We start from the raw sequence: 72,089 nt of genomic DNA, 5'->3' as shown, positions 1-72,089 counted from the left end.
CGCACTCACTTCTCTTCGCTCACAGCCTTCAATACCCGGCACACTGCTAGTGTCTTCCATAGTGATGACCTATTCAAAATAGTTACTTAATTCACCTGTCACCTGACCACTGTTACTATTTCTCCAGCCTCATGTCCTAGTGGTCCTATATCCACACTCATCTCTCTTTTATTTTTACATACTTGAAAAAGCTTTTACTATCCACTTTGATATTTGCTAGCTTGCTTTCATATTTCAGCTTTTTCCTCCCAATGATTCTTTTAGTTGCTGTCTGTAGGGTTTTGAAAGCTTCCCAATCTTCTGTCTTCCCATTAATTTTTGCTTTGTTGTATGCCCTTTCTTTTGCTTTTACATTAGCTTTGACTTCCCTTGTCGGCCACAGTTGTACTGTTTTGCCATTTGAGTATTTCTTTGTTGTTGAAATGCATCTATCCTTCCCTTTCCTCATTTCTCTGAGAAACTCACACCATTGCATCTCTGCTGTCATCCCTCTTAGCATCTCCTTCCAAGTTACTTTAGCCAACTCCTCTCTCGTACCACTGTAGTTTTCTTTACTCCACTGAAAAGTGAGACTTTACTTTGTCCCTGACAAATTTCAAGTTGAACTCAATCATATTGTGATCACTGCCTCCCAAGGATTCTTTTACCTTGAGCTCCCTAATCATGTCCGGTTCATGACGTAATACCCAAGCCAATATAGGTGATCCCCTAGTAGCTCAATGACAAGCTGCACAAAATAGCCAACTCATAAGCATTCAACAAACTCAATCTCCTGAGATCCATTTCCAACCTGATTTTCCCAATCGACCTGCATGTTGAAATCTCCCATGACTACCATAACATTGCCCTTTTGACTCACCTTTTCTATTTCCTGTTGTAACCTGTGGTCCACATCCCAGCCACTGTTGTGCGACCTGTATATAACTGCCATCAGCGTCCTTTCACCCTTGCACCTTTTCAACTCCAGCCACAAGGATTCAACATCTTCCGATCCTATGTCACATCTTTCTACTGAATTGATGCCATTCTTTACCAGTAGAGCCACACCACCCCCTCTGCCTACCTTCCTAGCCCTCCGATACAACGTGTAACCTTGGACATTCAGCTCCCAACCACAACCATCCCTCTGCAACGATTCAGTGATGGCTACAACATCATCGCTGGCAATCTGTAATAGTGCAACAAGACCACTCACCTTATTTCTTATACTCTGTGCATTGAGATATAACACTTTGGGTGTTGCATTTGCTACCCTTTTTGATTCTGCATCCCAAATGCACTAATAGTCACCCTGCTGGCTACAATCTTGTCCTATCATGTGCCTGCTCTTCCTGACAGTCTGACTGCACGCTATCTTTGCTTTCTCACCATCCATCCTATCCTGAGTCTCTTCACTCCAGTTCCCACCCCACTGCCAAATTAGTTTGAACTCTCCCCACAACGATATCACTTCCTGTCAGTCACCTGATTTACACACACCTAGCATCACTTTATGGACATACGATCAATCTATGTATATAAGCTATCTTAGGTGTTTTTATTTTAATTATGGAGGCAAGCTGTAGTAATAGGGGATTCATTAGCTGGGGAACAGAATTATTCCAATTTGGAGTATCGTGTGCACTTTTGGTCACCTACCTATAGGAAAGATGTAAATAAGGCTGAAAGAGTACAGAGAAAATTTACAAGGATGTTGCTGGGGCTGGAAGACCTGAGTTATAAGGAAAGATTGAATAGCTGAGGATTTTCTTGCTTGGAAGACCAAATGAAGAGTCAAGTTGCACCACAGAGGCAAAACTCAAAAAGGGTGAAGAATGCAGGACTGAAGATGCTGTATTTAAACGCACGTAGCATTCGGATTAAGGTGGACAAACTCGTGGCGCAATTACAGATTGGCTGGTATGACATTGTGGGCATCACTGAGCCGTGGTTGAAAGAAGGCCATAAGTGGGAGCTTAATATCAAAGGATATATTTTGTATCAAAAGGACAGACCGGAAGGCATAGGCAGTGGTGTGGCTCTGTTGGTAAGAGATGGAATTACATCTTTAGAAAGAGGTGACATGTTGAATCTGTGGGTGGAGTTAAGAATTTGCAAGGGTGGAAAAACCATTATGGGAATCATAATGCCCATAAAGTCTCCAAATTGTAGCCAAGATGTGGGGTTGACTTTGCAAAGGGAGCTGGAAAAGGCATCTAATAAGGGTAATGAGACAATTGTAATGGGGGATTTCAATATGCAAGTGGATTGGGAATATCTGGTTGGTGTCGGATCACAAGAGAGGGAATTTGTTGAATGCCTACAAGATGGCTTTCCAGAGCAGCTTGTGCTTGAGCCTACTCAGGGAAAAGTTTTCTTAGATTGGCTGTTGTGTAATAACGCAGATCATATTAACATAAAGGAACTCTTCGGAGGCAGTGATCATAAAATCATTGAATTTATACTACAGTCTGAGAGAGAGAAGCACAAGTCATATTGTAATGGCATAAAGGGAATTACAGAGGCAGGATTGCAGGATACTGGCAGAGATGACGGCAGAGCAGAGATGGCTGAAGTTTCTGGGAATAGTTCACAAGGGGCAGGATAGATATGTCCCACAGAAAAAGTTCTCAAAGTAGGGCGAGGCAACCATGGCTGACAAGGGAAGTTAAGGACTGTATAAAAGTCAAGGAAAGGGCATACAGGGTAGCAAAAGTGAATAGGAAGTTGGATGATTGGGAAGCTTTTAAAATCCAACAAGAGGCAACTAAAAAAGCTATAAGAGAAAAGATTAAATATGAAGGCAAACTAGCCGATAACATAAAGCAGGATATCAGAAGATTTTTTCAGTTACATAAAGATTAAAAGGAAGCTGAGAGTTGTTATTGGACCGCTGGAAACTGATGCTGGTAAGGTAGTATTGGGGGACAAAGAAATGGCAGATGAACTTAATGGGTACTTTGCATCAGACTTCACTGTGGAAGACACTATCAGTGTGCCAGATGTGTCAGAGAGTAGGAATGAGTGCCATTGCTATTACAAAGGAAAATGTGCCAGGCAAACTCAAAAGGTCTGAAGGTGGATTAGTCACCTGGGTCAGATGGATTGCATTGGGACAGAGTCCTGAGAGGTTGCTGAAGAGATAATGGATGCATTGGTCATGATCTTTCAAGAATCACTTGGTTCTGGCATGGTCCCACAGGACTGGAAGATGGCAAATGTCACTCCACTCTTTAAGAAGGAAGGAAGACAAAAGAAAAGAAATTATATGCCAGTTAGCCTAACCTCAATGGTTAGGAAAGTGTTGGAGTCTATTACTAAGGATGCGATTTTGGGTTACTTGGAGACTAATGATAAAATAAGTCATTAGTTTTGAGGAAGTAACAAGCAGAGTGGATAAAGGAGAAGTAGTGGATATCATTTACTTAGATTTTCAGAAGGCATTTGATAAGGTGCCACACATGAGGTTGCTTAACGAGATAAAATCTTATGGTGATACAGGAAAGATACTGGCATGGATAGAGGAATGGCTGTCAGGCAGGAGACAATGAATGGGAATAAAATGGGTCTTTTCTGGTTGGCTGCCAGTGACTAGTGGTGTTCCTCAGGGGTCAGCATTGGGACTGCTACTTTCACATTGTTTGTCAATGGAATTGATGGCTTTGTGGCAAAGTTTGCTGATGATATTGAAGATAGGTGGAGGGGTAGATAGTACCGAGGAAGAAATGTAAAAGAAATGAGATAATGCTGAGCCTTTATAAGACACTAGTCATGCTGCACTTGGAGTATTGTCAACAGTTTTGGGTCCCATATCTCAGAAAAGATGTGTTGTCATTGGAGAGAGTCCAGAGGAGGTTGACAAGGATTATTCCTGGAATGAAGGGTTTAACTTATAGGGAGAATTTGGGCCTGTATTCACTAGAATTTAGAAGAAGGGGGGATCTCATTGAAACCTGCAAAATGTTGAAAGGACCAGATAGGGTGGATGTGGAGAGGTTGTTTCCTGTGGTGGGGGTATCCAGAACTAGAGGGCACAGCCTCAAAATTGGGGGCTGGTGACTTTTTAGAAAGAGGTAAGGAGGAATTTTTTAGCCAGAGAATAGTGAATCTGTGGAATGCTCTGCCACAGACTGCTGTGTATATTTAAGGCGGAAATTGGTAATTTCCTGATTGGTCAGGCCATCAAAGGCGAGAAGGCAGGTGTATGGGGTTGAGTGGCACCTGGGATCAGCCATGGTAAAATAGCAGACCAAACTCGTTGGGCTGAATGGCCTAATTCTGCTCCTACGTCTTATGGTCTTAAGGTCTTTTGGAATGTAGAAGATTGAGAGGAGATTTGATAGAGGTGTACAAAATTAGGAGGGGTATAGATAGGGTAAATGCGAGCAGACTTTTTCCACTGCGGTTGGATGAGACTACAAGGGGTGATGGGTTAAGGGTGAAAGGTGAACGTGTAAAAGGAACGTGAGGGGGAACGTCTTCACTCAGATTGTCCTGAGTGTGTAGAACAAGCTGCCAGCACAAGTGGTGCATGTGAGCTCGATTTCAACGTTTAGATACATTGGATCTCCTGTTAGGGAATGAGATAGGTCAGGTGATGGAGGTTTGTGTCGGGGAGCATTTCGGGTCCAGTAATCACAATGCCATTAGTTTCAATATAATTATGGAGAAGGATAGGTCTGGACCCAGGGTTGAGATTTTTGATTGGAGAAAGGCTAACTTTGAGGAGGTGCAAAAGGCTTTAGAAGGAGTGGATTGGGACAATTTGTTTTATGGGAAGAATGTAATAGAGAAATGGAGGTCATTTAAAGGTGAAATTTTGAGGGTACAGAATCTTTATGCTCCTGTTAGGTTGAAAGGAAAGGTTAAAAGTTTGATAGAGCCATGGTTTTCAAGGGATATTGGAAACTTGGTTCAGGAAAAGAGAGATATCTACAATAAATATAGGCAGCATGGAGTAAATGAGGTGCTCGAGGAATATAAAGAATGTAAAACGAATCTTAAGAAAGAAATTAGAAAAGCTAAAAGAAGATATGAGGTTGCTTTGGCAAGTAAGGTGAAAATAAATCCCAAGGGTTTCTCCAGTTATATTAATAGCAAAAGGATAGTGAGGGATAAAATTGGTCCCTTAGAGAATCAAAGCGGACGGCTATGTGCGGAGCCAAAGAGACAGGGGAGGTTCTGAACAATTTCTTTTCTTCAGTATTCACTAAGGAGAAGGATGTTGAATTGTGTAAGATAAGGGAAACAGGTAGAGAAGTTATGGAAACTATGATGATTAAAGAAGAGGAAGTACTGAAGCTTTTAAGGAATATAAAAGTGGATAAGTCTCCGGGTCCTGACAGGATATTCCCTAGGACCTTGAGGGAAGTTAGTGTGGAAATAGCAGGGGCTCTGACAGAAATATTTCAAATATCATTAGAAACGGGGATGGTGCTGGAGGATTGGCGTATTGCTCACGTTGTTCCATTGTTTAAAAAGGGTTCTAAGAGTAAACCTATCAATTATCAGCCTGTGAGTTTGACGTCAGTGGTGGGTAAATTGATGGAAAGTATTCTTAGAGATGGTATATTGTCATAAGGTGGTAGCTGGGAACGGACCCAAGTGCAAGACACAGACACTGAAGTACTAAGGACAGGACTAGAATACAGGGTGAGGACAAGGACATGGATAGGAAAACCAGGAACTTGGAACAGGACTGGACAAAAGAACTAGGAGCCTGGGCTTCGACTCCAAGCCAGAGACTGGACAAGGACTTAGTACCTGGGTCTTGCCTCTGGCTTGGACCCCAGAACTAGGCAAGGACGAGGCTTGACTGGCAGGCAGGATGAGGCTGGAGTCTTAGAGACTTGAGGCAAGGCTTGGCAGGAGGCAGGGGACTAGAGGCGAGGTTTGGCAGGAGGCAGGGGACTAGAGGCGAGGCTTGGCAGGAGGCAGGTGTCTTCAGGCTTGAGGCTAGGCAGGAGGCTGGGGTCTTCAGGCTTGAGGCTATGCAGGAGGCTGGGGTCTTCAGGCTTGAGGCTGGGCAGGAGGCTGGGGTCTTCAGGCTTGAGGCTAGGCAGGAGGCTGGGGTCTTCAGGCTTGAGGCTAGGCAGGAGGCTGGGGTCTTCAGGCTTGAGGCTATGCAGGAGGCTGGGGTCTTCAGGCTTGAGGCTGGGCAGGAGGCTGGGGTCTTCAGGCTTGAGGCTAGGCAGGAGGCTGGGGTCTTCAGGCTTGAGGCTAGGCAGGAGGCTGGGGTCTTCAGGCTTGAGGCTAGGCAGGAGGCTGGGGTCTTCAGGCTTGAGGCTAGGCAGGAGGCTGGGGTCTTCGGGCTTGAGGCTAGGCAGGAGGCTGGGGTCTTCAGGCTTGAGGCTAGGCAGGCTCCTCCTGGGCAGGGCATGGATCACCTGGGCAGGGCGCGGATCACCACCCGACAGAGACAAGAGACAGGAAGGGACAAAACCAACCACAGTTAACGGCAAGACGGCCTGGCTTACTTGGGCAGAGGCAAGGGACAGGAAGGGAGCTAGGTACAGGGTGGCTCCAGGACAAGACTGCAGGCGAGATGAGGCAAGAGTTACCGGCAAGACAAGACAAGGCAAGGCTTCAGGCGAGGAAACAGAAGGCAGAGAAAGGGATACAAGGAGTAAGGACAAGAACAATCCAGCACCCACGCCCTGGTCTCTGAAGGTATTTATGCAGCCAGCCCCAACAGGCATCAGCTGCCTTAATTAGTGCTTAACAGGAACAGAAACAGGGCAGACAGGAAAACCTGGAGCAAGGGTCGATGGACCGTACCATCAACCAGAATACGGACTTCACGGACTGGACCATGACATATATATAATTATCTGGATAGATAGGGTCTGATTAGGAACAGTCAACATGGATTTGTGCGTGGAAGGTCATGTTTAACAAATCTTATTGAATTTTTGAAGAGGTTACTAGGAAAGTTGACGAGGGTAAAGCGGTGGATGTTGTCTATATGGACTTCAGTAAGGCCTTTGACAAGGTTCCACATGGAAGGTTAGTTAGGAAGGTTCAATCGTTAGGTATTAATATTGAAGTAGTAAAATGGATTCAGCAGTGGCTGGATGGGAGACGCCAGAGAGTAGTGGCGGATAACTGTTTGTCAGATTGGAGGCCAGTGACTAGTGGTGTGCCTCAGGGATCTGTACTAGGTCCAATGTTGTTGGTTATGTACATGAATGATCTGGATGATGAGGTGGTAAATTGGATGAGTAAGTATGCAGATGACACTAAGATAGGTGGAGTTGTGGATAATGAAGTAGGTTTTCAAAGCTTGCAGAGAGATTTAGGCCAGTTAGAAGAGTGGGCTGAAAGATGTCAGATGGAGTTTAATGCTGATAAGTGTGAGGTGCTACATTTTGGTAGGACTAATCAAAATAAGACATACATGGTAAATGGTAGGGCATTGAAGAATGCAGTAGAACAGAGGGATCTAGGAATAATGGTGCATAGTTCCCTGAAGGTGGAATCTCATGCGGATAGGGTGGTGAAGAAAGCTTTTGGTAATGCTGGCCTTTATAAATCAGAGCATTGAGTATAGGAGTTGGGATGTAATGTTGAAATTGTACAAGGCATTGGCGAGGACAAATTTGGAGTATTGTGTACAGTTCTGGTCACCGAATTGTAAGAAAGATGTCAACAAAATAGAGAGAGTACAGAGAAGGTTTACTAAAATGGAGGGAGGAGATGATGCCGGCGCGACACAGCGCACACGGCCTCTCTGGTGAATGATATCGTTATTTGTAAGTAGGATGCCATGCACAATTCTGACTTGATGGAGACAGATGTGAGAAGCACGGAGGAACATCTGGAGAAACTTCTGAAATGCCCGGTTCGCTGCCGCTGCTACTGTGCAATCAAGAATCTCCAGAGGGGAAGGCCCCAAATCCTCGGCTTTGCCTGTTGCTTGGCGGCCAGGGCTGGGGTCAAAGCGCTCGGCAGAGATGGTGCTCGGTGCTCGGTGTTGGAGGGCTGGTGGAGGCTCGAAGTTTTTGGACGGACTCAGAGTCGGATGTGGTTGGGTGCTTCCAGGGTGCTGCATCGGCAAGTTTGCGGCGCTGGAAGCTCATGGCAGGGAGAGTTTTCTTTTTTCTACCGTCTGCGTGAGATAATGGGACTTTTGAGAGACTTTGAGACTTTTTTTTACCATGCCCATGGTCTGTTCTCTATCAACTTACGATATTGCTTGCACTGTTGTAACTATATGTTATAATTATGTGTTTTTTGTCTGTTTTTCAGTCTTGGTCTGTTTTGTGTTTCTGTGATATCACATTGGAGGAACATTGTATCATTTCTTAATGCATGCATTACTAAATGACAATAAAAGAGGACTGCCTGTCCTCATAATCTAATCTAGAATGTTACCTGGGTTCCTTCACCTAAATTACACAGAAAGGTTGAACAAGTTGGGTCTTTATTCTTTGGAACATAGAAGGTTGAGGGGGGACTTGATAGAGGTATTTAAAATTATGAGGGGGATTGATAGAGTTGACATGGATAGGTTTTTTCCATTGAGAGTCGGGGAGATTCAAACAAGAGGACATAAGTTGAGAGTTAAAGGGCAAAAGTTTAGGGGTAACATGAGGGGGAACTTCTTTACTCAGAGAGTGGTAGCTGTGTGGAACCAGCTTCCAGCAGAAGTGGTTGAGGCAGGTTCGATGTTGTCATTTAAAGTAAAGTTGGACAGCAAAATGGACAGGAAAGGAATGGAGGGTTATGGGCTGAGTGCAGGTCGATGGGACCAGGTGAGAATAAGAGTTTGGCACGGACTAGAAGGGCCGAGATGGCCTGTTCCCGTGCCGCAATTGTTATATGGTTATATGATAGGTACATGGATGGGAGGGGCATGGTCCCAGTGCAGATTGATGGGACTAGGCTGTTTAAATGGTTTATCATGGACTAAATGGGCCGAAGGGCCTGTTTCTGAGCCATTCTTTTCTATAATTCTATTATTTTCTTTATCTTATTGTGGCTTTGTTGTGCTGCATCGGATCCGAAGTAACATTTTGTTCTCCTATACACTGGTGTACTGGAAATGATATTAACCGATCTTGAACCCTGAATCAGGAAAGCGTGAGGCGTCAGAATCAGGGCTCCGGGGATGTACAGAGCTGGATTTAACTAGGGCTTGAAGTCCAAACAACTCACTCTCTACCCCCACCCTTCATCACTGACCCTCCCCTGTGTGACCCCCTCCCTCCACGTGGATCTTTGTCAATTGAACGATGTCAATGCAGCCATGAAATACGCGAGGAGCTAACGAAGTGCAGGTTGTAAATCAGACCTCGGTTGGCAGGTACTGTAGGGCGGAATTTCAGCTCTGTGGCCACGGTGCATTGTACAGCAGGAATAGAAGAGACGACTTCACAGCTTGGCCGTATTTTCTAAATCGATCGCTTCCCTGCAGAGCAATAAATCACTCAGCGGGCCGGGGGAGTGAAACTTGCCTTTTTAATCAGACTGTTAGCTCAAAAAAACAACTGGAGAGAAAGGTGGGGGTGTGAAACAGCGGATTTATCGCCTTGTCCTAACCAGCAAGGGCAAAGGGGGTTTCTACGTGGCCCAGGACGGGGAGATGTGCTAGAGATCAGAATCAGGTTTATCATCATTGACCTAGGTCCTGAGTTTTTTTGTTTTGGGACAGCAGTACAGTGCACGGCATAAAATATAGGTTACAATAAGAATTATATATTAAAATAGTGTAAAAAGGGAGCAAAATCCGGAGGTGGTGTTCACGGACCATTCAGAAATCTGATGGTTGTGGGCGGGGGGGAGTGAGCGTGTCTTCAGGCTCCTGTACCTCCACCCTGACGGTGTTCGGGGTCAGAAGGACAAGCAGCCTCCATCGCCTCCCCCACAGATTCTGCAGAGCCTTCAGGTACAAAGAATTACTGCGAGGCACAAAAGTCTCAGATCTATTTTTCACGCAGCCCTGGGGCCAAGGACTGGATAATCTGTTTTCTGATTTACTGGCGGTATCGATTGGAGAAGCAGGCACTCGGGCCCGCAACAATCCCTCTCTCTGTCTTCTTTCACTGCTAATATTTCATTTCAGACCATTTACCCGCGAGCGATCACCGCCATAGAACATAAAAGCACAGTACAGGCCATTCGGTCCTTGATGCAGAGCCGGCCCTTCAATCTACTCCAGGATCCATCTAACCTTTCCTTTCCACTTGTCCTGCGTCCTCTAGCATCCACGTACCTATCTATAAGCCTCTCTAATGATCCTGATGTATCTAAACCCGGCAGTGCGTTCCACACGGCGCACCGCTGCGGAATAAAAATCTCCGACACCCCATACTTTCCTCCCGTACAGTCATGCCCCCCCCCGGTACCACTCAGTTCTGTCCTGGGAAAAAGTGTCTGACTATACACTCTCATCATGTTATACACCTTCTACCAAGCCACTTCTTAATCCTTCTTCTGTCCACAGAGAAAGGGCGCAGCTCCTTTGCAGTGGTCGTTAAATGCACCAAGTTCCAGGGGGTTCATATCACGGGCGACCTCGCCTGGTTTCAATATCACCCCACCCCCTGAATAGGAAGGCACAGCAGCGCCCCCACTTCCTGGGGAAATTGAGGCAAGCGAGGCTCCTCCTTCCTCCCCCCCCCCCACGCCTCCGCCAATCTTCACTGAATTTTACAGGAGCACCATCGAGAGCAGCCTGACAAGCTACATCTCCATCTGGTGTGGGAACGACCGAGCTTCGGACTGGAAGACCCTACAAAGGGCTGTGAGAATGGCTGGGAGCATCACAGAGCTCTTCCTACCATCCACCGAGGGCATTTATCAGGAGCGCTGCACACGTGGGGCTCTAGTATTAGCAAGAATCCCACCCATCCACCCATCCATCCACCCATCCATCCACCCACCCATCCACCCATCCATCCACCCATCCATCCACCCATCCACCCACCCATCCATCCATTCATCCATCCACCCATCCACCCATCCATCCACCCATCCATCCACCCATCCACCCACCCATCCACCCATTCATCCATCCACCCATCCATCCATCCACCCACCCATCCATCCATCCATCCATCATCTTCCTTGACTTTCAACCATCAGGACTAAAGACAAGAACTGCCAGGATGGGAAACAGTTTCTTCCCTCGGGCCATTAGGCTTCTGAACTCTCTGCCGCATCGCGTTCAAAGTGTCACCGGATGGTTTGTACTGTACCCTATAATATTTAATTCATGCACTTCACTTAAATTTTAATTTAAGTATTACATCGGCCCCACAACGTGTGGAAGTACAAACCTTTGCGTTATGATTCCGTCGTAATGCACAGACATGTGAATCAATGGCATGTAGAAAGAGCCTCTTGGTCCTTTGTGTACCTATGCGTAATTCATTTATAGATTTAATTTTTACTTTATTGTGTGTTGTGTGCTTTACACATTGGTCTAGAGAAACGTGGTTTCTTTTGGAGGTATACATAAAAACATAGAAAACCTACAGCACAATGCAGATCCTTCGGCCCACAATGCTGTGCCAAACATGTACTTGTTTTAGAAATTACCTAGGGTTACCCATAGCCTCTATTTTCCTAAGCTCCATGTACCTATCCAGGAGCCTCTTAAAAGACCCTATCCTATCTGCCTCTACCACTGTCTCCGGCAGCCCATTCCACACACTCACCACTCTCTGTGTAAAAAATCTTACCCCTGACTTCTCCTCTGTACCTACTTCCAAGCGTCCTCTCATGCTAGCTATTTCTGCCCTAGGAAAAAGCCTCTGACTATCCACACAATCAATGTCTCTCATCATCTTATACACCTCTATCAGGTCATCTCTCAACCTCTGCCATTCCATACAGAAAAGGCCAAGTTCACTCAACCTCTTCTCATAAGGCATGCTCTCCAATCCAGGCAACATCCTTGTAAACCTTCTCTGCACCCTTCCTGTAGTGAGGTGACCAGAACCGAGCACAGTACTCCAAGTGGGGTCTGACCAGGTCCTGTGTAGCTGTAACATTACAGGGTCGAGAAACAAAGACTTATGGAGAAGAGGAGTTCACGGCACTAGCCAGGCATCAGAGAACATTTTTTGGGAGTGCAGTGTTATGTGTTTCACTGGAACGGGGCTGCACGAGAACATACCCGATCAAAACTTCTCCATGGACGGCTTCCAGACCATTCAGGCTGACTGGAAGTGCACTGAGAGCGGTAAGCGTAAAGGAGTTGGGTGCTTACTGTTCTGGTTAACAACAGATGGTGCAATCCGGGTCATATTACAATCAAGGAACGTGTTTGTAGACCGGATATTGAACTTTTTACTGTTGGACTTCAGCCATATTCCACCGAGATACAACACTGGGCGGCACGGGAGGTCGCTCCTGCCTGTGGCCATCAAACTTGCAGCTCCTCCCGTGGAGGGTCAGACACCCTGAGCTAATAGGCTGGTCCTGGACTTATTTTCCATCTGGCATAGTTTGCATTTTGTTGTTTGATTGTTTGTGGTTTTTGTATTGTTATATTTATGCTGTATTCTTGGTTGGTGCGGCTGTAACGAAACCCGATTTCCCTCGGGATCAATAAAGTATATCTATCTATTACCTCTTGGCTCTTAAACTCAATCCCACGGTTGATGAAGGCCAATGCACTGTATGCCTTCTTAACCACAGAGTCAACCTGCGCAGCAGCTTTGAGTGTCCTACGGACTCGGACCCCAAGATCCCGCTGATCCTCCACACTGTCAAGAGTCTTACCGTTAATACTATATTCTGCCATCATATTTGACCTACCAAAATGAACCACCTCACACTTATCTGGGTTAAACTCCATCTGCCACTTCTTAGCCCAGTTTTGCATCCTATCGATGTCTTGCTGTAACCTCTGACAGCCCTCCATACTATCCACAACACCCCCCAACATTTGTGTCATCAGCAAATTTACTAACCCATCCATTACTTATTCATTAAGTACCTCTGCTATCTCCTCCAGTTCCATACACACTTTTCTACTGTCACATTTGATTGGTCCTATTCTCTCACGTCTTATCCTCTTGCTCTTCACATACTTGTAGAATGCCTTGGGGTTTTCCTTAATCCTGCTCGTCAAGGTCTTCTTATGGCCCTTTTTGGCTCTCTTAATTTCATTCTTAAGCTCCTTCCTGCTAGCCTTATAATCTTCTAGATCTCTATCATTACCTAGTTTTTTGAACCTTTCGTAAGCTTTCTTCTCTTCTTGACTAGATTTTCAGCAGCCTTTGTACACCACAGTTCCTGTACCCTACCATCCTTTCCCTGTCTCATTGGAACGTACCTACGTAGAACACCATGCAAATATCCCCTGAACGTTTGCCAGATTTCTGCCGTACATTCCCTGAGAGCATCTGTTTCCAATTTATGCTTCCAAGTTCCTGCCTGATAGCTTCATATTTCCCCTTACTCCAATGAAATGCTTTTCTAACTTGTCTGCTCCTATCTCTCTCCAATGCTATGGTAAAGGAGGTAGAATTGTGGTCACTATCTCCAAAATGCTCTCCCACTGAGAGACCTGACACCTGACCAGGTTCATTTCCCAATACCAGATCAAGTACACCCTCTCCTCTTGTAGGCTTATCTACATATTGTGTCAGGAAACCTTCCTGAACACACCTAACAAACTCCACCCCATCTAAACCCCTTGCTCTAGGGAGATGCCAGTTGACATTTGGGAAATTAAAATCTCCCACCATGACAACCTAGTTATTATTACACATTTCCAAAATCTGTTTCCCTATCTGCTCCTTGATGTCCCTGTTACTATTGGGTGTCTATAAAAAAAAACCAGTAGTGTTATTAACCCCTTCCTGTTTCTAACCTCCACCCACAGAGACTCTGTAGACAATCCCTCCATGACTTCCTCCTTTTCTACAGCCATGACACTATCTCTGATCAGCAGTGCCACGCCCCCACCTCTTTTGCCTCCCTCCCTGTCCTTTCTGAAACATCTAAAGCCTGGCACTCTGAGTAACCATTCCTGCCCCTGAGCCATCCAAGTCTCTATAATGGCCACAACATCATAGTTCCAAGTACTGATCCATGCTCTAAGCTCATCTGTTTTGTTCATGATGCTTCTTGCGTTAAAATAGACACATCTCAAACCATCGGCCTGAGCGTATCCCTTCTCTATCACCTGCCTATCCTCCCTCACACACTGTCTCCGAGTTTTCTTTCTCCATCTTTCTCCACCTGTTCAGTTCGGTTCCCACCCTCCAGCAATTCCAGTTTAAACTCTCCCCAATACCCTTAGCAAACCTCCCTGCCAGTATATTGGTCCTCCTCATATTCAAGTGCAACCCCACCTTTTTGTGCACGTCATGCCTGTCCCAAAAGAGGTCCCAATGATCCAGAAATCTGAATCCCCTGCCCCCTGTTCCAATCCCTCAGCCATGCATTTATCCTCCACCTCACTCTAATCCTATACTCACTGTCACGTTGCACAGGCAGTAATCCCAAGATTACTACCTTTGAGGTCCTGCTTCTCAACTTCCTTCCTAACTCCCTGTAGTCTGTTTTCAGGACCTCCTTCCCTTTTCCTACCTTTGTCATTGGTACCAATATGTACCACGACCTCTGGATGTTCACCTTCCCATTTCAGGATTTTGTGGACACGATCAGAAACATCCTGGACCCTGGCACCTGAGAGGCAAACTACCATCCGGGTTTCTTTCCTGCATCCACAAAATCGCCTGTCTGACTCCCTAACTATAGAGTCCCCTATTACTGCTGCCATCCTCTTCCTTTCCCTACCCTTCTGAGCCACAGGGGCAGACTCTGTGCCAGAGGCAAACAACAGGAATTCTGCAGATGCTGGAAATTCAAGCAACACACATCAAAGTTGCTGGTGAACACAGCAGGCCGGGCAGCATCTCTAGGAAGAGGTACAGTCGGCGTTTCAGGCCGAGACCCTTCGTCAGGACTGTGCCAGAGGCATGGCCACTGTTGCTTCCCACAGGTAGGCCATTCCCCACCAACAGTACTCAAACAGGAGTATTTATTGTTGAGGGGGACAGCCACAGGGGTACTCTCTAGTATCTGACTCTTGCCCTTCCCTCTCCTGACTGGTGCTCAATTATCTATCTCCCGAGTCCCCGGTGTGACCACTTGCCTATAGTTCCACTCTATCACCTTCTCACTTTCCCTGACCAGACGAAGTTCATCGAGCTACAGCTCCAGTTCCCTAACCCAGTCCCTGAGAAGCTGCAGCTTGACGCACCTGGCACAGATGTGGTCATCCGGGAGGGACAGACGTCCTGTTTCTATTCCTCACAGGTAACCTACCTCGCCTCGACCTGTCATCGCTGAAGCTCGAATGAGCCAAAGCCCTACCACTCTGCCTCAGATCACTCCGTCGATGACCGCTCCACTAGGCAGTGTCTCCCTTTTATGCCTGAACCTTCCCTGCTCTCCAACTGACGATTGCTGCTCCGGTTATCGCCGCTGATAGACCACGTACAATGGACAAATGCTTTCGAAGCTCCCTTTATAAATAACCGCTGCTGACCTGCGAGAAATCCCCCTTGGCAATTGAACATACTGTGTGCCAACATCAGTGAACTTGAGACCAGGTATCCGGAGGCTTTGCTCATTACACCCGGGGACTTTAACCAAGCCAACCTTAGAAAGGTGCTGCCAAAGTTATACCGACATGTCTCCGGCCCCACTAGAGGCCCGAATATACTTGACCACTGCCACATAGCAGTCAAGGATGCCTACCGTTCCGTCCCACGACCACACTTCAGAAAATCAGACCATCAGGCCGTACTCCTCCTCCCGGCTTACACATCAATTGCTATGAAGTGCTTTGAGCGATTGGTTATGGCACACATCAACCACAGCCTACCGGTCAACCTCGACGCTTTGCAATTTGCCTACCGGAGCAACAGGTCAATGGCAGATGCCAGCTCTCTGGCCCTACATTCCTCCTTAGAACACCTGGAGAATAAAGATGCATACGTAAGGCTCCTTTTCATTGGCTACAGCTCTGCCTTTAATACCATCATTCCAAATAAACTGATTCCTAAGCTCCGGAACCTGGGCCTTAGCACTCAGATCTGCAGCTGGATCTTCAACTTCCTCACAGACAGGGGACAAGCTCTCCTCTACAATCACTCTGAGCACCGGTGCCCCACAAGGCTGTGTACTCAGCCCCCTGCTGTACTCACTGTACACCCATGATTGTGTAGCCAAGTTTCCATCAAACTCAATATATAAGTTTGCTGATGACGCCACAATTGTAGGCCGTATCTCGGGTAATGATGAGTTTGAGTACAGGGAGGAAATTAAGAACCTGGTGGCATGGTGCGAAGACGATAACCTATCCTTCAACGTCAGCAAGACGAAGGAATTGGTTGTTGACTTCAGCAGGAGTAGCGGACCGCACGACCCAATTTACATCGGTGGTGCGCAAGTGGAACAGGTCAAAAGCTCTAAGTTCCTCGGGGTCAACATCACAAATGACCTGACTTGGACCAACCAAGCAGAGTCCACTGCCAAGAAGGCCCACCAGCGCCTTTACTTCCTGAGAAAACTAAAGAAATTTGGCCTGTCCCCTAAAACCCTCACTAATTTTTATAGCAACACATATCAAAGTTGCTGGTGAACGCAGCAGGCCAGGCCGTATCTGTAGGAAGAGGTACAGCCAATGTTTCGAGCCGAGACCCTTCGTCAGGACTAACTGAAGGAAGAGATAGTAAGAGATTTGAAAGTGGGAGGGGGAGGGGGAGATCCAAAATGATAGGAGAAGACAGGAGGGGGAGGGATGGAGCCAAGAGCTGGACAGGTGATTGGCAAAAGGGATACGAGTTGATCATGGGACAGGAGGCCCAGAGAGAAGGAAAAGGGGGAGGGGGGGAACCCAGAGGATGGGCAAGGAGTATAGTGAGAGGGACAGAGGGAGAAAAAGGAGAGAGAAAAAGAATGTGTGTATAAAAATAAATAACGGATGGGGTACGAGGGGGAGGTGGGGCATTAGCGGAAGTTAGAGAAGTCGATGTTCATGCCATCAGGTTGGAGGCTACCCAGACGGAATATAAGGTGTTGTTCCTCCAATATGAGTGTGGCTTCATCTTTACAGTAGAGGAGGCCGTGGATAGACATATCAGAATGGGAATAGGATGTGGAATTAAAATGTGTGGCCACTGGGAGATCCTGCTTTCTCTGGCGGACAGAGTGTAGGTGTTCAGCTAAACGATCTCTCGGTCTGCGTCGGGTCTCGCCAATATATAGAAGGCTGCATCGGGAGCACCGGACGCAGTATATCACCCCAGCTGACTCACAGGTAAAGTGTCGCCTCACCTGGAAGGACTGTCTGGGGCCCTGAATGGTGGTGAGGGAGGAAGTGTAAGGGCATGTGTAGCACTTGTTCCGCTTACACGGATAAGTGCCAGGAGGGAGATCAGTGGGGAGGGATGGGGGGGACGAATGGACAAGGGAGTCGTGTAGGGAGCAATCCCTGCAGAAAGCGGGGGGCAGGAGGGAAAGATGTACTTAGTGGTGGGATCCCACTGGAGGTGGCAGAAGTTACGGAGAATAATATGTTGGACCCGGAGGCTGGTGGGATGGTAGGTGAGGACCAGGGGAACCCTATTCCTAGTTGGGTGACAGGAGGATGGAGTGAGAGCAGATGTGTATGAAATGGGGGAGATGTGTTTGAGAGCAGAGTTGATGATGGAGGAAGGGAAGCCTCTTTCTTTAAAAAAGGAGGACATCTCCCTCATCCTGAGAGCAGATGCGGCGGAGACAGAGGAATTGCGAGAAGGGGATGGTATTTTTGCAAGAGACAGGGTGTGAAGAGGAATGGTCCAGATAGCTGTGAGAGTCAGTAGGCTTATAGTAGACATCAGTAGATAAGCTGTCTCCAGAAATAGAGACAGAAAGATCTAGAAAGGGGAGGAAGGTGTCGGAAATGGACCAGGTAAACTTGAGGGCAGGATGAAAGTTGGAGGCAAAGTTAATGAAGTCAACGAGCTCAGCATGCGTGCAGGAAGCAGTGCCTTCGCCCACACCTCAGTGAGTTCCGCGTTCGCCATGATGCGGAACTCTTCTTCTGCCGTCTCCGTCTCCAAGCCTACTTCTTCGGCAAAGACTCTTCCACCCCCACCGATGACCCCTTCTCCCGTCTTCAACCCTCCTCCTCTTCATGGACACCCCACTCTGGTCTTCTGCCTGCTCTGGATCTCTTTATTGCTAACTGCCGACGGGACATCAACCGTCTCGACTTCACCGCACCTTGTTCCCATTCCAACCTCACTCCCTCGGAATGCTCTGCTCTCCACTCCCTCCGCACTAATCCTACCCTTATTATTAAACCCGCCGATAAGCGGGGTACTATTGTAGTCTGGCGTACTGACCTCTACCTTGCCGAGGCACAGCGACAACTCGCAGATACCTCCTCTTATTTACCCGTCGATCGTGACCCTACTAAGGAACACCAGCCCATTGTCTCCCACATCGTCACCGACTTTATCCGTTCAGGGGATCTCCCACCTACTGCTACCAACCTTATAGTTCCCACACCTCGCACTTCCCGTTTCTACCTCCTACCCAAGATCCACAAACCTGCCTGTCCTGGCAGACCTATTGTCTCAGCTTGCTCCTGCCCCACCGAACTCGTTTCTGCATAGACACGGTTTTATCCCCCCTTGTTCAATCCCTTCCTACCTATGTTCCTGACACTTCTCACGCTCTTAAACTTTTCCATGATTTTAAGTTCCCTGGCCCCCACCACTTTATTTTCACCATGGATGTCTAGTCCCTATATACTTCCATCCCCCATCAGGAAGGTCTCAAAGCTCTCCGATACTTTTTGGATTCCAGACCTAATCAGTTCCCCTCTACCACCACTCTGCTCTGTCTAGTAGAATTAGTCCTTACTCTTAATAATTTCTCCTTTGGCTCCCCCCACTTCCTCCAAACTAAAGGTGTACCTATGGGCACCCGTATGGGTCCTAGCTATTCCTGTCTTTTTGTTGGCTTTGTGGAACAATCTATGTTCCAAGCCTATTCTGGTATCTGTCCCCCACTTTTCCTTTGCTACATCGACGACTGCATTGGCGCTGCTTCCTGCACGCATGCTGAGCTCGCTGACTTCATTAACTTTGCCTCCAACTTTCACCCTGCCCTCAAGTTTACCTGGTCCATTTCCGACACCTCCCTCCCCTTTCTAGATCTTTCTGTCTCTATTTCTGGAGACAGCTTATCTACTGATGTCTACTATAAGCCTACTGACTCTCACAGCTATCTGGACTATTCCTCTTCTCACCCTGTCCCTTGCAAAAATGCCATCCCCTTCTCGCAATTCGTCCGTCTCCGCCGCATCTGCTCTCAGGATGAGGCTTTTTATTCCAGGACGAGGGAGATGTCCTCCTTTTTTAAAGAAAGGGGCTTCCCTTCCTCCACCATCAACTCTGCGTTCAAAAACATCTCCCCCATTTCACGTACATCTGCTCTCACTCCATTCTCCCGTCACCCCACTACGAATAGGGTTCCTCTGGTCCTCACCTACCACCCCACCAGCCTCCGGGTCCAACATATTATTCTTCGTAACTTCCGCCACCTCCAACGGGATCCCACCACTAAGCACATCTTTCCCTCCCCTCCCTCTCTCTGCTTTCCGCAGGGATTGTTCCCTACGCGACTCCCTTGTCCATTCGTCACCCACATCCCTCCCCAGTGATCTCCCTCCTGGCACTTATCCGTGTAAGCGGAACAAGTGCTACACATGCCCTTACACTTCCTCCTTTACCACCATTCAGGGCCCCAAACAGTCCTTCCAGGTGAGGCAACACTTCACCTGTGAGTCGACTGGGGTGATATACTGCGTCCGGTGCTCCCGATGTGGCCTTCTATATATTGGCGAGACCCGACGCAGACTGGGAGACCGCTTTGCTGAACATCTACGCTCTGTCCGCCAGAGAAAGCAGGATCTCCCAGTGGCCACACATTTTAATTCCACATCCCATTCCCGTTCTGATATGTCTATCCACGGCCTCCTCTACTGTAAGGATGAAGCCACACTCAGATTGGAGGAACAACACCTTATATTCCGTCTGGGTAGCCTCCAACCTGATGGCATGAACATTGACTTCTCTAACTTCCGCTAATGCCCCACCTCCCCATCGTACCCCATCCGTTATTTATATATATATACACACATTCTTTCTCTCACTCTCCTTTTTCTCCCTCTGTCCCTCTGACTATACCCCTTGTCCATCCTCTGGGTTCCCCCCCCCTTGTCTCTCTCCCCGGACCTCCCATCCCACCCATCCCATGATCCTCTCGTATCACTTTTGTCTATCACCTGTCCATCTCTTGGCTCCATCCCTCCCCCTCCTGTCTTCTCCCATCATTTTGGATCTCCCCCTCCCCCTCCCACTTTCAAATCTCTTACTCACTCTTCCTTCAGTTAGTCCTGACGAAGGGTCTCGGCCCGAAACGTCGACTGTACCTCTTCCTACAGATGCTGCCTGGCCTGCTGCGTTCACCAGCAACTTTGATGTGGATAGGCATGGGAGCCCGCGTCGCGTCCAAACAAATCTCAGCGCCACGGTCTGCGCAGCGGTCGCGAAGAGGTGAAAACTTTTCCCCAGCCGGTCCGCTGCTCCAGGGTCCTCTTCACCCGGTCGCCCTGGGCTAGGCACTCCGAACGGGAGGGGGCTTCCGCTGTTAAATCCGTCCCCGCTGCCGGCAAAGTCACGCTCGAAGTTTGGCAATCTGCCGGTGACACTCAGTGCTCAGCACAAAGAGGCACGGACTGGAAAACTTCAACACGATAAGGCCACACTGGGGTTGGAGGAACAACACCTAATATTCCGTTTGGGTAGCCTCCAACCTGATGGTATGAACATCGATTTCTGAAACTTCCAGTAAATCCTGCACCCACCCACCCCCCGGCCTTCAACATTCCCCAACCCCTCGTCCCTCTCTCATATTATCTTCTTGCCCACCCATCGCCTCCCTCTGGTGCCCCTCCTCCCCTCCCCTTCTTTCTTCCATGGCATCCTGTCTCTTTCACAATCAATCTCCCAGCTCTTTGCTTCATCCCTCCCCAAGTTTCACCTATCGCCTAGTGTTTCTCTCCCCCAGTTTTCAAATCCACTCCTCAGCTTTTTTCCTCTAGTCCTGCCGAAGGGTTTCGGCCCAAAACGTCGACTGTTCCTCCAGCATTTTCTGTGGGCTTCACCGAAACAAATTCTTCCGGACAAGGAAACTGTTCCAGTCCGCTGCCGAGGCGATATTCCACATTCCCAAAGTCTCCAAAACAGTTCTTTGCGATTTTGCAGCAAATGTTCAACCTCAGGAGAGAGAGCTCCCACAGTGTGAGCACCCTCCCTCAGTACTGCCCCTCCCAGAGTGTGACTCACCTCACAACTGCCCCTCCCAGTGTGACTCACCTCACAACTGCCCCTCCCAGAGTGTGACTCACCTCACAACTGCCCCTCCCAGTGTGACTCACCTCACAACTGCCCCTCCCACAGTACTGCCCCCCCCAGTATGACTCACCTCACAACTGCCCCTGAGTGTGACTCACCTCACAACTGCCCCTTCCACAGTGTGAGCACCCTCCTTCAGTACCACCCTCCCTCAGTACTGCCCCCCCAGTATGACTCACCTCACAACTGCCCCTCCCAAAATGTGACTCTCCCTCAGTACTGCTCCTCCCACAGTGTGACCCTCCTTCAGTGCTGCCCCTCCCAGTGTGACTCTCCCTCAGTACTGCCCCTCCCAGAGTGTGACACTCCTTCAGTGCTGCCCCTCCCAGTTGACTCTCCCTCAGTACTGCCCCTCCCAAAGTGTGACCCTCCCTCAGTACTACCCCTCCCAGAATGTGACACTCCTTCAGTTCTGCCCCTCCCAGTGTGACTCTCCCTCAGGACTCTCCCTCCCAGTGTGACACTCCCTCAGGACTCTCCCTCCCAGTGTGACACTCCCTCAGTACTGCCCCCCCCCATGCACTGTTCAGTGATTGGAATGCCAGACCTTATGGCTCATTTGTTTCCCACAAAGAATACACAAGACAAAATTTGCACTGTTAGAACAAATAATTAATTAAACTACTGGAAGAAATTGTTTTTAACATGGAATTATTTGGAAGATGTTTATAGAATGGGTTTGATAAAATAGCTGTGCCTCCGTCAACCGAGGAAAATGGACTTCTCCAAACCATCTTCAACTTGAGAATACTCTAAGTGGGAAGAATAGAACTTGCTCTGGTAGCGCGAGTTATGGCGAATATACTCGAGGTACTCTGGCGCCCCTGGGCAGATAACATTGTCAGCCAGGAGGATTGTTCCCTTTCGAAGCAGGTCACAGTCCTGCAGGTGATAAGACCACAAGATCATTAGACATAAGGGAAAGGTTAGGCCATTGAGCCTGCTCTGTTGTTCGATTATAGCTGAATTATTTTCCCTCTCAACCCCGTCTCCTTTGATGTCCTTACTAATCAAGAATCTATCAACCTCTGCTTTAAATTTACCTCCGCAAGAAATTCCACAGATTCACCAAACCCTGGCTAAAGAAATCCCTCCTCATCTCTGTCCTAAGGGGATGTCCTTGTATTCTGAGGCTGTGCCCTCTGGTCCTAGACTCCCCCACTATAGAAAACATCTTTTCTATATTTACTCTATCTAGGCCTTTCAATGTTTGGTAGGTTTCAATGAGATCCCTCCTCATTCTCCTAAACTCCAGCAAGTAGAGCCAAAGTCATCGAATACTCCTCGTATGTTAACTCTCTCAAGGCCAGGATTATTCTGATGAATGTCCTCTCCAATAGGAGCCCAAAAATGGCTCACAGTACTCAAAGTGTGATCTGACCAATGCATCAGAAAACCATTAGCATTATATCCTTGCTTTTATATTCCAGATTTCTCAAAATTAATGCTAACATTGCATTTACTTTCCTTCGCACCTAGGTGAGCTGGCTGGGTTGAGTGAGTGGCAGGAAATGGAAACAGAGATTTAATTGATGACATTGATTGGGTCACCTCAGTACCCCCATGCCCGCCTTCCACAGATACATTCCCCAGTACTGCCCACACAGGAAGTTCTTCCTCTTCTCTGTCCACCAATAAATCCCCCAGAGCCCCATCACTGAGAGGGATCACTAACCTCCTCAAACTACCACAAGCACCACAAGCTCCTCCTCATTGGAAACCTCGCTCTGGCAGGGAAGTGCAGCTAGTTACCTCCAAGAGTTTGGTATCCTGGGTATAGCTCTCCTTCCAATGGTCCAGAAAGACAAAGTCCAGCTTCTTCACTGCAAACTTTTCTCTGAGCTGTGGAATCAAGTCCCAGGATGAACCAACGAGAAGCTGCACCTGTAACACAGTCAGGGAATTCATGGGCTGGAAACATTAACATCCCAAATGTCCATTGTATCCTGGATAATGGACTACCTGACAGGCAGACCACAGTTTGTGCAGCTTCAGAGCTGTGTGTCAGACATGGCTATAAGCAGATTTGGGGCCGCACAAGCTCCCTTCCTGCTTACCCTGTATACCTCGGACTTTAGATACAACATTGAGCCATGTCATCTGCAGAAATTCTCTGATGACTCAACAATAGTAGGGTGTATGAAAGGAGGACAGGAGGATGAATACAGGGCCCTGGTTTAGGACTTAGGAAAATGGGCAAGAAAGAGACAAAGGAAATATAACTTTGGAAAATGCACGGTCATGCACTTTGGTCATAGAAATAAATGTGCAGACTATTTTCTAAACAGGGAGAAAATCCAAAAATCTGAGACGCAAAGGGACTTGGGAATCCTTGTGCAGAACACCCTAAGGGTTAACGCAGGTTGAGTTGATGGTGAGGAAGGCAAATGCAATGTTAGCATTCATTTCAAGAGGTCTAGAATACAAGAGCAGGGATGAGATGCTGAGGCTTTATAAGGCTCTGGTGCGGCCTCACCTTGAGTATTGTGGACAGTTTTGGGCTCCTCATCTAAGAAAAGATGTGCTGGCATTGGAGAGAGTTCAGAGGAGGTTCACAAGGATGATTCCAGGAATGAAAGGGTTATCATACAAGGAACGCTTGACAGCCCTGGGTCTGTACTCACTGGAATTTAGAAAGATGAGGGAGGATCTCATTGAAACCTTTAGAAAGTTGAAAGGCCAAGGCTGAGTAGATGAGGAAAGGATGTTTCCCATGGTGGGGGAGTCTAGGACAAGAGGGCACAGCCTCAGGGTAGAGGGGCGCCCATTCAAAACAGAGATATGGAGAAAGTTCTTTACCCAGAGGATGGTGAATTTGTGGAATTTGTTGCCACGGGCAGCTGTGGAGACCAGGTCATTGGGTGTATTTAAGGCTAAGATTGATAGGTTCTTGATTGGACATGCAATCAAAGGTTATGAGGAGAAGGCCGGGAAAAAAACCATCAGCCATGATTGAATGGCGGAGCAGACCTGATGGGCCAAATGGTCTAATTCTGCTCCTCTGTCTTATGGACTTTGTCGAATGGAGCAAGCTGAATCATCTGCAGCTCAACATCAGTCAGACAAAGGAGACGGTGATGGACTTTAGGAAGATTAAGGCTGATTTATATTTGTGCGTCAAATGTACGCTGCAGGTACAGCGTAGCCACATACCCTACACTGTACTCTACGCCAACCCTACGCCGTAACTATGCGTCATGGCGACGCAGACCGAACAACTGTGATTGGTCCGCTTGGTAGCATCGCATTCCCTCCTACGCTGCAATAGCTTCCCATTGGGTGACTGAAGGGCAGGGAGGAATTCTGGCTGCAATGCTTTCCATAAAGCTTTACAGACCTCCGAAATTATGGAGGACCCTGTGCTTGACGCCAGTTTGTAGCTGCTACAGCCTGTTGACTTCCACCTGAAGCTAAAACTCGAATGGTGATCGCCAGTCTCTGAGTATACTGTGCGTACACTGATGTGAAATAAATGGTTGGAGACGATGAACCAAATCGTCAAATCTACCCGCCGACATCCGAAAATATTTGAAATGCATTTCCTCATCCATGTCTCTCAGTGGCCGGACAAGCACAGAAAATTCACCCTCCTTCAGTTTCAGTCGCCATTGTTTGAAGCTTGAGTTTCTTCGTGTTGAATTTCAACACGAAGAAACTCAACACAGTGGCATAGAAACCCCACCGCCAACTAGCGATTTGGCGGTGAATTGCAGACACACCAACGCACAAGTAGGCTACGGCGTAAGCTCGTACGCACAAGTATAAATCAGACTTAAGCCTGCACTGCTCCCTCTTACTATTGATGGTGAGAACGTGGATGCGGTTGAGGACTTACTAGTACATGGGGGTGCACAATCTATTCCAGCTGCTGCCATCTGGGAAATGGTACCGCAGCATGAAAGCCAGGACCAACAGGCTCTGAGACAGCTTCTTCCACCAGGCCATCAGTCTGAGGAATTCACGCTGATTTGAGTGTACTCTATATTACATAAACTGTTCTATTTATTATAAATTACTATGATTGCACATTGCACATTTAGATGGAGACGTAACATAAAGATTTTTACTCTTTGTGTATGTGAAGGATGTAAGAAATAAAGACAATTTAATTCAAAAACCTGGATGACAGACTTGAGTGGAGCACCAACATAGAGACTGTGTACAAGAGGAGACTTCACTTCCTTGGGAGACTGAGGTCCTTTGGAGAACGCAGGTCTCTCCTTCACATGTCTACCAGACCGTGGTTGCCAGTACAATCTTCTATGGGATGGTGTGTTAGGGCAATGGCATCAACATGGGTGATGCCAACAAGCTCAATAAACTGATTAGAAAGAACTGTTATAGGAGTCAAACTGGACACACTGGAGGCTGTGTAAAACAAAGACCCCTATGGAAAATCCTGGACAATATTTCTCACCCTCTGCATGCCAGCTTGGCTGAACAGAGGAGCAGTTTTAGTAATAGACTGAGACAACCGCACTGCTCCAAAGAGTGCTACATGAAGTCATTCTTACCCTTGGCCATTAAGCTCCATAATGAGTCAACCGATAGCTGGGAAAGTGATGACCTCCACCCCTCCCGTTAGACTGTTATTAATCTCTGTTTATTTGAGCTCTGTTTACCACACCCTGTTCAACACTACCATCACTTCTTACCTGGACAGTGTGAATGTGCACCTATTACTATATAATATTATGGTAATTATTGCACTGCCATCTTATCAGTATGAACTTGGAAATCTAAATCTTGTATTCTTTGACTTGTAAATCTTGTACATCTTATTTTTAAGGTAACTTACTTTTTTTATTCCTTGTCTTCTAATATTTGTATATCTGTTCACTTGTAATGCTAATGTGACACTGTAATTTCCTTTGGGATCAATAAAGTATCTATCTATCTTTCTATTTATCTATCAAACAAACCACTCAATCAACTCTCCTGTACCAAAAGGATAGAGTCAGCTTGGTACTTTTTATCCAAGTTCAGGTTTAATTATCATTACTGTACATTAATATAGCGAAACGAAACAGTGTTTCTCTGGGGCCAAGGTGCAAAGCACAGTACCAACGGCACACAGCACATGGCTTATTTGTTCATTAGGTGTCAAGCCATATAAAGTGGGCGATCATGGTCTTGCCATGACCATGATTGTCCTTGCCAAATTCTTCTACAGGGTGGGTTGCCAGTAGCTTTACAAGAGGGGTGTCCCCAGCCATTATCAATGCTTTTCAGAGCTTGTCTGCCTGGTATCAGTGGTCGCATAACCAGGACGTGATGTGCACCGGCTGCCCATATGACCATCCACCAGCTGCTCCCATGGCTTCGTGTGACCCAGATAAGGGGGCCTGCAGGCTAGTGACAGGAAAAGTCTCACAAGTCCTTTAGTAGAGACACATATCACCATCCTACCAGCCAGTACATGAATATAGCCAAACAAAACAACAGTCCTCTGGAGCCAAGGTGGAAAAGACACGACCAATAGCACACAGCACAGAACACGCTGCACATAGCACAAAAAGCACAGATGGTTACGATTTCAGAAAAACATACAGTCAGAAAGAGAGAATAAAATAGTATAGCCAAAGCCCCTGAGTTATCCTGGTCCAGCTTGTCCTTAGGACATAGAACAGTACAGCACTGGGCCGGCTGGTGGCGCAATGACATTGGCGCCGGACCCGGGAGCGGAGGTTCCCGGCTTCGAAACTCGTTGGGTCCGCTCCCGAGTACGCTTTCCATCCGTTCCAGGTTGAGTGTCGAGATCGCAACTCGACCTCGTAAAAATAAAAGGGAAAAATACGGCGAAAATGTCTGTGTGAGGAGCGGCGCGCCACACAGTCTCTCTCTCCCCCGCTCCGCGCCTTGTAAAGGCATGAAAAAGACATCATCACAGGCGCACGGACGGACGCGCAGACGCACACACACAGACTTGCACGCACGCAGGCACATGTCAAAAGGAAAAGAACGGTACAGTTCAGGAACGGGCCCTTTGGCCCACAATGTCAGACCATTCCATACAGGGGCAGAATTAAGCTGTTTTAGAGCAGTTTGATCAGCCTGATCAGTGAGGAGTGGCGTACTCCGGCGAAGACTGGCTCTGCGGCCCGTAGTCGGCTAGCAGAGCTGAACCGAATACCCCTGGTCTGATGTCTGATACTCTGTGTGTTGCTCGCTCACTCTTTGCTGTTTGCACAATTTGCTCTTTTTTTTTGTGTATTGGGTGATTGATGCTCTTTTTAGGAACGGGTTCCCTGGTGTTTCTTTGCTTTGTGGCTGCCTGCCACAGGATGAATTTCAGACTTGTATTCTGTATACATACTTCAATAATAAATATACATACTTTGAGTCTTTGATTGTCTGCAACACCTCCTCTGCAGTTACTAAGTTGCAGATCCCATTGGGAAGAAGGCCTAACAATGGACAGTAACACCCCCCCCCCCGCGTGTGACATCACCCCCCACCCCCCCACCCCTGCGGAGCCACTCCGCAAAGCTAAGGGGAAGAAATCGGAAAGGAGCCACAAGGTCGAAGCGGCTGAAGGTGAACAAAGCAGAGGCTGGACATGGACCTCAGCGCGATCCCAAAGCACGACCCACGTGACCAAGAGGGAGACAAGCTTAACTCACTTGGAGGCTTCCTCTATGAGGCATGTAGCGATAGATTTGGTGAAGTTGGCATCAAGCAAGTCGCTGCTCCAAAAGGCAAGGGAAGCAGGGAGAAGGACACAGAGCAGATGGTGCGGAGGTGGAAGAACTGGAAGAAAGCAGTACAGGAGGAGAAGGTGGGCTTGAAGCTGTTGTGGAGCAAAGTGAAGCAGCAGTTGGCCAGACTGTGAAGGGCAGAGCACATTAGTAAGCACAGGAGAAAGAAGGAGAGAGAGAGACAGGGCCAGCTTCTTCAAGAATCCCTTCAAATACATCCAACAGCTGTTGAAGGATAAAAAGAGCAGGAAGCTGGAAGCCTCCAAAGAGGAACTGGAGCAGTACCTCAGGGGGGAGTACAGTGATCCAGCAAGGAAGACTTTCCTTGGATCACCTGGGAATGTTCCACGTCCTGCCCCTCCAACCGTCCTGAGTGTCACCTCCCCCACCAGGCTAAGTGAAGTCATCAAAAAGGCAAGGTCCTCGTCGGTGCCAGGTCTGAATGGAATCCCTTACAAGCTTAACAAAGCTGCCCTCGTGTGCTAAAGATCTAATGAGAACTGCCTGGTAAAATCAACGTCACCCTTGTCACAAAATGCCTTCTTCCTATCCACAACCCCCTCCAGCCCATATACCCCTCCCTGTAACTCTGTTCAGCCTTTACACCTCTTCCGATCTTCCTTCAACTCCTACAGACCTCCGCAACTCCGTACCCTGTACAGCCCTCTATATCCTAGTAAACTCCTACACCCCTCCCCATCTTTGTAGCACCTACCACCCCTAGACTCCTTCATATCTTTGTGACCCCCTCCCTGTCCCTGTGACACCCCTCTCCCTCCCCTACACCGCACCCCATTACTGTGACCTGCTCCAGCCCTGACACCCTTCCCGTCTCTGTGACCCACTCCCTCTTCTATACCCCTCCATATCTCTGTGACCCCCCCCATCTCTGTGAGGTACTCACCTACAACCCTCCCCGTCTCTGTAACCCCATCCTTCCCCTACAACCCTCCCCATCTCTGTGAATCCCCTCCCTTCCCCTACACCCATCCAATCTCTGTAACCCCCTTACTCCCCTACAACCCTCCCCATCTCTGTGATCCCCTCCCTCCCCCACATCACACATCTCTGTGACCCCTTCCCTCCCCATCTCTGTGACCCACACCCTCTCCTACAACGCTCCCTGTCTCTGACACCCTCCCTCCCTGACAACAGTCCCTGTCTCTGAGACCCACTACGCCCCCTACAATGCTCCCCATCTCTGTGACCCACACCCTCTCCTACAACGCTCCCTGTTTCTGACACCCTCCCTCCACTATAATCCTTCCCGTCCCTGTGACCCCCTCCTTCCCCACGACTCTCCTATTTTCTGATCCCCAATCTCTACACCCCTCCCTTTCTCTGTGACCCCCCACCAAACCCTAGATACCTCCCATCTCTGTAATTGCCTCTAGGGAAACACCCCTCCCTGTCTCTGTTACCCCCTCAAGCCCCTAAACCCCTCCATATTTCTGAAACCCCTTCTGGTCTTTACACCCCTTCCCATCTCTGTCAGCCCTCCAGCTCCTATCCCCCTCTCAGTCTTTGTCACCCCCCTGTGGCCCCTATCCCCCTCCCAACCCTGTTACCCCTTCCATCCCCCTATTCCCCTCCCAGTCTCTGTCAGACCCTCCAGTCCCTATCCCCCTCCCAGTGTCTGTCCCCCCCACCTGTGGCCCCTATCCCCCTCCCAGTCTCTGTCACCCCTTTCATCCCCCTATCTTCCTCCCAGTCTCTGTCAGACCCTCCAGTCCCTGTCCCCCTCCCAGTGTCTGTCACCCCCCCCCGTGGCCCCTATCCCCCTCCCAGTCTCTGTCACCCCCTCCATCCCCCTATCCCCCTCCCAGTCTCTGTCACCTCCTGCGGCCCTGACATCTGACCTGGCTTCTGTGTTTTCTTTGTTCCACTCGTCCCATCGCTGCACCTCAATTCTGCGACTCTGACCTCCGCTGCCTCCTGCCTCCTCCTCCTCCTGCACCGCTCCCTGCGACCAAACATGGGACCATGGTAGCATATCAGTCATCACAAGGCAATCACAGCTCGGAGCGTCGGAGATTGGAGTTCCGTTCTGGTACCGTCTGTAGGAAAGTTGGTACTTTCTTGCCTGGTTTTCTCCGGTTTCCTCCCACACATTGGTTTGTGGGTCTGGACGTAATGCTGACTTGGGCGGGTTGCCGGGTGACGCGGCTCGGCGGCCTGCAAGGGCCTGTCGCACACCCTATCTCTAACTAGATAAACCCCTTCTCCCTGGAACCCCTGCTTTAAATTGAGGTGGCTTTACGATGATGTCAAGCTACGGTCTCCATCGAAGTTTAAGATGGCGCTGGTGAAGAGCAGCGATGACTTGTTGGTAGCAAATAAAACCATGAATTACTGTATTGATCACACCTTTTCTCAGAAGCAATCAGTGCAACCAATAGCCTGTCAGAGCTGAACCTGCATGACCTGGCAGTTTTGTAGTATGAACTGTGGTCTCGAAGTGCAGGATGGTTGTGGCATGGCGGGTAGGGGTTTAATTGAGGTGGCGAGGCCCAGGCCCGGGACTGGAGACTGAGCCAATGTTTGGCCTTTCCTGGAGCAGATTTGGAAGCCATTTGATGTGGCACGGTCGAGGCGGCAGAGTCTGGGCCCAGGTCTGAGAGCAAAGATGACCCACCTTTGGGCAGTTTAAGTGCCGGGCCAGATTGAAAATGTCAAGAGTGTTGGGGCCGGTTCAGCTCGCCGATCCTCGAGATTTGCTGGTCACTGTGCTGAACTGAGGCTGTGATCTGTAATGAACAGGCCCGTGGGCCGGCTGCAGTGATGACCGGCTTCGTGGCTGTGGACTTCCGTTCCGAATGGTATCTGGGGGCTTTCATTGTTTGGGCAATCTGGGTTTTATTTCCTGCACATTGGTGTTTGAGTATCTTCTTTTAATGGCTTCAGTTGGGTTTGTGGCTGTCTGTAAGGAGACATATATAAGAGTTGTATAATGTATACCTACTTGGATAATAAATACACTTTGACCTTTGAACTTCAAGGTTGCAGCTCAGATCTATGTAGTTGTTTTTTTAGTTTGCTAGGGGTAGCTTTGGGGGCAGCAAGGGGAGTTAGGGGTCAGAATAGTGTTTAGGGACAGGGAAAAGGGGGGATCAGAGTGACTGAACAGTTGTGCATCGCGTTAAACAAAGGGTCCGTGGGCAGACTTGCTTTGTGGATGCTTTAATTGCTTGCATGATTCGTTTTTTTTCTGTCTGCACATTGGGTGTTTGACTGTCTTTTGTTAAATGAGTTATTTTGTGTTTCTTTGTTTTGCCTTTAAGGAGACAAATCTCTGGGTTGGATATAGTGTACATACTTTAACAATAAATGCACTTTGAACTTTGAACTGGCTGGAGAATATTTGTTTTGTTCAGAGATGGAGCACGGAAGAGGCCTTCCAGCCTTTCGAGCCATGCTACCCAGCAACCCCTAGTGTTAATGCTACCTTAATAACGGGACAATTGACAATGGTCGATTAACCTACTAACTTTGGACTGTAGGAGGAAACCGGAAGCCCAGGTATCCGACAGGGAGAACGTACTAACTCCTTACAGAGGGCACCGGGATTGAAATCCAGACCCTGGCATCCTGAGATGACCAGCACACCACCATGGTGCCCTAAGACCCCGTTCCGCGTTCGAAGGCCAGTGAGGTGGAAGTGGGGCTTTAGAGGGAGAGAGGAACGGGGCCTGTTCTGTTCCTGTTGCTCGGTCACATTGTGATCCGCGTTCTGCCGAGCACACTGGGCATGTGATGTTGGCACCAGAATGTGTGGCAACGCTTGCAGGCTGCCCCCAGCACACCCTTGGGCGTGTGGGTTGTTAATATATACGGATTTGAGTCTGCTGAAGAGCCTCGCGGCCCTTTGTCTCACCTGCTCGCCCACACCGGCGTGGGCAATGATCCGTTTTGCCACCCGGGCTGTGTCAGGGTTGAACTCGATGGTGTAGAGTCGCGCCCCGGGCTTCAGCAGCCTGGCAATGCGGACTGTGGAGTAGCCACAGTAGGTGCCCAGCTCCAGCGCTATGCTTGGGTTCGCCTCCATTACAACCTGATCCAGAATCGAGCCTGCAAAGGAATCGTGATGAAACCATGAGTTGAAAAGTAAGAACTTGATGGACTGAATGGCCTAATTCTGCTCCCTTCTCTCTTTTGGCCCCACCACTGAACATCTCGCTCATGCCCAGCCTCTCTCTGTCTCGTGTCCAGACAATTCTCAAACAAGAGGAAATCAGCAGACGCTGGAAATCCAAGCCACACACGCAAAATACCGGAGGAACTCAGCAGGCCAGGCAGCATCTATGGAAAGGAGTAAACAGTCAATATTTTGGGCTGAGACCTTTCATCAGGACTGGAAAAAAGTCAGAGTAAGAAGGCAGGGGGAGGGGAGGAAGAGGAACAAATTGGCAGGTGATAGGTGTACCGGGACAGGGGGAGGGGTGAAGATCTGCTAAGTGAATTGGTGAAAGTGATAAGGGGCTGGAGAAGGGGGAATCTGATAGGGAGGCCAGAAGACCATGGAAGAAAGGGAAGGGGAGGAGCGCCACAGAGAGGTGATGTGTAGGTTAGGAGATAAGGTGAGAGAGGAACACAGAATGGTGAAGGGAGGAAAGCAAAAGAAAGGAAATTACAGACCAGTTAGCCTAAGTTCAGTCGGAAGTGTTGGAGTCCATTATTAAGGATGAGGTTTCGAGGTACTTGGAGACTAATGATAAAATAAGTCAAAGTCAGCATGGTTTCTGTGTAGGGAAATCTTGCCTGACAAATCTGTTAGAGTTCTTCGAGGAAGTAACAAGCAGGGTGGACAAAGGAGAGGCAGTGGAGTCATTTACTTGGATTTTCAGAAGGCATTTGATAAGGTGCCACACATGAGGCTGCTTAACAAGATAAAATCCTATGGTGATACAGGAGAGATACTGGCATGGACAGAGGAATGGCTGACAGCCAGGAGGCAGCGAGTCGGAATAAAAGGAGCCTTTTCTGCTTAGTGGGCAGCCATCAATCCCAGGGGATCATGGGTTTGCGCCTGCAGCGGACTGTCTCCTCTCCAGGGCGCAAGCCTGGGCAGGAAGATTTGAAGAACCGGCTGTTCCCCGTGCAGCGGGCTCCCCCTCTCCACGTCACTGATGTAGTCCAAGGGAAGAGCAAGTGCCGATACAGCTTGGCACCAGTGTTGTCGCAGAGGTTGCCAGAGTGAAGTTGTAAACAACATCAAACTGCCTTAGGGACCCCAGCTCCGGATTTCTTCCTCAGGGTTTACTCCCGAAGCCTTTCCCATGGGAGGGTATGGCCGCAGGGCAGCGGAGGTTTAAAATCAGAGTTTTCCTTCTCCTAGGCGGGCAGCCGTCCGAGGCTGACAAGCCCCACCTGTCCGAAGCAACTGGTTTTGAGGTGCCAGTGGTCCGCCTTTGCCCCTTCTCTCGCCAGCAGAAACAGTTCCGCCGGGCCTAGTAGCTAAGCCACACATGAAGGCCAAGAGTTGGACTTGGTTGTCAGAGGCTGTTAGAGAAACACGCCATTGGGAGCACTTTGTAGGTAGTGGGAGCTTAACCCCACTACCACCCCCAGCTAGGACATTCTTAGGAACCTTTTTAGGACTCAGCCCAAAACGTCAACTGTACTTTTCTGGTTGGCTGCTCCTCAGGGGTCAGTATTGGGACCACTACTTTTCATGTTGTTTGTCAATGATTTAGATAATGGAATTGATGGCTTTGAGGCAAAATTTGCAGATGACATGAAGACAGATAGTGCTGAGAAAGCAATGTGATTGCAGCAGGACTTAGACAAATTGGAAAAATGGGCAAGAAGGTGGCAGATGAAATACTGAACACAAAATAATCTGCAGATGCTGGGCTCAGAGCAACACTCACAACACGCTGGAGGAACTCAGCAGGTCGGGCAGCATCCGTGGAAAAGATCGGTCGACGTTTCAGGCCAATCTTTTCCACGGATGCTGCCCGACCTGCTGAGTTCCTCCAGCGTGTTGTGAGATGAAATACTGTGTTGGGAAACGTACGATAATGCATTTTGATAAAAAGAACAATAGTGCAGATTATAACCTAAATGGGGAGAATATTCAAACATCAGAGTGCAAGACTCCCAGAAGGTTAACTTACAGGTTGAGTCTGTGGTAAAGAAGGCAAATGCAATGTTGGCATTTATTTCAAGGGGAATAGAATATAAAAGCAATGAGATAAGACAATAGTCAGGCCACACAGAGTATTGTCAACAGTTTTGGGCCCCATATCTCAGAAGGGATGTGTTGTCATTGGAGAGAGTCCAGAGGAGGTTCACAAAAACACTCCTGGAATGAAGGGGTTAACATATGAGGAGCGTTTGGCAGCTTTGGGCCTGTACTAGAATTTAGAAGAATGCAGGGGAACCTCATTGAAACCTACTGAAAGTTGAAAGGACTAGATAGGGTGGTTGTGGAGAGGATGTTTCTTATGGTGGGGGTATCCAGAGCTAGAAGACAGTCTCAAAATTGAGGGGCAACATTTTAAAACAGAGGTAAGGAGGAATTTTTTAGCCAGGGAGTAGTGAATCTGTGGAATGCTCTACCACAGACTGCAGTGGAGGCCAAGTCCGTGGGGATATTTAAGGCAGAAGTTGATTGTTTCCTGATCGGTCAGGGCATCAAAGGATATGGTGAGAAGGCAGGTGTATGGGGCTGAGTGGGATCCGGGATCAGCCATGAAGGAATGGCAGAAAAAACTAGATGGGCTGAATGGCCTAATTCTGCTCCTATGTCTTATGGTCTTTTGGTCTTATAACTAACTTCACTCTCCTAAAGATTCAGTCTTTTCAGTGGCGCTCTGTTTCTTTCGGGATAGCGCCTTTGGACCTGGGTCGAATAGCAGGTTTGGCAGGTGTCTTGTCAAAGATACGTTCTCTGTTGCAGATGTCATGTTGGTGCTAGTGGCCTGATCCTCACTGAGAGGTAACGAATAACAGGTATGCGGCTGGAAGCCCCAGAAGAGTTTATTCGTCATAGAACATAGAATAGTACCGCACAGTACAGGCCCTTCGGCCCACAATGTTGTGCCGACCCTCAAACCCTGCCTCCCATATAAGCCCCCACCTTAAATTCCTCCATATACCTGTCTAGTAGTCTCTTAAACTTCACTAGTGTATCTGCCTCCACCACTGACTCAGGCAGTGCATTCCACGCACCAACCACTCTCTGAGTAAAAAACCTTCCTCTAATATCCCCCTTGAACTTCTCACCCCTTACCTTAAAGCCATGTCCCCTTGTATTGAGCAGTGGTGCCCTGGGGAAGAGGCACTGGCTATCCACTCTATCTATTCCTCTTATTATCTTGTACACCTCTATCACGTCTCCTCTCATCCTCCTCCTCTCCAAAGAGTAAAGCCCTAGCTCCCTTAATCTCTGATCATAATGCATACTCTCTAAACCAGGCAGCATCCTGGTAAATCTCCTCTGTACCCTTTCCAATGCTTCCACATCCTTCCTATAGTGAGGCGACCGGAACTGGACACAGTACTCCGAGTGTGGCCTAACCGGAGTTCTCATATACGCTGGGAAAGTACTCATCCTTTCTTACTGAGAGACAAGTTCATTGGATGCAATGTGAGCGTCTGACTTGTTGGATGCAGTCGATTCAGGTGTTCTTCAGAAAGGCCCACATAAAGTATATGCTCAACGGAATCGTGCATTCAGATCCGTCTTTCATAGTGTGTGACAAAACAGTGCTAATGCTTCCCTGCCAGCATTTCCTTGAATGCTCTTTCACATCTTTCCCACTTTGCTCCTGTCTGTAACAGTTTGTTCAATGGATGCAGCTTTATAGCGATGTTTGGGAGAAACCGGTGGTAGTATTTTACAAGGCCCAAGTATGACCTGAGTTGTGACACGTTTTCCGGTTTGAGTGACTGGAGCACTGCCGCAATCTTCTCTTGTGACTTACGTAAGCCATGTTTGTCAATGATATGTACACAATATGAGATTTAATCCTTGAAACACTCACATTTCTCTCTCTTCCTGTGCAGACCACACTCACTCAGCCTGGTAAGCACTTTACCCAAGGTTCTGGAGGGTCACGAAGGTAATATTGTGGTCCTGGGATATCTTGGAGAAACTGGTCCTTTGCTTTTTGCCAAATTGTTGGAGCTGATGTGTTGCCAGAGACGAGACGATTATGCTGGAACAGTCCCTTGTGAGTGTTGATTGGGAGAAATTTCCTGCCTGATTCCTCAATCTCCATTTGCAGATAGGCCTGTGACAAGTCAACCTTTGAAAAATCCTCTCCCCACCCGCCAAAGATGAAAAAATGTTTCCTATTTGTGGCAGGGGATACCGCAGAGTACACAGCACAAGGTTGATGTTCACTTTGAAACCCCACGTATGCGAAGAGTTTTGACCTTCCCTTTCTTGATCATCGGGTCAATGGGCATGGCCCAATTGCTCCACTCAACCTTGGAGAGAATTTCAGATGCCTCCAAGCTCTGCAGTTCAGCTTCCACTTTAGGGTGTAGTGCCTAAGGCACTGGACACACCTTACCGAATCTTGGTGTTGCAGCTTCGCCCAGTTCATTTCTGGCCTTCGTGCCTTTGAGTTTACCAATCCCCTTCTCAAACTCCAGCGTGTGGTGAAAACTGCCCAGCGGATTATCGGCACCCAATTGAAGAAAGCTCACCTCTGTCCCAGGATACTGACGGACTTTTACCGCTGTACCATTGAGAGCATACTCACCAACTGCATCTCAGTGTGGTATGGCAATTGTCCCGTATCGGACTGCAAAGCACTCCAGCCAATGGTGAAAACTGCCCAGCAGATTATCGGCACCCAATTGCCCACCATTGAGAACATCTACCATAAACGCTGCCTGGGCAGTGTGAAAAGCATTATCAAGGATACATCTCACCCTAACCATGGACTTTTTACTCTCCTCCCATCCGGTAGGCGCTACAGGAGCCTCCGCTCCCGCACCAGCAGGCACAGGAAGAGCTCCTTCCCTGAGGCTGTGACCCTGCTGAACCTCTCATCACAGCGCTAAGCAGTATTGCACCCATATTGTACTGTCTCAGTACTTTTATATTTGTGTGCTGTAGCACTTACTTTTTATTCACAGTTATTTTGTAAATAACACTATTCTTTGCATTTCTGGTTAGATGCTAACTGCATCTCATTGGCTTTGTATCTGTACTTGGCATAATGACAATGAAGTTGAATCTAATCTGATCTAATCTAAAAAAAACACCTTCTCATCAGCATTAAGTAGCTGTGACAGTCTCTGGTTAGTGCTACCATTTTGTCTGCCGTTGCTTGTAGATGCCACGCTGAGAGTTTTGATCGTGGGCCAGTCTAGTTGGATTTTTCTCAATTATTCACGTCTGAAAGGTGCTGGCCCATCACTTTTCAACACATAAAGCTCTAACTGCTGTGTTTTGCTTCCGTATGTCACATTTACTGTCTTTGGAAGACGCTTTTACACCTGTGTGGCATCACTGCGGTATTTTCTAACGACAGTTTAGAAAATAGTCTGTTGTAGTCAGCCTTAGAAATTACAAACAACGCCGTCCCCGTATCCAGCTCCGTTTTCAGTTTTACACCAGACACATCTGAAATGATACATATGATTTTGCGACCTGCCTCGGTTTGCTATGTGCTTTAGAGCATGACAGCTGACCTTTGTCTGACCCTTCGTTCGCTGGTTCAGTTTCACAATTGGTCGCTTGGTGTATTTGTTTAGTTCCATGTTTGAAACTTTTCACTCTGTGGGGTTTTTCTCTTTGGTTGTGCTTTTTGTCTGACTTGCAGACTATGTGACTTGTCTGTGACACTTTCTGCAAACTTTTGCTTTGAGCCAACAGTCATTTGCATCATGGCAGGATTTGCCACATCGATAACATTCTTGGCTTTTTCCATCAATCAGGGATATTTTGTGCATTTAACATTCTAAACTCTTTTTCTGTAGTTCTGGTGCATCCTTTGCTGTAGTCTCCAATGATTTTGCAACGGTCAATGCCCGTTCTAAGGTTAGGTCTCTTTCGGACAGTAGCCTTGTTTAGGTGCTTTGACTAGGCATGCCACATACAAGCTTGTCCCTCAATGCATCACAAAGTCTATCTCTAACGTCGCAGTACTGGGAAAGCTTGCGCAGGTCTTCAACATATTCAGAAGGGCTTTCATCTTTTAACTGGTTCCTTTTGTAAAATCTAAGTTCTCAGCTATTACCAGCAGCTTAGAGCTCAAGTGATTTTGTAAGATTGTAACAATTTCGTCAAACGTCTTGCTTGCTGGCTTTTCAGGGGTTACTACGTTGTGCAAGACACTCTACGTTCTTGGGCCTATTAAGCAAGAAGTGTAGGGGCTTTCTTTTGCTCCTCCACACTGTTTGCATTACAATACAGTTCCACTATTCTCGATTTCCTATTCCCAGTCCTCAGTAGCAATATCAAATTCATCAACTTTCCCAGCTAAGGCCATCGCCATGTTATTTTCACTATAACTTTGTTAGTTGTGCGTCTCTCACTGTTACTCACGATCCCTTTGTTCGCGTTCACGACGGCCTTCTCTGTACTGATTCACTCTTTCCTCTCACTGTCTCTCTCCCTTCCTCCAAATTCTGACATCTCGTAACTGTCGGTGTAGCTGGTGATATCCGCTAACGTTCAGATTTACTCATCACCAATTTGTTGTGTCTTTACAACTACATATCAATTAAATAAAAGCACTTATGTGGAGGTGAGTTTAACTGATATTTTGACTTTGCAGAGAGAGGACAACAGACCAATGTGCATGGGCAGGTGATCAGTCAATAAGGGGAGTCATTGCGCTAAAAGAAATACCTTTCACTATCTCAGTAGACCCAGTAGGAGTGTAAGGGGTGTCAGGAAGGGATAGCACCTCTGGTGGGGGAACATGTCGCGTCCTTTTCAAGGCAGTTAGTCCACCTTTGGTCCCCACCTGGTACTCAGCTCTCACCTGTGGCTCCCCGTAGCTGTTTGCATGCGACAGCGGCCACACCCCGGGCAACGGCTTCGACAAGCCGGCTAAACCAAGTGAGGGTAGCCGACGGGTCTCAAACCCTCGGTGAGATAGGGAGATGTCTATCCCAGCACGTGAAGACAGACTCCGGCAGATTGAGCGGACGAGACCAATGGAAGGTCCAACGGTCTCTGCAAGTGTCATGGAACATGTAGAGCAGGACTAGACACAGAAGACGTCCTGGTCATCCATTGCGCCTAGTCCCATCTCCAGCCGTCTCGACTCTGTCTTGCCACTGGATCCAGATGGGAATTGGGAAGAGAGAGTGAGGCTGACGCTGCGCAAGGCTCCCTCACTTAAATCCAAATCACGCGCTAGTCTCGACACCATCATAATGATGTCGAGGTCCTCATCGATGTTGACAATGGACGAACACACACAGCCCCTGGTAGTTGGGCCACTGTACAAAGCATCAGGTGTACAAGACATACAGGGGGCACCATGGTAGCGTTAGTGGTTAACGCAATGTTATTATAGCTCAGGACATCGGAGTTTGGAATTCAGTTCTGATGCTGTCTGCAGGAAAGGACTGCAATTACAAGTTCCATCCTGGGGGTCAATATCCTGAGAACCTAACCTGGTCCCAATGTATTGGTGCAGCTATAAAGAAGGCAAGACAGCGGCTATATTTCATTAGGAGTTTGAGGAGATTTGGTTTGACACCTAAAACACTCAAAGACTTCTACAGTTGTATCATGGAGTGCATTCTGACTGGTATAGAGGGGGAGGGGGCACAGGATTGAAATAAATTGCAGAAAGTTGTGAAGTTACTCATCTCCATCATGGGTACCAGCCTCTGTAGTATCCAGCACATCTTCAAGGAGCGGTGCCTCAGAAAGGCAGTGTCCATCATTAAGGGCCCCCACCACCCGCTTCTCTTTGTTACTATCAGGAAGGAGGTACAGAAGCCTGAAGGCACACACTCGGTGATTCAAGAATAGCTTCTTTCCCTCTGCTGTCCGATTCCTAAATGGACATTGAACCATGAACATTACCTCAATACTTTTTAAAATTTCTGTTCTTGCACTATTTATTTTAACTTACAATTTAATATACAATTACAGTAATTGCTTTTTTTCTAGATTTATCATGTATTGCATTGAACTGCTGCTGCAAAGTTAACAAATTTCACAACATTAGCCAGTGGTATTAAACCTGATTCTGACTCTGACTGTATTGTTGGTCATGAAGAAATTTAAATATGAAAGAAACCATCAAACTCCAATGGGTCAAGGACCGTGGAAGTAGACAAGCCAGATGTCTTTGTTCTTGCCACGTGCTTGAAGGAATGAAGCTGCTGTGTAGCCTCCAGTTTGTGAACTGTTTGATGAACTGATTCTTGTTCTGGGATAACTTAACCAGAGCAACTGAACATAGACACACGGAGTTTCTGCTAAACGTGAGCTCGTTCTCAGATAAGCTGTTTATTGTATATAAGTGCAGGTTTGCAAAAGTAATCTCGTTATTTTGGCCTGATGCCTGGGTGACTTGGTTAGACTGGTTTGAACCAGTCAAATAGAACAAAAGAAGTCACCCAAGGCATGAAGCTGTGTAGCCCTTGGACAAAATCCAAAGTCAGATGACCTCGAGCCAATGAGATTAAAATGCAACATTGAACTGATGAGGAAGACCATAAGAGTTAGGAACTTCAAATGCGAAGGGGCAAGAACTCTGGAAACTAACCATCGCAAAGAACAACCCCATGCCAGGGACTGGGAGAAAAAGGATCAATCATCTGGCCAATGGGAGATCTCTATATCAGTGTTATAAATTGGGGAAGTGGTCTGAGTGAGTATTGGCACAAAGGGAACAGTAGACTTCATGTTCTAATTGTTGGCCTGGGGTCAACATAGTTGTGTTGTTGTTTGTGCAGACAATAAGGTGCAAACTTTGATTAATTGAGAGTTGCCTAGAGAGTTGGCTAACCCAGGTCAGTTGATAAATAGTCAACAGGCAGCGCAGAGGTTAGTACAGTGCCTTACAGTACCAGCGATTCAACTTCGATCCCCACTGCTGCTTGTGAGGAGTCTGTACGTTCTCCCCGTACAATCAGGGGGCTGCTGGGCAGTACGGCTCGGAGGGCCGGAAGGGGCTGTTTTGCTTTGTAACTCAATAAAAAATTGGTACATCTTTCCCATGACTGTGTAGGTTTCCTCTGGGCGCTCCTGTTTATAGGCTAGTGGGTTAGCTGGTTATAGTAAATGGTCCCACGATGAGGCCAGGATTAAATGGGTGGGGTTGCTGCGTGGCGCAGAATTGAGCTGTTTTGCGCTGTATCTCTAATTAAATAAAACAGTTATCAACACAAAAAGTTCTGCATATGGCGGAAATACAGAGCAACACACAGAGAAAATACTGGAGGAACTCAGCAGGTCAGGCGGCATCTATGAAGGGGAAGAAATCGTCACTGTTGTTGCCAGCGAGAAGGGTCTCAGCCTGAAACATCGCACAAGACATCTACGCTTTTCCGATACTTTCACAACCTCTGGCATTGTGCTGTGGAATGCCTGGGTCCCAGCTACCGTAATTCCCTCGCTCTTTCTTCCCGGCTCTACGTAAAACCCACAGGTGTTTGACTGCCTGTGTGAGGGGTGTTGTTAAGTGACAGGACGTCTGGTTTAATGCACTGGAAGGGGAGCAATACCTGCCTTTCTTGTCACCCACGTTCATGGCCCACTCGATGCCCTTGCAGAACTCGTCGATAGTGTCCACTACGCTCTGTGGGCTGCCGGCTGTAGCCCTGTCCAGCACGTACTTTAGCATGCGCTCGGGCTGGGTGCTGCGGGTCAGCCAATCCCGCAGGCGGATGCAGATGTCGACGTGCCACAGCAGAACCAGTGTGCCCTTGTACTGGCTCAGCAGACGACCCACCGTCAACAGAACCACACAGCCAATGATCACCAAGCTCACTGCGATCACAAGGTACATCTGCAGGGGAACGGTTAAAACAAATTGGTTAACACAGTTGAGGGATTGTGCAAGGGACTTCGATGAGGGTAGAATTTTTTGAAAGCACACAAGGAAGCTCATTGAGGCAATTTCTACAGATTACAATGGAGGTGGGAGAAAACGTTCGGAAAACTGTCTTCTGGATAAGATGGCGCCAAGCTGCCGTCTACATTGGTGAGGCCTACTGGTGTTGTGTGCAGTTATGATCACCTACATACAGGAAAGGCGTAATATGGTTTAAAGAGAACAGGAAAAATTTACAAGGATGATGGCAGGGCTGCAGGACCTGATTTATCAGGAAAGATCGAATCCGTTAGGACTTCATTCCTTGGAACGTAGAAGATTGAGGGGAGATTTGATAGAGGTTTACAAAATTATGAGGGGTGTAGATAGCGTACATGGAAGCTAGCTTTTTCCACTGAGGTTGGCTGGGACTACAACTAGAGGAGTGAAAGGGTATGGCGGGGGGGGGCGGGTATGGTCCGGATACAGGTCGATGAGAGTAGGCAGTTTAAATGGTTCGGCATGGGACTAGATGACATATGTATACGTTGATAATAAATGTATTTTGAACTTTGAACTTTAAAACAAGTAGGCACTTTGCAAACTCATGGAGTGAATGGTGGGGACATTAGGAGCAATGATGTACAGAGAGACCTTGGGATGGAAGTACCATCACTTTCAGGGAACGATGAACTTTCATCCATGGGTCAAGTGGATAAGACGGCAAGAAGATCGTGAACCAATGGGGATAACTTTATTCAACTTCATTCCCACCAGATTTACAAAGTCGCTCTCCGCTCCGCAGTAACAAATACAGTACTGTGCAAAAGTCTTAGGCACCCTAGCTATATACATTTATGTGTCAAAGACGTTTGCACAGTACTTTATGTGGGCATTCGCTATAAATACAAAGAAAAACAATAAAGTCATTGAAAGACCTCACCCAATGGATGGACAAACGCCAATATCCAAGAGTTAAACAAACGTGAAATACAAAAAAAAACTAAGCCATAAATACCGAAAACGTGAGATGAAAAATCCTTGAACGGTTGTGGGTACAATGATGGGACAGTTAAGTGAAGTCTGTTGGTGGAGGGGTAATAACTGTTCTGGAACCTGGTGGTGTGAGTCCTGAGGCTCCTCTACCTTCTTCCTGATGGCAGCAGCGAGAAGAGAGCCTGGTCTGGGGGGGGTTGAAGACCCTGTGATGGATGCTGCTTTCCCGTGACATCACTCCGTGTAGAAGTGCTCAATGGTGGGGAGGGCTTTACCCGTGACGGACTGGGCCGTATCCACTACTTTTTGTAGTATTTTCTGTTCAAGGCAATTGGGGTGTTTCCATACCAGCCATGATGCAGCTAGTCAGTACACTCTCCACTACACATCTGTAGAAGTTTGCCAAAGTTTTAGATGTCGTGCAGAATCTTTACAAGTCATAAAAGGAGCACAGCACAGGTGAGGGATTGGAACTGAGAGTCAAAATCAAAGTTAATTTTTTACTAAAGTGTGTTTACTTACCACATACTACCCTGAGATTTATTTTCCTACAGGCATTTTACAAGAAAGATAAGAAATACTTGAGAATCTATGAAAAATTAGAGATAAAAACTGACAAACAACCAGTGTGCAAAAGAAGACAAATTATACAAATAAATAAAAATAAATAATATTGAGAACATGAGTTGTCAAGCCCTTGACAGTGAGTCCATAGGTTGTGGAATCAGTTCAGAGTTGAGGTGAGTGAAGTTATCCACACCAGTTCAGGAGTCTGATGGTTGAGGGGTAATAACTGTTCCTGAACCTGGTAGTATGGGGCCTAAATTTCCTGTACCTCCTGCCCAATGGTAGCAGCCCGAAGAGGGCATAGCACGCGTGGCATGAGTCCTTGATGAAGGACGCTGATTTCTTGTGGCAGCACTACCTCTAAGCATGCGTTGCCTGCGATGGGCTGGGCTGTACTCAGTTGACTGCCAGGATGCGCGCCACAGTAGCGTGACACTATTGCAGCTCAGGGCATCAGAGCTCAGAGTTCGGAGTTCGATCCCAGCATCCTCTGCAAGGCGTTTCCATGGAGTGTGTGAGCTTTCTCCGGGTGCTCCGGTTTCCTCCCACAGTCCAAAGATGTACCGGGTAGGTTAAATAGTCATTGTAAAATGTCCTGAGCTAAATCAGGTTGGTTGGGCATTGTGGGGCGGTGTAGCTCAGAGGGCCTATTCCAGGCTGTATTGATGTAAGAAATAAACTCAACCAAGGGAGCCCTTGACTCGACTAGGACCTGTAGTCAAAGGCAGATACAAGAGGACCGATGATTAGTCACTGTGTTAACAGTCAGCGGGCCCACTCTCAGTGTAAGAGTGCTAAAACCGTTTTTCAAACATGAGATGTTACAGCAACAAAGTGCGGGAGGAACTCAGCAGGTCTCGGCCCAAAATATCGACTGTTTCCTCCTTCCCATAGATGCTGCTCCATGCTTATGAAATATTCAGCTCAGATCCGTGTACACTTACAACGTGATGAGCTCTTTGGGCTTGTGTGGGGAGCCGGACAGCGTTGGGCTCCAAGGTCTTTACAGCACCTGAAATTGGCTAATTGTTGTTTAACAATTAATCATTTAGAATTCCTTGTAACACACTAGTATTTACTAGCTCTTCTTTCAGTTAGTCCTGAAGAAGGGACTTGGCCCAAAGCGTCGACTGTACCTCTTCCTAGAGATGCTGCCTGGCCTTCTGCGTTCACCAGCATTTTTTATGTGTGTTACAAGGAATTCCAGCATCTGCAGATTTCCTCGTGTTTGCAGTTTTAGAATTCCTTGTGACTTTTTTTCTCAAGCGACTCATTCTTTGTAACGCGGTCTCCTGCGGTGTTTTCTGTTTGAACTTGTTAAGTTTATTTGATAAGTGTTACCTGATTCGTGCTCATCGTAGAGTCCTAGCTTTGAGAACGTTACATCTCGCGGTGCCATTCAGCCAAGCCACTGATGTTCTAGATTTAGATTTAGATTCAATTTTTAGATTTAGATTCAACTTTATTGTCATTGTGCCGAGTGCAGATACAAAGCCAATGAAATGCAGTTAGCATCTGACCAGGAATGCAAAGAATAGTGTTATTTACAAAATAACTGTGAATTAAAAAAAGTGCTACAGCACACAAATATAAAAGTACTGAGACAGTACAATACAGATGCAATACTGCTTAGCGCTGTGATGTGAGGTTCAGCAGGGTCACAGCCTCAGGGAAGGAGCTCTTCCTGTGCCTGCTGGTGCGGGAGCGGAGGCTCCTGTAGCGCCTACCGGATGGGATTGTCATGAATAAACTCTGGTCTCCGTCTCTACACTGTCTTTCCTCCGCACTTGGGTTCCAACATTGCTCGCCCACGGTGACAGAAGGACCCCGCCAAGTAATGGGCCCAGCAACATTTTCACGTCAGTCGGCTTCAGGTGAGAATGTAATCTATTCTCAAGTTCACATTCCAAGTATCTCTGGTCTACGTTCTGAGTTTCTCAAGTCCACAATCTGAGTCCATGTTCTGAACTTCTCTTGTCAACATTCAAGGCTTTTCCTGGGTCTAAGTTAGAGCCCTAAAGTCATGCAGAAACAGACACTTCAGCCCATCTAATCCGTGCCAACTCCTATTAATCTGCACCACGACCATAGCCCTCCATACACCTACCCATTTATGTACCTATTCTCTTAAACATTGAAATCGAGTTCACATGCACCACTTGCTCTAGCAGCTCATTCCTCACACTCATGACCTTCTGAGTGGAAAAAAGTTTCTCCTCATCTTCCCTTTGAACTTTTCACCTTTCACCCTTAACCCATGACCTCTAGTTGTAATTCCATCCAACCTTCATGGAAAAAAGACTGCTTGTAATTATGCTATCTATATCCCTCATAATTTTGTATACCTCTATCAAATCTCTCCTCAATCCTCTACATTCCAAGAAATAAAGTCCTAACCTATTCAAATTTTCCTTACAACTCAGGACTTCCAGACCCAGCAACGTCCTTGTGAATTTTCTCTGCACTCTTTCAACCTTATTTACCTCTTTCCTGTAGGCAGGTGACCAAAACAGCGCATAATACTTCATGTGACCCTTCACACAACCTCAACATAACATCCCATCTCCTATACTCAGTGCTTTGATTTCTGAAGGCCAATGTACCAAAAGCTTACTTTACAACCATATTGCGTAGTGGTTAGCACAAGGCTTCATAGTACAGGTGACCTGGGTTCAATTCCCACCACTGCCTGTAAGGAGCTCAAACGTTCTCCCCGTGACCGCGTGGGTTTCCTCCCACAGTCCAAAAATGTACCAGTTCGGTAGATTAAACGGTTATTGTAAGGTCCCATGATTAGGCTAGGATTACATAGGGCAACATGGCTCAAAGGGGCAGAAAGGCCTATTCCATACGGCACCACAATTAATTAATTAATTAATCTATGATGCCACTTTCAATGAATTATGGACCTGTATTCCCTGATCCCTTTGTTCCTCCTCAGTGCCCTCCCGTTCACTGTAAGACTTACCCTGGTTGGTTCTACCAGAGTGCAACACCCTACACTTGTCTGAATTAAATCCCATCTGCCATTTCTCGGTCCATTTTTCCAGCTGGTCTAGATCCCTCTGCAAAGTCTTGATAGCCTTCCTCACTGTCCCCTACGCCCCGAATCTTGGTGTCATCTGCAAATTTGCTGATCCAGTTAACCACATTATCATCCAGATCATTGAATGCTGTTCATTGACTTTAGTTCAGCATTCAATACTGTGATCCCCTCTAAGCAGATCGCCAAACTTCAAGAGCTTGATATCAGCTCATCCCTCTGCAATTGGACCTTGGACTTTCTGACTAACAGACCCCGATCAGTTAAGTTAGACAACCTCTCCTCCTCCACTCTCACCCTGAACACCGGCGTGCCTCAAGGCTGTGTGCTGAGCCCTCTTCTGTACTCCCTTTTCACCTATGACTGTGTTCCTGTACGTGGTTCTAACTCCATAATCAAGTTCACAGACGACACCACGGTGGTTGGTCTGATCAGAGGGGATGACGAGATGGCCTACAGGGACGAGGTACAGCACCTGGCTGCATGGTGTGTTGACAACAACCTGGCCTTTAACACCCAGAAGACCAAGGAGATCATTGTGGACTTCAGGCATGCTAGGAGCCACACTCACATCCCCACCTACATCAATGAAACTGTAGTGGAGCGTGTATCAAGCTTTAAATTCCTTGGTGTCCACATTTCCGAGGATCTCACCTGGTCCCTGAACTCCTCCATCCTGACCAAAAAGGCACAACAGCACCTTTATTTCCTGCGGAGCATGAAGAAAGCTCACCTCTGTCCCAGGATACTGACGGACTTTTACCGCTGTACCATTGAGAGCATACTCACCAACTGCATCTCAGTGTGGTATGGTAATTGTCCCATATCAGACCGCAAAGCACTCCAGCGTGTGGTGAAAACTGCCCAGCGGATTATCGGCACGCAATTGCCCACCATTGAGAACATCTACCATCAACGCTGCCTGGGCAGGGTGAAAAGCATTATCAGGGATGCATCTCACCCTCACCATGGACTTTTTACTCTCCTCCCATCTGGTAGGCGCTACAGGAGCCTCCGCTCCTACACCAGCAGGCACAGGAAGAGCTTCTTCCCTGAGGCTGTGACACTGCTGAACCTCGCATCACAGCACTAAGCAGTATTGCACCCATATTGTACTGTGTCAGTACTTTTATATTTGTGTGCTGTAGCACTTACTTTTTATTCGCAGTTATTTTGTAAATAACACTATTCTTTGCATTTCTGGTCAGACGCTAAATGCATTTCATTGGCTTTGTATCTGTACTTGGCACAATGACAATAAAGTTGAATCTAATCTAATCTAATATAGATGACAAACAACAATGGACCCAGCGTTGATCCCTGTGGCACACCACTAGTCACATGCCTCCAGCCAGAGTGGCAACCATCTACTACCACTCACTAGCTTCTCCCACAAAGCCGATGTCTAATCCAACTTACTACTTCATCTTGAATGCTGAGCGACTGAACCTTCTTGACCAACCTCCCCTTCAGGACCTTGTCAAATGCCTTGCTGAAGTCCATGTTGACCACATCCACTGCCTTGCCTTCATCAACTTTATTGGTTACTTCCTCGAAAAACTCTGTAAGATCAGTTAGGTATAACCAGCCATGCACTAAGCCATTCTGACTATCCTTAATCAATCCATGTCTGTCCAAATACTTACATAGCTGGTCCCTTAGAATACTTTACAATAACTTTTCCACTGCTGATGTCAGGCTCACCGGCCTATCATTTCCTGGTTTATTTACAGAGCCTTCCTTAAACAGCAGAACAACTTTGGCTATTCTGCAGTCCTCCGATACTTCAGCTGTCGTTGAGGATGATTTAAATATCTCTGCTGGGGCCCTGACAATTTCTGCACTTGCCTCCCATTGGATCTGAGGGAACACCCTTGGGATTTATCCATCCTAATTTGCATCAAACATCTCCTCCTGTAGAGTCCACGAAGTTGATCCCGTTTTTCCTTGCTCCGTGTCTATGAACACCGTGTCTGCCTCCTGAGTAAATACAGTTGCAGAAATGTATTTAAGTTCTCCAGGTTCTCAATATTTGCCAAGGTTCCCAGGGTTCTGGAGGTTGTTGAGGCTCCCGGGGTTGTCGGGGTCATTGAGGTTCCCGGGGTTGTCGGGGTCATTGAGGCTCCCGGGATTGTCGGGGTCATTGAGGCTCCTGGGGTTGTCGGGGTCATTGAGGCTCCTGGGGTTGTCGGGATCATTGAGGCTCCCGGGGTTGTCGGGGTCTTTGAGGCTCTCGGGGTTGTCGGGGTCATTGAGGTTCGGGGTTGTCGGGATCATTGAGGTTCCCAGGGTTGTCGGGGTCATTGAGGTTCCCGGGGTTGTCGGGGTCATTGAGGCTCCCGGGGTTGTTGGGATCGTTGAGGCTCCCGGGGTTGTCGGGGTCATTGAGGCTCCCGGGGTTGTCGGGGTCATTGAGGCTCCCGGGATTGTCGGGGTCATTGAGGCTCCCAGGGTTGTTGGGATCATTGAGGCTCCCAGGATTGTCAGGATCATTGAGGCTCTCGGGGTTGTCAGGGTCGTTGGGGTTCTTGGGGTTTCAAAGTCATTAAAGTTTTTGGGCTTCTTGAGGTCGTTGGGGTTCTCGGGATTGTCGGGGTCTTTGAGGTTCCCGGGGTTCTTGAGGTCCCCGGGGTTCTTGAGGTCATTAGGGTTCTCCGGGTTTCAAAGTCATTAAAGTTCTCGGGGTTCTCGAGGCAGTTGGGCTTCCCAGGGTTGTTGGGGTTGTTGAGGTTCTCGGGGTTGTCAGAGTTATTGAGGCTCCCGGGGTTGTTGGGGTTTCAAAGTTCTCGGGGTTCTTGAGGTCGTTGGGGTTCCCGGGGTTGTCGAGGTCGTTGAGGTTCTCAGGGTTGTCAAGGTCACCAAGGATCTCAAGATTTTCCATGTTGTCGAGGTTACCCAGGTTTCCCATGGCCCTCCAGGTTTCTGAAGAGTATTCAAGGTTTCCCAGGTTTATTCAGTGTTCTCCCTGTCTCAAGGTTCTCCAGGTTCCCCCAGACTGTTAATGTCGGCCATAGGGAAGGGGGTACTCTGAGCTTGTACAGAGAGCCTTAGAGCTTGGCTCTGAGGCCTTTACAGCACATGAATTGGTTCATTGTTGTTTAATAACAGTCATTAATCATTTAGAATTCCTTGTGGTTTTCTTCAAGCGACTTGTTCTTTGTAATGCAGTCTCCTACCGTGTCTTCTCTTTGAACTTGTTAAGTTTATTTGAGACTCTATGTTACTTGTATTATTTAAATAGACACCTGATTAGTATTCGTCACAGAGTCCTAGCTTTGAGAATGTTACGTCTCGTGGTGTCGTTCAGCCAGGCCACTGATGTTCTGTTGGGATTATCATGAATAAACTCTGGTCTCCGCCCCTGCATCGAAGTCCGTCTCTCCGCCACACTTGAGTTCTGACAATGCCAGGGCACATCGTGACAGACGAATGGAGGGAGTTACAATGGCACTATATGGAACTGAAGCAACACTGGAAGAAAGGTACAGGAGGGGCCCTGATAGGTTCCTCGGACCGGCATCCGAAACATGATCTGCCTGTTTCACTTAACACTATTACAGCGCAACAACCCAGGTTCAATTCCCGCCACTGTTTATAAGGAGTTTGTACGTTCTCCCCATTGCCACGTGGCTTTCCTCCCATGTTCCAAAGACGTATTGGTTAGTAGGTTAATTGGTCAAAGCAACACTCACAACACGCTGGAGGAACTCAGCAGGTCGGGCAGCATCCGTGGAAAAGATTGGTCGACGTTTCAGGCTGGAACCCTTCGTCAGGACTGAAGGGGGAAGGGGCAGAGGCCCTATAAAGAAGGTGGGGGGAGGGTGGGAAGGAGAAGGCTGGTAGGTTCCAGGTGAAAACCCAGTAAGGGGAAAGATAAAGGGGTGGGGGAGGGGATAGGCAGGAAAGGTGAAGAAGGAATAGGGGAAAACACAATGGGTAGTACAAGGAGGTGGAACCATGCGGGAGGTGGTAGGCAGCTGGGGGAGGGGGCAGAGTGACATAGGGATAGGGGAAGGGAGGGGGAGGGAATTACCGGAAGTTGGAGAATTCTATGTTCATACCAAGGGACTGGAGACTACCTAGACGGTATATGAGGTGTTGCTCCTCCAACCTGAGTTTAGCCTCATCATGGCAGTAGAGGAGGCCATGTATGGACATATCTGAATGGGAGTGGGAAGCAGAATTGAAGTGGGTGGCTACTGGGAGATCTTGTCTGTTTTGGCGGACAGAGTGGAGGTGCTCGACGAAGCGGTCCCCAATCTGCGTCGGGTTTCACTGATGTAGAGGAGGCCGCACCGGGAGCACCAGATGCAATAGATGACCCAAACAGACTCACAAGTGAAGTGTTGCCTCACCTGTAAGGACTGTCTGGGGCCCTGAATGGTGGCAAGAGAGGAGGTGTAGGGACAGGTGTAGCACTTGAGCTTACAGGGATAAGTGCCAGGTGGGAGATCCGTTAATTGGTCACATGCGTGTGTAGGATCTTGTGAATCAAACGTGAGAGAGTCGATTTATGTGGTTAACAAAAGCCTCAGCCCTTTCCGAACAAACCAAAAGCAGTCACCCTTACCCTGATGTTACCACCTCAGACACCACCTCTTAAAGTGAACACAAAAACTCCATAACGGTGTTGGCGAATTATGCAGAACAGTTTCTATTATGAACAATGAGTCATCTGTTGCACAGTACATTACCCTACACGGCCCTCCCAGAATTTACCAAAGCTGTCATCGAGAGCTTGACTGGAGCTCATGCCTGGCTGGGTCCTATGTGCCTTGGTTGGAGGAACAGTGGGTGCCTCTGGCTCACCCAGGGGTGGTGCTGACACGCACAAGGATGGTCAAGCTGTGATGTCGGAAGTATGGCAGGGGAACCATCCAGCAGGTTTAAGGTTTACCCTTCCCACCTACGATAAAAGTCCAAAATGTGGAACGGGCCATCATAAGGGGGCTTAACTGAGTGCTGATGTGCATCTTGGCAGACAAGAATGGGTCAACTGGAACCCAAGAGTTCTGTGTGCCATGATGTGAGGTAGGAAGGGGTGTAAGAAGTATTGAGTTCACTGAGGAAGTGGAATGCTGCTGTGCTGCTGACCAGGAGGTCATAGCATCAGCAATAAAACTCACCCAGCACCCTGTGTGGCTGCCCGTACCAACTCAGCTGCAGAGGACTGCAGGCCCTCTTTTGGAGCTGTTCTAAGCCCCAGCAGGGCCCACAGGAGATGACCGTGCCTGCACTCAACCACCAGGGAGGCCCTCACAGCAACCTATAAGGAACAGTGAATTTGCTAGCACAGGAAAGCTGTAATAGGGTGAAATTTAACACCAAGGTTCTGGGCCATTGTGGCCCAGAGGTCTGACGTAAGCTGGGGACCATGGTCAGATGGGGTACCGATCAGAAAAACCCGGTGTCGATGAACACCTGGACCACATACGCAACCATTGTCCATGCTAGAGGACCACAAGGCATGGTCCGCCATGGTCGGGGGATGCATGAAACTGTGAGAGGAGGGGAAGGGATCGACCAGTTCCACATCAACGTTGCACAGGGACTTGAAAGGAGCCAATGCCACCCAAACCCAAGGGTTTATTTTCATCCACTGTTACACAACACAGGCTTTGCACATCTGTCCTAAGACCGGCCACACAACCTTTAAAGCAGTTTCTGTGAAGACCTCCTGCCCAGAAGTGAGAGGCTGTGGATGGAGTTTAAAACAGTTTGTAGCTCCTATCAGCTGAGGGCAACTGGTTAAGACATTGCGTAGGAGAGAAACTCCTGCGTCCCCAGACTTGATGTCTACTAACGGCAGGCTTAGGGCCTGCTGTCCTGTAAGCCTGACTATCTGGGTCAGTAGTTTTTCATAAAGAAATGAAATCCTGTTGCTATCTGAGGCATCTTGTATGTTTGCCAAGTGTTGCAGAGAAAGTGACCAATCTGCAAAAATACTTCACTGGCTGTTAAATGGTTTCGTCGTACCGGGGTGAGGAAGTTGTTTTTAAAGACGACAAAATACAGAGCCAAGGAAGTACAAATTTCAGAAGCAGACTTCTGAAAATTACAGAGACTTAGCCAAGTACAGCAAAGACCAGACCCTTTAAACTGCCAAGTCCCATCAACCTGCACTGGGACCATAACCCTCCATACCCCTACCATCCATGTACCAATCCAAACTTCCCTTCAATGTTAAGATCAACCTCACATGCACCAATTATGCTGGCAGCTCATTCCACACTGTCACAACCCTCTGACTGAAACAGTTTCCCCTCATGTGCCTCTTAAACTTTTCACATTTCACCCTTAACACATGACCTCCAGTTGTCATCCCACTCAGCTTCAGTGGAAAGAGCCTACTGCTTTTATGCTGTTTATACCCTCAGAATTCGGTATACCTCTATCAAATCCCCTCAGTTTTCTACCTTCCAAGGAATAAAGTCCTAACTTTCCTTACAACTCAGGTCCTCCAGTCCAGGCAACAACCTTGTAAATTTTCTCTGTACTCTTTCAACTTTATTTACATCTTTCCTGTAAGTAGGTGACCAAAACTGCACACAATACTCCAAATTAGGCCTCACCAGCATCTTATACAATTCCAACATTAACATCCATTACTCCAAACTCTGACCTGTGAGGGCCAACGCTACCTGTTGTGTGCAGAACACATTTCGTAGTGGGTTAAAAAAAACATTTATCAGTTTCTGACAGACTTACTTCTGAATGACTTCCTGCTCTCTGGTGATGTTTACCGGAGAAGTGATTCTAGAGTCTCTCTCTCGCCGGCCAACACAGGAGAAAAACCAGCAACTTTCCAGCTGCGGCTATGTTCGAAATCAGTGAACCACAGCGAGGAACCGTCAGGGATTATGCGTGGCTCCGTTCCAGCGCACTTGACTGGTGTGTTATGGTTGGGTCAGCAAGGGAACGGGAAAGCGAATCACTGGAGATCAAAAACAAAAACCCGATTGTACAGAAGCCTGCAGCGTGACGAACTGCTTCACAAGAGGATTATGTTTGCTACAGTTGGTTTAGTGGTTCATGGTACAAACTAGCCAGCACTGGACGGGAGGCGGAAGGATTTTAAACAAACAGTTGTTCTTCATCAAAGTGTATTGATTATCAAAGTACATATCTCTACAACATACAATCTTGAGAGACAGGCAGTCGCAAAAAAAACACGTGGAACCTGTTCTGAGTTTCAAACACAAACTAAACCAGGGGTTGCCAGCCTGTTAATGGCAGGGGTCCATGGCCTAAAAAGGTTGGGAGCCCTGAACTAGACGAAGTCCTCGCTAACATACAACACGGACGTAATTTTTAAGGTGATTGCAGGACGTTAGCGGTAATAATTTTTTTTTTCCGCAGAGAGCAGGCAGTGCAGGGAACGCTCTGCAAGGCGTGGAGAGGATGTTTCTTATAGTGGTGGAGTCTAAGACCAGAGGGTCTTAGAATAGAGGACGTCCATTTGGAACGGAGATGGGAAGGAATTTCATTCGCCAGCGGGTGGTGAAACTGTGGAATTCGCTGCTACAGAGGGTCGTGGAGGCCAAGTGGGTATATTTAAGGCAGAGGTTGATAGGTTCTCGATTAGTCAGGGCATGAAGAGTTATAGGCAAAACGCAGGAGACTGGGGTTGATAATGGGATCAGCCATGATGAAATGATAGAGCAGGTTCAATGGGCCGAATGGCCTAATTCTGCTTCTATGTCTTATGACCTTAAGGTCTAAAAGGTCGGCACCACATTGTGGATCAAAGGGCCTGTATTATTCTATGTTCTGCTCACAAACCTTCCAACAGGAATCATTGCCAGACAAGGAGGGAGGAAGCAAAGAACACTGTCATACTTTGAACACAACGGCTGAAGGTCAGAGGGAGTTGAAATATAAGTTTTGTACATGGTGCTTTTGGATTAATTATATCAGAAATGATGCATACATTAATCTAATCTTTTCACAGAATGGAGAACATATCAAACTCTGTTTTAATTCTACCCAATCATTTGGTCTCCAAGACGCCAGTGGAAATGAATTCCTCAGATTCGCACCATCTGGCTGAAGAAATTTCTCCTCATGTCTGTTCTAAAGGAATCATTGAGGCTGCACCATCTGGTCCCAGACTCCCCCACTATGGAAAACAGCCATACCATCTCCACTCTATCCCTGCATTCAATACACTACGGTTTCAATGAGCATTACGAAATAAATCTCTATTCAGTTTCACATCTACTACATCAAACTCACACACTTCTCCCAAGCACCCTGTGTCAGTGACTCAGCGACTGCTGTCCCATTATACAAACTATATTTAATGTTATTCCCCAACACAATCCCTCAGTGACCCTCTCCCATTACCGTCCCACTGACAGTATCCCCACTGACGTTAATCCAGCTCCCTCACACCGTCCCTCAGTGACCCCTCTCCCCCATCACCCTCTGTCACTGACTGTATCCCCACTGACATTAATCCAGCTCCCTCACACCGTCCCTCAGTGACCCCTCTCCCCCAGCGCTGTGTCACTGATTGTATCCCCACTGACGTTAATCCAGCTCCCTCACACCGTCCCTCAGTGACCCCTCTCCCCCAGCGCCGTGTCACTGACTGTATCCCCACTGACATTAATCCAGCTCCCTCACACTTTCCCTCAGTGACCCCCCTCCCCCAGCGCCCTGTCACTGACTGTATCCCCACTGACGTTAATCCAGCTCCCTCACACTTTCCCTCAGTGACCCCTCTCCCCCATCGCTGTGTCACTGATTGTATCCCCACTGACGTTAATCCAGCTCCCTCACACCGTCCCTCAGTGACCCCTCTCCCTCAGCGCCCTGTCACTGACTGTGTCCCCACTGACGTTAATCCAGCTCCCTCACACCGTCCCTCAGTGACCCCTCTCCCACAGCACCCTCTGTCACTGACTGTATCCCCACTGCCGTTAATCAAGCTCCCTCACACCGTCCCTCAGTGACCCCGGTCCCCCATCACCCTCTGTCACTGACTGTATCCCCACTGACGTTAATCCAGCTCCCTCACACCCTCCCTCAGTGACCCCTCTCCCCCATCACCCTCTGTCACTGACTGTATCCCCACTGCTGTTAATCCAGCTCCCTCACACCGTCCCTCAGTGACCCCGGTCCCCCATCACCCTCTGTCACTGACTGTATCCCCACTGACGTTAATCCAGCTCCCTCACACCGTCCCTCAGTGACCCCTCTCCCCCATCACCCTCTGTCACTGACTGTATCCCCACTGACGTTAATCCAGCTCCCTCACACCATCCCTCAGTGACCCCTCTCCCCCAGCGCCGTGTCACTGACTGTATCCCCACTGACATTAATCCAGCTCCCTCACACCGTCCCTCAGTGACCCCTCTCCCCCAGCGCCGTGTCACTGACTGTATCCCCACTGACATTAACCCAGCTCCCTCACACCGTCCCTCAGTGACCCCTCTCCCCCAGCGCCGTGTCACTGACTGTATCCCCACTGACATTAATCCAGCTCCCTCACACCGTCCCTCAGTGACCCCTCTCCCCCATCACCCTCTGTCACTGATTGTATCCCCACTGACGTTAATCCAGCTCCCTCACACCGTCCCTCAGTGACCCCTCTCCCCCATCACCCTCTGTCACTGACTGTATCCCCACTGACGTTAATCCAGCTCCATCACACCGTCCCTCAGTGACCCCTCTCCCCCATCACCCTCTGTCACTGACTGTATCCCCACTGACATTAATCCAGCTCCCTCACACCGTCCCTCAGTGACCCCTCTCCCCCATCACCCTCTGTCACTGACTGTATCCCCACTGACGTTAATCCAGCTCCCTCACACCGTCCCTCAGTGACCCCTCTCCCCCAGCGCAGTGTCACTGACTGTATCCCCACTGACATTAATCCAGCTCCCTCACACCGTCCCTCAGTGACCCCTCTCCCCCATCACCCTCTGTCACTGACTGTATCCCCACTGATGTTAATCCCTCTCCCTCACACCGTCCCTCAGTGACCCCTCTCCCCCAGCGCCCTGTCACTGACTGTATCCCCACTGACGTTAATCCAGCTCCCTCACACCGTCCCTCAGTGACCCCTCTCCCCCATCACCCTCTGTCACTGACTGTATCCCCACTGACGTTAATCCAGCTCCCTCACACCGTCCCTCAGTGACCCCTCTCCCCCATCACCCTCTGTCACTGACTGTATCCCCACTGACGTTAATCCAGCTCCCTCACACCGTCCCTCAGTGACCCCTCTCCCCCAGCGCCGTGTCATTGACTGTATCCCCACTGACATTAATCCAGCTCCCTCACACCGTCCCTCAGTGACCCCTCTCCCCCATCACCCTCTGTCACTGACTGTATCCCCACTGATGTTAATCCCTCTCCCTCACACCGTCCCTCAGTGACCCCTCTCCCCCAGCGCCCTGTCACTGACTGTATCCCCACTGACGTTAATCCAGCTCCCTCACACCGTCCCTCAGTGACCCCTCTCCCCCATCACCCTCTGTCACTGACTGTATCCCCACTGACGTTAATCCCTCTCCCTCACACCGTCCCTCAGTGACCCCTCTCCCCCAGCGCCCTGTCACTGACTGTATCCCCACTGACGTTAATCCAGCTCCCTCACACCGTCCCTCAGTGACCCCTCTCCCCCATCACCCTCTGTCACTGACTGTATCCCCACTGACGTTAATCCAGCTCCCTCACACCGTCCCTCAGTGACCCCTCTCCCCCAGCGCCGTTTCACTGACTGTATCCCCACTGACATTAATCCAGCTCCCTCACACCGTCCCTCAGTGACCCCTCTCCCCCATCACCCTCTGTCACTGACTGTATCCCCACTGACGTTAATCCAGCTCCCTCACACCGTTCCCTCGGTGACCTCTCTCCCCCATCACCCTCTGTCACTGACTGTTTCCCCACTGACGTTAATCCAGCTCCCTCACACTGTCCCTCAGTGACCCCTCTCCCACAGCAACCTGTGAAACTTGTTACATCTTCACTGATAATCCAGCTCCCTCACACCGTCAATCAATAATCTTGATAGTATCTGACTTGTATACATACCCATTAATAAATCAGCATTCATCAGGGGTATCTGCGTTCTTATGCTGACGCCGGGCACATATAAATATTTCAAGATTTGTTTTGATTTAAGGAAATGCTGGAAAGGTATGCTGAATACTGAAAAGATGCATAGTGACGATTTTCCCACCTCACTCTACAGTGATGAATATATTCACCGACAGTTCTGATGAGAAATACCTGACATGAATATTAATGGTTGTACGAGGGAAGGCAATTCCATTTAACCATTTGCAAATGTCGCAAGAATTGTTTGGCACTATTCTTGCTCTGGGGAAGGGCAATGGAGAATTTACTGGAGTTGTTGATTACTCTCGCGATCAAAATCTGGCTTATTATCACTATTGCACAGGACGGGAAATTTGCAGCTTTGTACAGTACAGTACACACACATACACATCCAGGCTGCCTCAGGGCTTTACACAGTCGTGTATTTGTCAACGTGGAGCGGAGAGCGAGTTGGTGAATCTGGCAAGAGCAAAGGATGTTGGGCATGGCGAGGGTGGAGCGCCGCGGGAGGGGTGTGGGACAGGTGCCGGAGAAGGAGGCCCAGGAAGTGGTGCAGATACAGACACCCAGCAAGGTCACTGCCTCTGGTGTTTCCCACTTCCTCACCTCTCCCTTCCCCTTTTCCCAACCGTGATTCCCCTCTCCCTGCCCCCTTCCCACTCTGTCCACAATAGAGACCCTCATCAGAATCACGTTTTACCATCACTCACAACTGTTATGAAATTTGTTTTTTTCCTTTGAGGCAGCAGTACAGTGCAATACATAACAGAACTGTGCAGAAGTCTCAGGCATTCTAGCTATACATGTGTGACTGCACAGTTCTGTCACTGCTCTACATTGCTATGAATTACAAATAATAATAGCGAAAAGGGAAGGAATAACAAAATTGTGTTCATGGGCATTCAGATGGAAGAGGCAAAGAAGCTGTTCCTGAATCATTGAGTGTGTGTCTTCAGACTCCTCTACCTCCTCCCTGATGGTAGCAATGAGACGAGAGCATGTCTCAGATAGAGGGGATTCTTGATGACTGATGTCACCTTCTTGAGACTAACGTTCTCCACAGACATTTATAGAAATTTGCAAGAGTGAGATCTTCTCAAACTGCCCACAAGTAGACATCACAAGAACAGGAGAAATCAATTCACAACATCAGACCTTGTACACAGAAACAGGACCAGACTCTTCACCCTCATCCATCCACTAAGGGAAAATGCCGTTTTAGCTCTTCATCTTGTTACACAAGATAATAAAGTAGCATTCAAAGTTCAAAGTAAATTTATTATCAAAGTACATATATATGTCGGTTTATACAACCCTGAGATTCATTTCATTGTGGGCATTCACAATATAAGGCATCAGTTAGTCTTGCGAGACCATGGATCTGCGCCTGGAAAGTCTTCACTCTCCAGGGCGCAGGCCTGGGCAAGGTTGTATGGAAGACCAGCAGTTGCCCATGCTGTAAGTCTCCCCTCTCCACGACACCGATGCTGTCCAAGGGAAGGGCATTAGGACCCATACAGCTTGGCACCGGTGTCGACGCAGAGCAATGTGTGATTAAGTGCCTTGCTCAAGGATACAACACGTTGCCTCAGCTGGGGCTCGAACTCATGACCTTCAGATCACTAGACTGACACCTTAACCACTTGGCATTCACAATAGGATCAATGAAAGACCCAACAGGATGGACAGACAACCAGCGTGCAAAAGACAACAAACCGTGCAAATAGAAAAAGAAAGAAGGTAATGATAATAATAATTATTATTTAGCTTGAGCTGAGAGAAAATAAAATAGTAATAATAATAATAATAATGAAAAACACCGGAAATATGCTGAATTAAAAGGGGAAATTGAAAGACTATGGAACATGAACAGGGTATACATTGTCCCAATAGTAGTATCTACAACTGGTATCATTCCAAAGACACTTCACAATAGCATTAAACAATTAAGACTACACAGTAATATTTATGTAAATCTTTAGAAAGCCGCAACACTAAAAACCACTAGAATAGTCCGAAAGTTCCTAGCAATTGAGAAATGAGCATGCTTGGCTATGCCTGTACCTCAGGTTTTACCAGTTTTGAGCTGAGGAAAAATTTAAAAAAATAAGAAATAAATATCGAGAACGTAAGATGAAGAGTCATTGAAAGTGAGTCCGTAGGTTATGGGAACATATCAACGATGGGGGTGAGTGAAGCTGAGTGAAGTTATCCTCTTTGGTTCAGTGTAGCTCACAACCTCCAACAGTAGCAGAACCACATTTGAAAGAAGCAGAAGGTGTAAAAGAAGTATTTTGTGAACCGTCTGGAGAATGTGGCCCTTGGCCATGTTGTTCCTGGTGCCATCCTCGTCCGGATGATCGCCATATTATTAAAAATACACAATAAATGTACAAGCCCAAAGTACAGCAACAGCTAGTTACCACCGAGGTAGTGAGGAAATGGTCTCCAGAGGCCATCGAGACCTTGACGTGCTGCTTTGAGGTTACTGACTGGAGGGTGCTTTGTGAACCATATGAGGAGGATATTAACGGACTTACTGATTGCATTGCTGGCTACATCAACTTCTGTGTGGACACTGTAATACCAGCAAGGACTGTTCGCTGCTTCCCGAACAACAAACCAGTGATCTAAAGGCTCTTCTCAACCACAGAAAGAGGCCTTCAGAGCAGGAGATGGAGAGGAATTGAAATGTGTGCAGAGGGAATGAAAGGAGAAGATCAAGGTGGCTAAAGAGGAATACAGGAGAGAGCTGGAGAACAAGCTTGGGCAGAGTAGCACATGGGAGACTTGGAGAGGCATGAAGAACATCACTGGCTTCAGTCAGCCTAGCTGGAATGCAGCCATGAATTAAACCAATTCTTTAATAGGTTTGACAATTGCCCTCCTGTTCACACCCCCCTCAGCACACCAGTCCAGGTTCAGAGGCAGCCAATGCTCACTCAACACCAACTCCACCCCTCCCCTCCAATTCAACAGGTGGATGAACAATACAGGTTACCACTGTCTACATCCCCTCCTTGCCCTGCACCTACCGTCCACACCTCCACATTCCAACTGCTATTGTCCTGATCTTCCCCTCTCCCAGTCCCCACCTTCCACCAACTCCCCAGTCATCACGGACTCACCTTCACTATGAGCAGGCGAGAAGGGCTCTGGGGAAATTCAGACGTTGGGACTGGATGGTGTGAACCCCAGGGTCCTGACAGAGTGTGCGGCACAGCTGTGTGGAGTTCTCCAGCGCAGTTTCAATCTGATTCTCACTTAGAAAGGGTCCCAGACTCTGTGGAAAACATCACGTGTGGTTCCAGTACCCAAGAAGAGCCAACCAAAAGTCTTGAATGACTATCGTCCAGTGTCCTGACTTCACATATCATGGAGACCCTAGAGAGGCTGATCCTCGCCCACCTCCAACCCTTGGTCAGACCAGCCCACAATCACCTGCAATTTGCCTACCAGGAGCACACTGGAGTTGACGATGCTGTCATCGACCTGCTGAACAGAGCCTACTCCCGTTCGCATAAGCAGGACAGCACTGTGAGGATCATGTTCTTTTGATTTCTCAAGTGTCTTCAGTACCATACAGCCCTCATTGCTGAAGGAAAAGCTCCGTTCAATGCAGGCTGGCACTTCCATTGTATCCTGGATAATGGACTACCCAAGTGGCAGACCACAGTTTGTGCAGCCTCAGATCTGTGACTTGGCTATGAGCAGCACTGGGGCCCCACAGTGGACTGTATCAGCTCCTTCCCTGTTTACTCTGTATACCTCAGACTTTAGATACAACACTGAGTCATGTCATCTGCAGAAATTCACAGATGACTCAGTGATAGTTGGGTGTATAAAGGGTGGATGGGAGGATGAGTACAGGGTCCTGGTGGAGACTTTGTCAAATGGTGCAAGCTGAGTCATCTGCAGCTCAACTTCAGTAAGACAAAGGAGATGGTGATGGACTTCAGGAAGACTGAGCCTGCACTGCTCCCTGTTACGATTGATGGAAGGACGTGGACGTGGTGAGGACCTACAAGTACCTGGGAGTGCATCTGGATGACAGACTTGAGTGGAGCACCAACACAGAGGCTATTATGAAAAGGGCCAGAGTCACCTCTGGAGGAGACTGCAGTCCTTTGGAGTACAGAAGCCTTTCTTTCACATGTTCTACCAGTCTGTGGTTGCCAGTACAGTCTTCTATGGGATGGTGTGCTGGGGCAGTGGCATCAACACAGGGGATGCCAACAGGCTTAATAAACTGATTAGAAAGGCTGGCTCTGTTATAGAAGTCAAACTAAACACACTGGAGGCTATGGAAAATCCTGGGAATTCTAGACAATATTTCTCACCCTCTGCTGAACAGAGGAGCTCTTTTAGTAATAGACTAAGACAACTTCTGATTGTAAATTTGCTGATGATACAAAGGTTGGGGGTGTTGTGGATAGTGTGGAGGGCTGTTGGACGTTACAGCGGGACATTGATAGGATGCGAAACTGGGCTGAGAATTGGCAGATGGAGTTCGACCCAGATAAGTGTGAGGTGGTTCATTTTGGTAGGTCAAATATGATGGCAGAATATAGCATTAATGGTAAGACTCTTGGCAGTTTGGAGGATCAGAGGGATCTTGGAGTCTGAGTCCATAGGACACCTGTCGGGGGCAGGTGTCTTACGCAGAGAGTGGTGAGTGCGTGGAAAGGGCTGCCGGCGACGGTTATGGAGGTGGAAACGATAGGGTCTTTTAAGAGACTCCTGGACAGGTACATAGAGCTTAGAAAAATAGAGGGTTATGGGTAACCCTAGGTAATTTCTAAAGTAAGGACATGTTCGGCACAGTATTGTGGGCTGAAGGGCCTGTATTGTGCTGTAGGTTTTCTATGTTTCTAACTGTGCTGCTCCGAAGAGTGCTATATGAGTGCACCCTTGGCCATTAGACTCTATAGTGAGTCAACCTATAAATGGGGAAGTGATGATCCCCTCCTGTTAGACTGTTTGAAGTAATTTATTTTTTATTCTTTCTTATTTCTCTTCTAATATTTGTATATCTGTGCACTTGTAATGCTGCTATGCACTGTAATTTCCTTTGGGACCAATAAAGCATCTATCTATCTAGCTACTTGGGTGCCACAGTAGCGCAGTGATTAGCTTGGGGCATCGGAGTAGGGTGTTGATTCCCAGTGTCCTCTGGAAGGAGTCTCTGTACGTCCTCCCCATGGAATGCATGGGTGTTCTTTGTATGCTCCGATCTCCTCCCACTGTCCAAAGACCTACCTGTTGATAGGCTAATTGGTCATTGTAAATTGTCCTGTGATTAAGCTAGGGTTAAACCAGGGTTATCAACTCCTGGGCAGCGTGGCTTGACGGGCTAGAAGGGCCTGTTACACACTGTATCTCTAAATGAAGCATAAAAACACAATAAATATTAAAAAAGACATCCGTTCATCTTGCGAGACCATGGATCTGCGCCTGGAAAGTCTTCACTCTCCAGGGCGCAGTCCTGGGCAAGGTTGTATGGAAGACCGGCAGTTGCCCATGCTGCAAGTCTCCCCTCTCCACGACACCGATGTTGTCCAAGGGAAGGGCATTAGGACCCATACAGCTTGGCACCGGTGTCGTCGCAGAGCAATGTGTGATGCTCAAGGACACAACACGTTGCCTCGGCTGGGGCTCGAACTCATAACCTTCAGTTTACTAGTCCAATGCCTTAACCACTTGGCCACGTGGCCAACATTCCACTCACCACCAATCTTCAGGCCATGCCATTCAGGGACTTGTACAAATGTTATTTTGTGATGTATGTGCTATCGTGCGTGACTGTGGGGACAGTTTTTTTTGCACCTTGGTCTGGGAGGAACGTTGTTTCATTTCACTGTACAGGATTGAATGACAATTAAACTTGAAGTCGGAGTAGAACACAGAACATGGAACAGTAAAGTTCAGGCCCTGCAGCCCATGATGTTGTGCAAAATAAAGAGTAACAGCTACAGAGAAAATGCAAAGTAGGTAAACAATAAAGTGCAAGATTAATCTAACCCTTCTCTCTCACAGAAACCTCCATTTTTCTATCATCCATGTGCCTATGTAAGTGCTTATTAAATGTCTCCAATGCATCTGCCTCTACACCACCCCGGCAATGCATTCCAAGTAAAATCCTACCTGTACCATCTCCGCTTTCCTCCAATCACCTTGTACTAGCCACTTCCACCCTGGGAAAATTCTTTGACTGTCCACTCAATCTAAGCCTTTTATCATCTCCCTCTCTCTCTGAGAGAAAAAGGAAGACATCTCCACACAGGCAGTCACAGAATAAAGAAATCCAACAGAACCCATTGAAAAGAAGACTGTCAAACACTCAATGTGCAAAAAAAACAGACCATACAAACATTCAGAACTGAAGTTCGCGGAAGTGAGTCCACAGCCACGAAGCCAGTCACAGCCGATGCAGGAGCCCATTAGTTGCAGTCCACAGCTTCAGTTGAGCACAGGGATGAGGAACTCTTGTAAGCAGCGAGCTGAACACCAGCCCATCCCTTGCCTCTGGTACCAACACCCTGACCTTTTCAATCTGGCCCAGCACTTAAACTGGTCAACACCGGGCCGTTCCTCACTCTTGGACCTGGGCTTTGCCACTTCAATGCACTCTTGGGTCTGCCCTGGAGCTTAAATCGGCCAAACACTGCGTCGCTCCCCACTCTCGGGCTAGGGCCCTGCTGTCTCTACTCTACTTCGCCTTGGCTCGACTTGCCTTGGTCCTGCTGCTTTGAATCATCTCCAAGCCTGCTCTAGCAATGGCCAAACGTTGGCTCATTCCCTACTCTCGTTGGCCTGGACCCCGGCCCTGCTTCCTCAATTCAGCCTCTATCAGCCAAGTTACAACCATCCCGCACATTCAAGAATTCAGTTCACACCATAAAAATGGCAGGTCGTACAGGTGGTTTGAAAGCTCAACTCCAAAAGCAAAGTTACTGGCTATTGATTACAGTGATCATTTTCAAGGAAAAGTGTGATTAATAAAACAAGTAGTAGTTTTGTTTGCTGCCAGCAAGTCGTCGCCGTATTTCACTATGCCATCTTAAATCAGTATCAAGGTGTTCCTGAAACAAGTCTTCAGGCTCCTGTACCTCCTCCTTGATGGTAGAAATGAGAAGAAGGCTTGTCCTGGGTGATGGGGGTCCTTGATGATGGATGTCACCATTTTGAGGCATCACCTTTTGAAGTGAAGTGGATGTGCAGGAATCAGAGGAGAGGCTGGATCTAAGCCTCTGCTCTATGTTCGAAGGCCAGCGATGTGGATGTGGTCAGATATCGGGCCGGCAGACCAGTGAAGATGAGAGCCAGGTCAGTGAGTTCTGTGTGGACAGGCGGCACAAACGGTACACAGGTCAGCGAGGAGAGAGTTCGAGGCCTCATCTAAGTTCCTTACTTGTGATCATCACTGATCCTGGCTGAATACCAAAGATCGAAGCCCAAAGGTTGATCAGAAGTCCGATGGCCGAAATCCCAAGTCTATGAATCTCTGTGAGTCTGCGGGGGAAGTTGTCAACCCATTGTCTGGGAACCCATGAGTCCACTGGAGGCTGGAGGCCAAAGACGGCCTGTCCTGGGGTTGGAGGATTGTGAATGCGAGTGTGAGGATGAGAGGGAGGAACGGGCTTGCTTTGCTGTTAATGTTTTGTTCGTGCTTGTCGTGTTCTGTGTCCCTCTGCCGAGCATGGTGGACATAGAAACATAGAAAACCTACAGCACAATACAGGCCCTTTGGCCCACAAAGCTGTGCCTAACATCTCCTTATCTTAGAACTACCTAGGCTTACCCATAGCCCTCTATTTTTCTAAGCTCCATGTACCTGTCCTATCGTTTCCGCCTCCACCACCGCCGCCGGCAGCCCATTCCACGTACTCACCACGCTCTGCATAAAAAAAAGCTGCCAGCTGCCCCCAGCACATCCTTGGGTGTGTTGATTGTTAACACAAATAGTGCATCACACTGTCTGTTTTGATGTACGTGTAATAAATAAACCTGAATCAAGGCAACAGAGCCCAAACCGGAGATCGAGGAAAAACGTGAGGTTTGGATGGTGTAAGCGCAGGCCTGATCGAAATGGTCAGAGCCGGAAGCGAGAGATGGGCCAGGTCGTCTTACTGCTCCACAGGGTTTTTTCAACTTCGTGCTGAACTGAGGCCTTCTGAACTGGCTTCTGTGGACGTCTGGATCAGCGGCAGTGATGCCTGGCATTGTGAACTTCCGTTCTGAGTGCTGTGTGCTTGCTTTATGGTTGGCACGATTCTCATTTTCTCCCCCTCCCCCTCCCTCTCCCTCTCTCTTTAACGCATACATTGTACGTTATTGACAGAGATGAGGAGGAACTGCCTTTCTCAGAGAGTGGTGAACCTGTGGAACTCTTTGCCCTGGGAAGCAGTAAAGGTGACCTCGTTAAGTAGATTTAAGACATTGTTCAGAATCGGAATCAGTTTTCCTGCCACTGACATTGTGTGAAATTTTGTCTTTTGGCAACCATTCGATAGATGACTGCACAACAGGGGACTTCATGGTTCTGGGGAAAAGGTGGGTAGGTGGAGCCGAGTCCACAGCCACATCAGCTGAGATCTTACCTAATGGCAGAGTGAACTCAATGGGTCAGATGGCCAACTCCTGCTCAAAGTTCATTTGTCCATGTTGAGGACCACTCTTCTAAAGAACAACGTATTCTCTATTTTCCTTGAAGTTATTTAGAGATACATCACCAAATCGGCCCTTCCAGCCCTTGGAGCTGCACCACCAGCAACCCACCGATTTCAAAGTCAAAGTACACTTACTCTCAATGTATATTTGCAATATCCAATCCTGAGATTCAACTTCTCCACAAGAGCCACGAAACAAAGAAAATCACGGAACCCCTTCAAAGATAAACTTCAACATCCACCTCTGTGCAAAAACACAAATCCCACAAACGGCAACAAGAAAGAATGAGCGAAAACACAGAGTCCATATTCAGTTCAGCTGAGTGTTCACTAGTCCAATCCACACCACAGACCCAGAACTTCGGCACCATCTTCCAACAACACTGACCGAGAGAGAGGGAGAGACCACTTGACCACGGGACCTTCCCTCTATAGCAGCAAGCAAGAGGGAGCGACAGAGACCACCACATGCAGACACCTTCCTCCGGCAGCAGTGAGTGAGAAGCTGATAGATGGTGCTGACTACTTGCTCACCTTCCGCACTCACCTTGATGTTTCAATCTTCCTTGACACTTTAATCAGCAAGATCAGCGAAAAATGGAGTCGATCATGGGCTCGCAGCCCATCTCCAAGCTTCTCGGCCTCAAGATCGCTCCCCTTCCGGAACTTTCTCCGAGACAGCAAGGCTCCAGATCGCTCAATCAGCCCGATAACACACCATTAAGCTGTAGATCACAAGCTCCAACAGTACCAGAACCACATTAAAAGAGAAAGAAGATGTAAAAGAAGTGAACAAAAGAGTTTCATGGACCATTGCAACGATCACTGACATCTTCCTACCCTTCCCAAATCATGGGACAATTTACAATGACCAACTAGTATGCCTTTGGACTGTGGGAGGAAACCGGTGCGTTCCACAGGGAGGACGTCGGAAATGAAATCCGAACTCAATACCCCACCACTGTAATAGCATTGCACTGCCCACCTACAATAAAATCAAACAGCTATCAAGGATCAACTTTATTCACCACATACATTGACATGTATGAGGAATTTGCTGTGCTGTGTTGGTCAGTGCATGGCATGCAATAAAAACAACATTCAACATTCAAAGAAATATATAAAAATAAAGATTTTTATATTCAAAAAATCTAAAAATGTTAGCGGTTAAAGGACAGATATGCAACAACTTGTGCATAAATAAATACCAGCATGTGTTTACAATGTAAAGAGCATTATAAAAAGTGGTTTAAAGTGTTTACAGTGTAGTGACGTGGGTGATGGGGGTGGAGGCTAATTAGGATGTTTGATCGGATTAACTAGAATACATAGAAGGAAGCTGGGACTTGCACGTTCTCCTTGCAGCCTTGGGTTTTTCCAAGGACAGTCCGATTCCCTCCCACATCCCAACAGGGTATTGGTTGGAGGGCTAAGTAGCCGCTGTAAGTTACCCTTAGTGTGTTTGTGTTAGGGACATTAATTTGCAAAGGCAATTCCGTTAAAGTTGATTTCAAGTAAATTAGACATGGACTTGGAAATACAGAGAGCTTTATTCACAATATCGTGGGGAGTGGAACTTCTAACAGTGGGTTTTGAACTCCACATAATACAGAGAGCACAGCTCCTTTTTATGTATGTACAAATTGATTATAAAAGCAAAGGCTATTCGATTAACCCTGTGAATTAGAAAAGATAAGCTCGGTTCACATGCTTCTGAATGGATCATGGATGCTGCCTCAATATTTTGCTTTTTATTTGCACTACCTATTTTTATTTTTAATGTATTTCCTATTGTAATATATGGTATTTTATATCTCACACTGTACTGCTGCCACAAAACAAATTTCCATGATGATAGCAACACACATCAAAGTTGCTGGTGAACGCAGCAGGCCAGGCAGCATCTCTAGGAAGAGATACAGTCGACGTTTCGGGCCAAGACCCTTCGTCAGGACTAACTGAAGGAAGAGCTAGTAAGAGATTTGATAGTGGGAGGCGGAGGGGGAGATCTGAAATGATAGGAGAAGACAGGAGGAGGAGGGATGGAGCCAAGAGCTGGACAGGTGATTGGAGATATGAGAGGATCATGGGACAGGAGGCCCAGGGAGAAAGAAAAGGGAGAGGGGGAAAAAAAACCAGAGGATGGGCAAGGAGTATAGTGAGAGGGACAGAGGGAGAAGAGAGAGAGAGAGAGAGAGAGAGAGAGAGAGAGAAAATAAACAAATAAATAAATAAATAACGGATGGGGTACGAAGGGGAGATGGGGCGTTAATGGAAGTTAGAGAAGTCAATGTTCATGCCATCAGGTTAGAGGCTACCCAGACGGAATATAAGGTGTTGTTCCTCCAACTTGAGTGTGGCTTCATCTAAACCTGATTCGATTAGCTGTTGAGAAGGTACTCTGGTTGGACGCCACAGTAGCAAAGCGGTTACCATGACGCTATTACAGCTCGGGGAGACGGAGTTTGGAGTTCAACTCAGACATCATCTGTGATCAGACTGTACCTGTGGAACGCATGGGTTTTCTCCGGATGCTCTGATTTCCTCCCGCTGTCCAAAGGTGTACTGCTTGGTAGGTTAATTAGATATTGTAAGTTACCCTGTGAATAGGCTAGGGTTGAATGGGGATTTGCTGACGACGCAACTCGAAGGGCCTGTATTTCAATAGACAAATAAAGATATATTGGTGAAGGTTGTTGTGAATATTTGACAGGTAGGTGCAGTGCTAATGGAGAAAGTAGAAACTGAGCCAACCACACATGACTGAATAAAATACAGAAATAGATAGTTCTAACGTCCCCTTGGAGCGACAGAGGATGAGAGGTGACCTGATAGAGGTGTATAAGATGATGAGAGGCATTGATCATGTGGATAGTCAGAGGCTTTCTCCCAGGGCTGAAATGGCTGCCACAAGAGGGCACAGGTTTAAGGTGCTTGGGAGTAGGTACAGAGGAGATATCAGGGGTAACTTTTTTACGCAGAGAGTGGTGAGTGCGTGGAATGGGCTGCAGGCAACGGTGGTGGAGGTGGATACAATAGGGTCTTTTAAGAGAGCTTAGAAAAATAGATGGTTATAGGTAACCCTAGGTAATTTCTAAGGTAGGGACATGTTTGGCCCAACTTTGTGGGCCGAGGGGCCTGTATTGTGCTGTAGGTTTTCTATGTTTCTATGTTTTCTATGAATTATCAGACGTTGGAGAGTTTGACAGTGCATCTAAAAGCCTGCATATGCCCAGGTGATAAATGGACTGTTGTCCTTCACCTCTGTAACAGTGCAGGGAGTCAAATTGGGAGTGGAATGGTAACAAGGGACTATCTTGCTGGCACTTCATCAATATAAATTCTTGGCTGCAAGGTCTGCAGGACAGCCAATTTAGAGTCATAGAACACTATGGCACAGAAACAGGTCCTTTATCCCCTCTAATCGGTGTCAAACCATTAATTTCTCTAGTCCCATCAACCCGAACCATCGCCCTCCGTACCCCTCCCATCCATATACCAATCCAAACTTCTCTCAGTAGTTGAAATCAATCACACATCCACCACTTCTGTTGGCAGCTCGTTCCACACTCTCACCACAGTCTGAGTAAAGAAATTTCCCCTCATGTTACCCTTAAATATTTCACCTTTCACCCTTATCCCATGACCTCTAGTTGTAGTCTCTCCCAACCCCAGTGGAAAGAGCTTGCTTGCATTTACCCTATCAATATACCCCTCATAACTTTGTATACCTCTATCAAATTTTCCCTCAATCTTCTATGTTCTATTGGATAAAGGTCTAACCTATTCAATCTTTCCTTATAATTTAGATCCTCAAGACCCAGTAACATCCTTGTAAATTTTCTCTGTACTTTTTCAAACTTATTGATCTCCTTCCTATAGGCAGGTGACAAATACTCCAAATTAGGCCTAAACAATGACATATACAACTTTTACATAAACACCTATACTTAGTACATTGATCTATGCCAAACTCTCTTTACAATCCTATCTACCTGTGAAGTCACTTCCAATGGATTATGGACCTGTATTCCCAGATCTGTCTGTTCTACCATACTCCTCAATGCCCTACCACTTATCAAGTAAGTCTTCCACTGGTTTGTCCTCACAAAGTGAAACACGTCATACTGTCTGCAATAAATTTCATCTGCCACTTCTTAGCCCATTTTTCCAGCTGGTCCAGATCCCACTGCGAACTTTGATGGAATTCTCAATGTCCACTACGTCCACACTCTTGTTGCCATCTGCAAATCTGCTGATCCAGTTAACCACATTATCATGAATCCGGAAATTATCCTCGTGGCACAACACTGGTCACGGGTCTCCAGTCAGAGAGGGAATCATCTACGACCACTCTCCGGCTTCTTCTGTGAAGCCAATGTCTAATCCAATTTACTACCTCATATTGAATGCCAAGTGACTCAACCATCTTGACCAACCACCCATGCAGCATCTTGTCCAAGAGCTTGCTGAAGTCCACGTAGACAACATCCACTGCTTGTGTTTCAACTTTCCTGGTAATTTCCTTGAAAAACTCTGTAAGATTGGTTACACACGACCTACTATGCACAAAGCTGAGTAACCCTACTTAGTCCCTGTCTGGCCAAATAATTGGGTATCCGGTCTATTAGAAAAACTTCCAATAACTTTCCCACTACTCATGTTAGACTCACCAGCCTACAATTTCCCAGCTTATTTTTAGAACCTTGCTTAAGCACCAAAACAACATTAGCTATCCTCTAATCCTCCGGCACCTCACCTGGTGCTAAGGATGATTTGGAAAGGTTGGGCATGGGCCAAATCGTGGCAGCAGGGTCCAGACCCAGAGCATATCGAAATGACAGAACCTGACTTCTAGAGCAAGGAATGACCTGATGTTTGGACGAGATATATATGTGTGTGTGTGTGTGTGTGCCGTGTGCGATGATAAACCTGATTATGACACTGGTCTCTGTGAAAGGGAGGGAAAAGGGGAAGGGGGGGAGAGCAGGAAGCACCAGAGAGTCATTCTGCAATGATCAGTAAGCCATTTGATTGGAATCAAATGACTTTGCATAGTGTATCATAGTCATAGTCATAGTCATACTTTATTGATCCTGGGGGAAATTGGTTTTCGTTACAGTTGCACCATAAATAATTAAATAGTAATAAAACCATAAATAGTTAAATAGTAATATGTAAATTATGCCAGGAAATAAGTCCAGGACCAGCCTATTGGCTCAGGGTGTCTGACCCTCCTAGGGAGGAGTTGTAAAGTTTGATGGCCACAGGCAGGAATGACTTCCTATGACGCTCTGTGTTGCATCTCGGTGGAATGAGTCTCTGGCTGAATGTACTCCTGTGCCCACCCATTACATTATGTAGTGGATGGGAGACATTGTCCAAGATGGCATGCAACTTAGACAGCATCCTCTTTTCAGACACCACCGTTAGAGAGTCCAGTTCCATCCCCACAACATCACTGGCCTTACGAATGAGTTTGTTGATTCTTTTGGTGTCTGCTACCCTCAGCCCCAGCATACAACAGCAAACATGATCGCACTGGTCACCACAGACTCATAGAACAACCTCAGCGTTGTCCGGAAGATGTTAAAGGACCTCAGTCTCCTCAGGAAATAGAGACGGCTCTGACCCTTCTTGTAGACAGCCTCAGCCTCAGA

General features: G+C 47.7%; 1 protein-coding gene across 1 annotated transcript; it reads right to left on the bottom strand.

Moving 5' to 3' along the window:
- Window positions 1–22,017: 22,017 nt before the first annotated feature.
- On the bottom strand, window positions 22,018–53,635 carry LOC140190119 (catechol O-methyltransferase A-like). Its single transcript, XM_072246616.1, has 5 exons — window positions 53,396–53,635; window positions 41,778–42,057; window positions 31,992–32,185; window positions 23,172–23,303; window positions 22,018–22,301 (listed from the first exon to the last, which is right to left on the bottom strand). Exons 2-5 carry the CDS (start codon window positions 42,055–42,057, stop codon window positions 22,122–22,124), a joined length of 786 nt encoding a protein of 261 aa, XP_072102717.1. The 5' UTR covers window positions 53,396–53,635; the 3' UTR covers window positions 22,018–22,121.
- Between the last annotated feature and the right edge of the window lie 18,454 nt (window positions 53,636–72,089).

This window comes from Mobula birostris, chromosome 29 (genome assembly GCF_030028105.1).
Source record: "Mobula birostris isolate sMobBir1 chromosome 29, sMobBir1.hap1, whole genome shotgun sequence".
Taxonomy (NCBI): domain Eukaryota; kingdom Metazoa; phylum Chordata; class Chondrichthyes; order Myliobatiformes; family Myliobatidae; genus Mobula; species Mobula birostris.
The sequence above is the reverse complement of the archived record's forward strand: the minus strand, read 5'-3'. Positions and strand labels throughout refer to the sequence as shown.

Coding starts and splice junctions, on each gene's coding strand:
- LOC140190119 (XM_072246616.1), bottom strand. CDS start 42,057: ATGTACCTTGTGATCGCAGTGAGCTTGGTGATCATTGGCTGTGTGGTT. Junction 32,186..41,777: donor GAACGTGGGTGACAAGAAAG/GCAGGTATTGCT, acceptor ATTCCTTTGCAG/GCTCGATTCTGGATCAGGTT. Junction 23,304..31,991: donor ACGCCGGTGTGGGCGAGCAG/GTGAGACAAAGG, acceptor ACTGTGTTACAG/GTGCAGCTTCTCGTTGGTTC.